Raw genomic sequence first — 72,089 nt, forward strand, 5'->3', positions numbered from 1 at the left:
CGACGACGCAGGAGCATCCCTACGCCACACACAGTGCAAGCCCTGTGCAGAAATACGCCACTGCCAAAAGCATTGTAACAGCACCGGCGTGAAATGTGTCCGAGACACCCCACTCTGTACACCATTAAGCACCCCGATCTGGAGGGAGTCCCCGCACGCTGTGCTCCCCAGCGGTGCACGGGCACCCCCAAGCACTCCAAATCCAGCCACAGCCTATGCTCGTGGCCAGAGGCAGAACTGGTGAGGAAAGTGCTCCCCAGATAAACAGTCTTTAAAATCAAGTGCTTGTTCCCAGAAAAATCTGGTTTTGTCCAAGGAAACACCAAAGCGCAATTTTAATTTATACAGACTCTGTTTACAATGAATTCTGACAAAAGGAGGAGTAGTAAATACACTAAAAGTTGCCGATTACCAAAACTGGAGACCCTCAGGTGAGCACCATGAAATGTTAAAGAGAACAGTCACCAGACATGACAAGCAGCACCAGCATTTCACTTCAAGAATAAATTCCATACTGGTCTAAGAAGCATAGCAGAGTAGATGGAACATATACACACACAAGTATATGACACCAAAATATAAATCAGAGAAACAACTGTTATTCACCACTGGTCTGTTGCACTTCTATACATATATTAGCAGGGCTCTCTAAAGCTCAATAGTTAAATTCCACGACAGTGAATTTTGAAGAAAAACTATTGCAGAAGAAATAGCATTTTGAATTTAGTCTTGTTTTAATTAAAGCTTCTAAATTGACCACAGGGATGTTACTTTTGGGGTTGGTGGTTGTGCTTTGTTTTGTTTTTTTTTTAATGGAGTAGGTTACAATTACTACTGACAACTGCCTGGATGCATTTGCAATTCACTTTGAGAGATTAATTAAGGCTTGTTTTCATGAGAAGGACAAGATATTTTTATAGCGATTAAAAATGGTTTAAAATTTGTAATATACTCTTTTATAGTAATTACTAAAATTATTCCTAGAAAATTGATTCTTGGATTGAATTCACTATCAATCACTCCTGCAACACCTGCAAGTACCTTTTTCTCTGTGGTCAACCTTTAGCAGTTTGGGACCAAGTCCAACACCAGTCTTCCTTCAGGTTCCAGTAAAATCACATTTAGAATTTAAGCAGCAAAGCCCCAGACTTGCTTCCAAAACCTTACTTCTCAGCTGCTGCCTAAAACTTACCACCACCTAACTCATCAGGCACCTCTTCATCCAGGCACACTTTGAAGAACATGCATTCAGCCCTCACCCCTCCTACTAAGGGAGCAACTCCTCAGAGGAGGTTCTGGCCATGAAATCTAAAATAAGCACGGGTGTTCCTCTGCAAGCACAACCAAAAATCAGCAAGGAATAGGCTTTCACAGCAATGCCTCTCTGCTCAAAATGCATTACTGGTGGAGTTCAGGCACCTTTCTGCACCAGTGCTTCATTTTCTGGGTTTCATAAAGCGAGCTTGTTCCTCTTCAGGTGGACCTAAGGTGTCCTTGTCCTCTTCACTGTGTATAGCTAAAACAATTCCAAACAGTGTTTCACAGCTAGAAGTCAGTAGCAGCTGATACTGCTGTCATACACAGCAGTCTATACGTAATTAACTAGAAATGCTTCAGCATTTCACAGACACGGGAACACCTTCCAAAATAAAATCCTCATTACCCTCAGCACAGATAAGAACTCAGAAGACCTGAAAGCAAAAAAAATGTTTCTCTTTAAGAGAAATACCCTCCTGCACATACTTGGAAATGCACCTGTGCTGTAGCTGGTTTGATGGTCAGCCCATTATTAGAGCCCATTATATTTCGGAGCATGACAGGTATTGAAAGAAGGATTAAAAAGAAATTAAATCCTCTGAATACAGAGGTGAAGGATTCATATATTAAACAGGATGATTTAAATTGCCCAAGTCATAGCCCAGAAAGTAAGCCTTTCCATCTAACTGATGGAGCACTAACAACACACCAAAAGACTGGCCTAATCACTGTGTTCATTGGCTCATTTCCACCGTAATTTAAATATGTCCAAAAAGCTGTGTTAACATAAGTTGAACATCTGAAATTAACAATTACTGTACCTACTTAGATAATGAAGATGCATAGTATACAGCTGAAACTCATTAATAACAACTTCCTAATGGTGCACTGGATTAAGGTTTCAATAGTATTTTTCTCACTCACCAGACATGAAAACAATTATTAACAGGGACAGAAAATTATTATGCTCCATACCACTGAGGTATACCCATTAATATTCTCCTCATGACAGCTAAGCCCCTAAAAAGAGGATGCAATTTAGTCCTGGATAGTACTGCAATGGATAGTGGTGTCATTACTCAATTCTTAAACATCTAGATGCAATGAATACATAGAAAGAGTGTAACAACAAATCCAAAGTTCTTTAGAATAATATTTTAATTGAACTTGAAGACCTTGACATTTTTGTATCTTCAGGGGAAACACATTTTCATATGTAGCATGGTCTTGTGAAATACATAAGAGTGCATAAGCTGTCTTTATTTACTCCTGATGGGTTCCACAGGGCTAAGCTGTATATTGCTCCAATATAATCTATAAATGAATAATTGTTCAAAGTACTTCTGTTCCCACTGATGTCTTTTTCCATTAATTTTCTCCCTTCAGAATAGGCAACAATTCCCCACTTTCCTGTAGTTCCTGTAAAGAAATATATACAGCAATTATTCCTCTATGTACATTTTGTGATTATGCTAACAAGATTTCAGTAGGGATGGTTTACGGACAAGAAGAGAACTCACTGGCTGCTAAGGGAATACACTAGGTGACTCAGTAGAGGTCCCTCTTGACCAAGACACTGAAGTTCATAATGTTGTTAAATGTTAATAATGTTAAATTCTACTTTCTGTTTATTTAGCAAGAGAGGAGATTTATTTAGTGAAAAGACACATCTTCAAAGGAACTGGTTATTACCAACTTTACTAGGTAAATCCCTGTGTATATCTCTTCTAGATGTAATTTGAGGTATGTTTTAGGCATACACAAAATTTTACAACGTCCAGAATGCCTCCCATAAAATGAAAAAATTACTATCCACTGCTAGATTTTGTTTGTACCACACGTCAAAACAAACAAGACAGTAAGAGATTTGTAAGAGTTCTAAATAAGAGGTGCTTGCCCTTATCCTCTTGATGATTTAAATTATAAGGCTGTTAACTTAAAGAACTAGGTAACACCACAGAACAGTTTTAAAATAACGTGTTGTGGGGTATATATATTCTTTTCCCCCATGTCAAGAGAAACAACCATCTCAATTCTATTACACAGGATGCTGTATTATGGAATGCATTTTAAAACACTGACAACACTCATGTACCCATACAAGTTAGTCAGTGTGAACCGAATACAGTCCCAACAATGCAAAGAGACAAATTACATTTTAGATACCAGGGACAGAAGTGTTTTGCAGCATCTACGCAATGCCTGAGACTCTACTCACAGATGACTGAAATAACCCACACACTTGTTAAATAAATAAAATTAAAGTAATCTATGTAATTTAAGTAATACCGGTATTTTTAGAACTAAATGAGATTTATTGATTGCATCTTCCCAGGAGTTACAATGTCTGAGGAATTGGCTATAAAACATTCAGACAAGAATGGGCTCAGGAGTATTTGGGGTTTAGAACACTGTGCCTGCTCTGTTACAAAAATCAAAAACCAGAGTAAAAGATGCAGATCTATTTTTGTTGCTTCAGGGTCTGTTCAAACAACTACAATAAACCTTACTTTCTTCCAGGAATGAGACTGTTTGCTAGGAAAAAAGTCTCGCCCACCTTATTTGAGAAAAGCAATGTCAGAAGTAAAACTAGGAAGAGAAACCTTTAAAAATGCACCCACAGGGTAAAAATGGTCTTTACAGTAACAGTAACTGACTGCTGTCAAGAAAATACATTCCACTGCTAAATCTTGGCATATGAGAATGCTGGAGATTTAGGGCTCCTTTCAACTGCGTGTTGAGCTAATAGAAGGCACAGTAAAACCAACCAAGTCATTCTGTTTCAAGATCTAGGGCCGCTACATGGGAATTTCTGTATGTTATGGACAGAAAAACATTTACACATTTATAAACGAACAGTCCATTTACATTTCAAACAAGATTCTCCCATTCCTACCTTTACAATATCCAGCCCTCCAACAAGTTCACCTTTCACATATAATTGAGGATACGTTGGCCAGTTTGAATAGGTTTTTAATCCTTGCCGCACCTAAGGAAAATGATCTTAAATGTAAACTTCAACTTTAGTATAAGCAACAATGAAATCCTCAATTACAAAGAAGCTCACTTACCTCTTCGTCTTCCAGTATGTCAAATGTCTCATAATCAATGCTACGGAAAAAAGAAAAAAAAAAAAAAAAGGAAAAACCAAAGTCATCTACTGTGGAGTTCTGCAATGCAAGACCCTCAAAAATTCCAAATGGGTACGTTTACCAGCTAGCTTTCAAAGCACTCAGAATTAACAGGTAATAGGAGGAAAATGTCAATGCTTTATGGATCAAGAACTGTAATGTAAAAAGTGTTGTTTCATGGGAAACTCCTTATAACACACAGATAACTGCACAATGAACTAAAAAATTAAGCCACGTAACTTAGGCTGTAACTAGACAAAATGTGTTCAAAGTAATTCCTTTCGCTATTAGCTAAGACACTCATACTTTGGAGGTTTTTATTAAGGAGTCAACCAGCTGCAGCTAATCTCACCATTTTCATCTACTACTTGCATAAAAACACAAAAATAAAATGCCTGTGTAAACTTGATTTCTCGTTGATTCATGCAGGAGTTTCGGTATGCATCTCCTAGGATTCCAAGGACTGGCACTCTTCAGTAACTAGCAAGTATGTAGATTCCTGCAAGTGGACTAGGGCCAGCGACAAGGAACAATTATTTGAGTAACTGCTACTTATTTCTGAGTTGCATATTGATATATAGTAATCTATCATCTCAAAAAGCCCATTCTAACATCGAGTAATCAAAACAGCTGCTTAACCTCTTAACTAGCAGCACAAATGAAACAAGAGGTTTATTCAAAGGAAGAAGATACTAATCTCTCTCACTACAGAAAGAGTTGCTTTGAAGAGGAAAACTGAGGCTAGATAACATGCAAGGTTCCAAGCCTAAGGAAACAGATCAAGAGGGACCTCTCTAAGAGGAGCTGCTTATCAGAGTGGAAGGATTTCTTTCATGTCAACAAACACAGGGAAAAAAATAAAAAAAGAAAAATTCAGTGTTGCTATAAACTTCTCAATCAGAGCAAGACGATTACTATGTAGCAGTGCTAAAGCAGCGTAGTATCTGACACACCACACCTGACTTGGTATCAAATGAGCATAGTTGTGATTTACACTATGGGCTTTCACATAAAGATACTTCAGAAGACTCTTAAGGAAAATTATGCTTGGGGAAGTCATCCAATAATATTTTCCGAACTCTTTATTTATAAAATGTAGTTTTTGAAACAGATCTGCCTTCCCAAATTAAATTAAAAAAACTCACATACATACCCAGTACTATTTAGGATTTCTGTAATTTGCCTGCTGAATCCACATTTTGCCATCTAGAATACAACACACACATATGTTAAAACATATATCTGCTATATTTAATTCACAAAATTCTAAGCCCTCAAGCTACACTAAAGCGATTACCAATTTATTGCTAGTGATGACCTTACTGGATAAGCAATACTGTTAGTCCCTTTTTCATTCTTCTTTATACTCTTTGAGCTTTAAATAGTACTGAATGTCTCTCTCTTTATATACTCTGCTGAAATAAATGAAAACACTGAGAATATTAAACACTTTCCTCACTTGTGGTGTGACATGATACAAGGTGGATCTGTTTCCCAGGTTTGGCATTACTGCCTTGAAAACTAGTTAGGCTTGATTATTCTCCGAACATTCAAAGAGCCAAAGCTTTAGATATGATGGGTGTAAATGTTTTATATGCATTTGTAAAATAGACATTTTTCATTTTGAAACATACACTGCCCTTCACTTACCATTTCAGAGGGAGCAGCAATCTATGGTCAACTGATTAAAAGGCTGCATGTACAGCAAACTCCCAAACAAAATTAATAATTGAAAATATTTTCTGCAAACTCTTCATATTGACAGTGTGCGGACACAGAACACTCACCATTTTTTAGACATGGAATTTTTAATCCAGCCTATCCCTTCTTATGGGTGATTTCACTCCACTAGTAGCTCAAGCAAAATCAAAACATGTTGAGCAACCTGCAGTCACATGAATGAGCTCAGTCCCCTGCCTCAGCCTCCCTTTAACTAAATAGCATATGAACAACTTCAACAACATGCAATCACTAACTACAATTATTGTCTAGGGTACACCACTCCAATGAAAAGTCCAAGTTAGGTGTTGTGCAAGTAATTTTTGACAAGAACTGCAGTGCAGTACTATTTATCCCCTGGTTACTCTGAGTATGCAACACAAAGCAACAGACTGACATTTAGGTTTATAGTCACTTATTATTTTAATCCTAACTGTTAGCAGTTGTCTGTCCTTAGTCACTACCTTTATTTCAGTGAGCAAGATAATTAAGTGCAGCTTAAAGACAGCACGCATAGAACATTCCATGCATATGAGAAGATGAGGGGATCATTTATGGCATGTGGCATTATACTTTAGCCTTAAAAACATCTAGCAGCTTTTTTTAAATGCAGTTCTGAAAGCATAATAAAGTCAGAGAAATTAAGAAGGATAGGACACACCATCCAAATAGGTCAACAGGGGAAAATGTCATGAAACAGGCATCCAGAGATAAAGTTTTGGGCAACAATGAAAGCGTACACCCCAAGTAGGCTAGCCATCAGGGGCAAGCACTCAGAACATCAGCAGAAAATCCATTATCTGCAAAGGCAATCAATAACTAAGACCAAAAGGACACGCACAGTTCTTGCACTCATTCCTGAATTGTAGATCAACTGACAGACATCACTGCAGGGCATCGAATTCCCCAATTTCACTGTAACACAGCTATCAGCATTTTAGCAATATATATCTGTCAGGTAAAGCAGGGACAGCTTTTCTATGGCTTATAGAAGCACCATATAAAACCACAACTAACTTCCCAGCACTGTTAATTTTCACTAAGCAAGGAAAGCAAGGGAAAAAGAGTAATTGCACTGTTCAAAAAACTGTTTAAACGTAGGATTTTCTGCAACACTTAATCTTACCTGTTTGCTTCCCTTCATAAAAAGCATCACAGGAGCTTTGTTTATCAAGGTTTTTAGCCTACAGAAGGCACAAAAAAGACAGACAAACCAGCTTGGTTATTATCCCAAGCTTTGCTTCGATAGGAAAACAAAATGCAAAAGTGGAAAGACAGCAACTTACAGTTTTATCAAATGCATTTAAAGCATTATTATAAGCAAATTATTACTTTGAATTGCTTACAGTAACTCTAGGGCATGAATTTGAACCATCCTGTTACCTTTAGGGCAACAATTTACTTTTCTAGATTGACCTCTAAGTATCAAGCAGCAAAAAGTTTAAGGAGAAACATCATTTCAGGATATTTTAAACAGTGTCTATCTTTAGTGATTTACCGCTTTTTCCCCATACTGGATGTGATACTTAGCATTTTTCATTCTCCCTCTGACAATGTCTCTGCATTGCAGCGTAAGAGCCATACCTCTTGTCCATCAGTCCTAAGTTCTATGCATATACTGGCTAAGGACTAATCACTACTGAAATTCAAGAATAGATCTTTCTGCCTCATTGTGCCCGTTCCACTTCTGGTCTATCTGCACAACCCTCAGACACTCCCCTTCTTGCCATCTCCTTTCAGAAAAGGCTTTCTGCAGCAGCCGACAGAAAAAGTTAGCAAAGGCTCCTGTCCAACAGTTCCCTGCTAAGGGCAAACTACCAGGGGATCACTTTCTGCAAAAGGTCGCTTTGCATGACTTGCGCAATGCAAAGAAGAAGAAAAAATCTTTGCAAAACAAAACTGAATGAAGCTTTGTTGGTGATCTACAGCCTTTGCACGTGTAAACCTCAAAACAATTTTTTCTAACCAAGTTGTCTCTAGATTAAAAACAACAGCAAAACTAAGAAACGGCTACAGCAAGGGTGAGCTCCAGTAATCTGAGCTGGTTTCCCAGCTGCCAGATCCATTTCGTGAAATCAAGCTGATTTCCACAGTCCATTTTCAAGGGTGTTTTCAAGCAAAGACAACAGTTAACTGATGGGAAAGCTCAAACATTGAGTAAAGGAACATGATTTATCATTAAGTAGATTCTACTACTGATATTCCTTCATTTTATTAAGTCTTCACATGCGTGAATAACTACCTTACAGGGTTTTTCTTACAAGTGACTGATAGAGTTAATATAGTTTGTAAGAGATGTCAGTTGCTCAGAAGTAAGAGGTTAGCTACCAAGAAAAACTAATCTGTGTCATGGAAAAAGAACTTCCCAGTTATCACCAGAACATGGACCTCTGCTAAACGAAGTGTGTTAACTCAAGAAACAAACACCTACTAAAAGCTGAAGAACAAACTAGGCAACAAGAAGCTACCTGCAACTTCTCCGGTGAATTTTCAGCCAGTTTTGCTTCAGGCCATTTCTACATCAAAATCTGATAAAATTGATAAAAACTTCCCACATCTGTTCAAAAGACGCTGTGCTGCTCCTTAAGGGAGACATTTAGCCATACCAACAATTTTAAGCTATTAAAACACATTAGGTAAGCAGAGGACACTTCCCATTATCTTCTTTCCCCCAAAAGACTAAGTAAAGCTAAAAACTATTGAATTTATACATAAAGTTGCAGCTTATTATAGTTGCAAGTTTGCAAAAAAAGAAAGGAAAAGACTAAAGTAAACTTTTAAAGTTAGTTTTTAGAAGGCCAGACTGAGACAATCTCATCCTTACCTATAATTTAATCTCAAACTGCAAAAGGTAGTGATGTTTTGTGTGGCCTTGGTGAAACAATTTACAGCTCATCCTACTAGAGTAACAAAAGGTAATCTCAGCCATAGAACAAATTAAAAAGGAATAAGGACACAGCTGTAAAGTATACATTATCACCACAGCGAAATGGCTTCCATTCAATTATTTCTCCACTGTGGCAAGAAGGCAAAAAAACCCGACCCAGTCACATCTAGAGCACTGTAAAACTTCCTCTTACCATCCTCAGACAAGAGGGAACCTGTGCTAACTTATTTCCCTTCAAGGTACAAGCCATTTTCTTGGTAAACCAAACCCCCTTTCCAGGTCTTAATGGCAGTAGTCACATAAAAACTAGAAAAAAAACCTGCCACATCTACTAACAACTTCTCAAACAGAATTACTTCTCAGATTATCTGGAGCTCAAAAGCCTGGGGCACATCAGGACTTCAAACAAGAGAGACTCTTCAAACGGGAAGGTTAAAAGGACAAATTGGTTTCTAGAAATTATATGATTCAGGAAGCAACACACTTCCTACTGCTGCAGCACATATTCATGTTGCCAAGATGGAAAAAAAAAACAGGAACTGAAGGACATGAGTAATCAAGAAAAATGAGGAGACAAGCCCAGGTATTTTCTCCAGTGACATCACAGTTAATGAAGACTACGATAAACGCAGCTAACAAAAGCTACTAATGTCCAAATGATGATTTTCCCAGTTACCTTCAAAGAATAAATTCTTAAAAGAGAGACAAGAAAGAATCTATATATTCCTGCTATAATTAAGAACTAACAAATTACAAGTATAATAAGTAAAGCCTACTGGAACAGTATAGCTTAATACATACACAATATATACAATACATATATAGTTTAATACTCAAATGTAACAGTATAGTTTTAATATTAAAGTGATGCTTACTGTACAGAAAACAGAACGTATTAAACAACTGCATGAGTTCTGTAATTAAAGAAAATCTTGACACACTTCTGATAAAGTCAAAGAACAGAAATTGTTGTAGGGGGCTCCTCCTATACAAATGAGCATACAGGAAGCCTCAAAAATAGACACCCTTAAAATAATGATGTATTTTGACATCATACCTGTCCTCCAACTTCTGTGTCTTCGGACAGATTGTATCCAGTTCTCCTGATGCCTCAAGTTCCTAGGGAGGTTGGGGAGAAGAAAAATCAAATGTAAAAAGCAAGAAAAATGTGCTTCTGACAACCAGTAAGATTAAGAGTTTCTCAGGTTCTAACCTTGATAATATCAAGTCCGCCTATAAGCTCTCCTGCTACATACAACTGCGGATAAGTTGGCCAATTAGAATATGTTTTCAGCCCCTGACGAACTTCTTCATCAGAAAAAATATCAAAACTGCTAAATGAAATACCATGTTTGCTCAGTATCTCCACCATTTGTTTGCTGAAACCTGCAAACACAAAAAGAGGAATTACATGTAATTTTGAACAAAGCATTCCCATGTCTGTACTAAACCTTACTCATTTAAAAAAAATCAAATTCTTCTAGACAGTAAATTCAGAAAAGCTCTAGTGTGTTATTCTTTGCTCTATCAATATCCTCAAATATTATAAAGGGGTGAAACACCTATTTATTACTGGGATTACAAAACCAAAGTATATGGGCAGCTTGCTAAATCTGGTGCTTCTCTATTTAGAGAGCTACACAGTAAGTAACCTTTATCAAAGCATGTCTGTTGCTCCAACATACAATTAAAGCAAAGTTAAATGTATTCCCTTATTCTGACTTTTCCAGCTTTTCTTCAGTGAGCCTTCACAAAGAACAAAAGCTTCTCAATGACCATTAAGGCAACTCCAACAGCCTTCTTTTCACTCCTATAATCACACGTGATTTTCTCTACCCCCACCATTATTCCTCCAGGTAGTACTGAACTTCTACACCAAAGTGGATAAAGTTGACACACAAAGTGAGCACCAGGACTTACACCCACTATGGTGTCACTAGTTTAACTTAGAAATTTGGCTTTCACAATGTTTTCTACTAAGCGCACATCCTTTTTCCTACTTCATGGTAAAAGGCAGATTCCTTTTTATTTTTTTTTTTAAATGTTTTATGTTCACATGAATACTTAACATTATTTTACTACCCTTATGACATTTTCATACCATGTTTTGTTTTCTTTTATGGCAGATCTTCATTATGTCCTACTCCGACAACACTCAGCAGGGTATTAAGCACTGAATATTACAATGTAAACATCCAGATTTTCTAAGTTGATCTACTATGCAGCCAACCTGTGAAAAGTTTCTCCCTTCCATAACTAAGCATCTTTTTCTTAAGAAGAGAGTTATTTATAAAAAGTTGTAGGTATGAAAATTTTATTACAGAATTTACAGTCTATAACCACCTAAATCTTCTTGCGCTAGAGAGAAACCCACACAAAATTTCACTTTCAAACAATTCTCCTTCTAATGAGAATCGTGACCTTAAAATAAAGTGAAACAGTAAACTTATTTATTTAAAAATAAGATAAAATTGTTTTTTACATCATTAGTCTCTACAGACAGTCTTCAAAAATCACTTTAAAAGCAAAACCACACCACCCATGCCTTTATGTCAACAAGTCTGTTCTTTATGGGGTAGCCTGAAGAGAAACCTTAGACTGATGTTCAAAGTCACCTTCATCCACTTCACACTTCCACTGACACACAAGCACAAAGGGACCTCCAGAGAAGACATCAGCCTCCTGGATGCTTCACAGTGTATTGCACATATTTACGCCATAAGAAAGCAGATGAGAAGTCTGCTGCACGTTACAACACAAGGAAGCCAACAATTGATGATCAAATCTGGATTCACAACTCCGCTGTTCCTCCACAGTGTTACTTGCTCGCCTATGAAAATTATGCTACTCAGGAAAAATAAGTACATTGCAACACATTGAAATTTGGCTTCATTTCTAACACATAGTCTTTTATCGTAAAGTATTTCAACACCTGCCACTGTTGCTTGCATGCACATCCCTTCTAAGGAAGCAGAAGCTGCCTAGACAACACTATCATATGGTTTGCAAAAAGGATCTGTAAGAATCTGTCCATAAATCAATTTGATAATAACATGTGCTTTGTATCTTTGCCAACTCATTCTATTTTGGATGCAAATGTCCTTGCAATTCTACCAATTCCTTCAAAGAACTCCAGCAAATGCTGTGCAGGCAATGAAAACCTCTACACAAATACCAAAAAAACAAGAAACAATGCTTAAAGACCTTAATAAAGGTATAGAATAAAAAAAAAAAAATAGCTTTAAATGGGACAAAGAATCAAAGTGCCATGGAAGAATAACCTTTGATTTCAGCTTGCAAAACCACCTATTAGTTTTTGAAATATGGATTTTTACTACAGCTTTCTGCCGTTTTCATGATCTGCAATTTATTGAGATACGAAGTAGCAGTATTTATATGTATGGCATCTAAGTTGCTTTTCTTTCTACAACTGAAGTGTTAAGTTCATGTACAGCCTGAAGTAAAACACAGATTCTGAAATTTTTCATACATCTGGGAGTTCATTAGTAAACAGCTAAAGGCTGATTGCTGATGGTTATTCCATCGCCAATATATTAACTCATTTCTACTGTAAGGAACTGGGGGGGGGGGGAAGCTTTATTTTAGCTGTAGGCAATTACATGCAAACTAGAAAGATTGATTGGTTATGTTTCATTTTGAAGGGTTATGGTAGCAGTCTGGAAGTGTTATGCTTAAGGATAAAGTGCCAGAACAGCTTTACTTTCATAACAAAAGATTTAGGTTGAATTTCTGAAGAAGTGCCATACATGCATTACAAGGAATAATTAAACCACTAACAATGTTTTAAGTGGTTATCTAGATGATCATAAATGCCAGTCCAGATTCTACACCAATAAAAACATCCTAAATAAATGACAGTATTGATGAAGCAAATAAATGCTACCCCAGTCCAAATTAATTCGCTGAAATAACACAATGTACATAGCAACCACATACAACTGGCAGTAAACACAATGCCAAGGGGACAAACCTTGCTTTACACTATGCTTCGTGGGCTTTTCTACTGAAGAAATTACCAACTACAAGAAGATCCCTAAATACACTGCTGGATAAGGTTCCCTCTACTTGCCACTAAAGACTCAAGTGCAAGTCTATTATTTGTACCAAAATAGATACGATTCAAAGATATCTTAACCTTTAAACAAGCATGGCTCCTTTTATTTAATTCTATTTTCACTACTGCTACTACTGTTATAACAGATCCTTATCACCTCTGACAAAATGTTGTTACCTACACCCTGAAGAAGACTTTGTCTGTCCTAGGAAGTTTAATGGACCTAACTTAATAACATCTCCCAGCTACTGCCAGAAACTATCACAGCAATCTAAAGCTGGCATGGTGTTTAACTGCAAAAATCAAGAGTTGTAAGCTTAGATGACTTCATGCATTGCACTACACTTTAATACTTCCAATTTTAACACATACCTCTATTTACATAAGTACCTCCCGTGCACTTCTCATGAGGTACCAGGGATGAACAGTAAGAACTGAAAGCTTGAGGAATATTTACTTTATCATATTAGGACATGCAAATGAACCCATGTTATACCCTTAGGTCGCTTTCCATATTGAGTTCACGATGTAGTATCTAACTAACCTTAACCCTGATGCCTCAACGTCTTTTTCCATTTGTTTGTTGGGTTTTGGGTTTGTTTGGGGGTTTCTGGTAGGATTTATTTAAATATCTTCACACCTGTCTCCCATCAAAAATTTAAACACAGGCAAAACAGTAAAGGGTCTTTTCTCTGCATAACTTTTAAATTCTGCCAAGAATTCTGCTCAATGCCCTTTAGAAAGCCAGCCCTCTACTGAACACCCCCAGAAATCCAAAGGAGAAATGGTGTGCCTGTGACATCAACTGATCACACTGATGCAGAGGCTGATGTGGGTGTAAGAAAGAACCTGGGCACACCAGCAGTTCAGAGGATTGCCTGCAAACACCTTTGAGCTCACCATGGACATAGCAAACACCATGCTTTACTCTTAGAGCTTACCGTGCACCTGCCAAACAACTCACGCTGCAAGCACAGCAGGTCCACTAACAGCAGTGTCATCCAATGCAATTAAATATAAAGCACATGTATCTGAATAAGCTAAATAGTATACACCCCAAATGTACTCACATAAATATCAGGAGCTCATCAGAGCGGTGCTCTATTACACACAGGTAGACTTCAAAAGTCTACTTCAGAATAAGCCAAAATCTCCATTCCTACAAAATTATCTAGAAATTCCTATGACGACACACAACTTTCACACACCTATAACCATATTGTTACAGAATACAAATGCAGAATTATCTATACATAAATAGAAGGAACTTCATCAGCTCTTCATAGGAGCAAACACCTATGCACAAACCGCTAGAATCCCAAGTTAATACCCAACAGCACAGTGAACGTGAAAGTTCTGACAGCTGCGATTATTTCTGAAACTATTTCTACTGAAGTGATTCTGGGATTAAAATTAGTGCATTGAAATGAAACAGCAGCCTTGAAATTAGAGAGGAAAAAAACTGAGAAAAACAGTGTGCAGATATCACCATAGCAGAAGCCAAATGCAGTACGGGAAGCCTCAGTCCATCTTACACCTTCTCTCAGATTTCTATAACCCTTTTACAGCAACAGCTGAAAAAGCAGATTGTAAAATGGCATGCAAATATTTTAAGAGCCGCTGAAAGTACACAGAGGCAATGAGAAAAGCTGCACGCAAGACCTAAGTTTTCAAATATTGTTTCATGACTTTCACATATAAGCCTTCCTTCATGAAAAGGGCAGTAGGCACTACACTAAACTCCCTCCAATTAACAGTGCCTGACAGACTCTCCTCTCCTGCCTAACACACACTGTATGTATCCTTCCAAAGCTGCTCTTTGTAATTCAATCCAGACCAGCAGCTTCAGCACTGTTAGCACTCTGCTCAGCTCCCTCATTTGTCAAAATGAGGACACAAAACCACCTAAGTGAATGAAAAGACTCATATTTACTCTGTGGACCCAAATCCTCGATTTCAATAACTACAACTATACAGAACTACAATAGCTCTACTGTAATAGAATGCCTTCACAGACACAATGCAAAATAGCAAAGGCAATTTGGCAATTCACGTATCACAGATCTGCATTATTCTCACTTCACCAAATCAATGCGTTCCATGTCATTATCCTTCCTTTCTCCCCCTTTTAACAGTACATGGAGATAAAGACAATTTGAATCCTTCCAGGTTAAGATAAATGGACAACAGAACATATAAGTTCAATTTCTTGTAGGTCCTTTTATACCATTTCATCCATTTTCCTTTACATAGCTCTTCACTTAGTTTCTCCTGGACACACGCCAATACAAAGCACAAGCAGCTATGTGGGGACATCTGCACTTGAAACTGTTAACTGAAATTAATACTTAAAACTGTGGTGAGATCTTCCATGGCTGGAACATTAGCAGTGCATGCACACCACAAGGATATTTGGCAATTACATGAATACAGCATCAATAAATCACCACACCACACCAACAGTTCAAACCCAGCACTCATGAACTCCTGAGCAGGCACAAGCAGCACTGCTCTGTCTCCAGGCTGCCTGTGCAGAGCCCTTACCAAAAGGAAGTCAAAAAGAACAGTGTAGAGTCCTCATGTCCCTCCTCAGGAGTGTTTTAAACTTATTTAGTTCACATGCATCTCTGCCACGATATAGGAACATTTATGAGGAACCCGTCAAGCCTATGCATGCTACTGTAATTCATGCACAAATAGACAAAACAATTGTTTTCATTATTTGTTTTTAGACACATAACTGACGTTTTGCATGACAACTTTTTTAGCAGTTATCTCTTTATTGGTTCCACAAATATATCGCACAGCCCCTTCTTCAGGAGCATAGCAGTAAGGAGGTAGCTGTTGCTAATTCTTTTCCTATTCTCCTGTGGTGTTTCACAATTTCTTCATCTCTTCGGCCCAGCAATGTACTTGGTATGATTTGCTCCATAGGATATATGGATTCCTTTGCTAAGCAAACAATCTTAAGTCATCTCAGGGTCAGCTACTTGTCGAAAATAACCCATCAGCATTGCAACATTTGACGTGTGGACCAATTTGGGGAGAGAAAGGAGGTAAAAGAAGTCAATGCAACATTTTTCCCCCATCACCTTTCCCTCCCGTCAGTTTTAAATTTTTGTAATTATATCTCATTGCCACCACCCCCAGAATAAGACCTTTTCAGTCTTCCCATTCCAAGTGAAGTTCTGGAGATAAGGAACAGCTGGTTTTCCACACTGCATTCTGCTTCCCCCACACACACACACACCCCAGATGCAATATGGGTCTTGGGGAACAAGCTGTTTACAGAAAACCCACATGGGACCTAGGGTTAAGTGTTCGCTTCTGTTAAGATATCAGATAGAAAAAGACTGGTGGGTTAGAAGCAGACTGGCAAGCAAAGATAAATTTCAACAAAGGCAGGACAGGGATACAAAGGAAACAACCTGGAAAGTGTTGTGAATTGCCAAAACTGTGCCCCAGAGCTACACCAGAACTAGAGGGAACCATAACCAAACAAGAGCCTCCAAAAGAGTGCTGTCTGGTTCAAGCAATCTCCATCCTACATCAGTGTTACTCCCCCATTTACCTCTCGCAGCTCACCACAGAAGGACCTACAAGATTAGTTCTGCAATCCAGCTTCTTGAAATGATGTGAGCAGAAGAATGGCAGCTTCGTAGCACTTAATTTTGTCTTTTAACATTTGTTTATGCACTTTCCATATAGATCAACACTTCAAGTTAGCTCGCACACAAGCAGTCTACACAGTGTGCAAGAGTTAAGAGAATTAGGTTTAACAAAAGGCATTTCCACTGCAGCAGAAATACATGCTATTGGTCTTCCAATTTTACCACTTAGGGTAGTTTTGGTTTCTTTCTCCAAAGGGCAACAGTGATAGTGGATGTCAGTCAGTCAATTCCCTGAACTGAAACATTTTCTTCAGACTACTTTACATTCTCAATGTGGAACTTGCTGTACAAAATATGTCATGAATAAACACTGAGCTACCTCAGGAGAAGTGTCCTAGTTCAAGGATAGCATTGCACATCACATTCTTTAGAAAGCCCCTAAACTCTGCGATTCCATTTCCAAAATTTAACTAAGGGAGCAACAATTGTCTAGCTGCACATAAGCAGTATGAAAATATTTTCATTAATACTTCTAGACATACAAGACACCATTGGGATGTATCTCCCCCAAACTGAGTACATTAACAACTAGCCCAAAGCAAGCACTGTCATGTTGAACACAAATTTCAGAAAATCCTTACCACAGCGAGGTTCTTTTGGAGATCCTTTCATAAACAGCATGCAAGGGGCAGCATTGATGAGTTTCTTTAGACGTACGTTGAGATCTTCTTTTGCACCATCGTTAGAGCCAGCAGAAACAGAAGTGCTGGACGCGTGGCGCTGTACTTTTTTGGTCAGCTCTGGGGCATGTGCACCATCTAATCTGTCAACTTTCTGAGAATTCTAAGGAAACCAAAACACAGGCTCGTGTTAAAGCATTAAATTCAGAATTTGTACTGTAATAAAATAATAAAAAAAACATACAAAGTATAGATTTTCAGATGTAGGGTGCATTAGTGTATTGATCTTTTAGTCAGTTTTTAGCTCCAAGACTCATACCATTCTGTTGGCTGGCTACTGCTAATGCTAGCAAATTTGCTATTAAAAAAAATTACTAGAGAAAGTATTTTGCATTTTATTATCACAGGCAAACATGACCCAAATAGACCTGTCATTCCTACCAAAAGATTTACTTGGGGTTTTGCCATGTTGTAGAACTACAGCTAGGCAAGGAAACATTACTGAAATTTTTTTGACCCAATACAAAGTACAAAAACTAAAATAAAAACTACTTAAGAATCCTAAAGCCATTAAGGAAGCTCTGAAATATTTCATATGAAGTGTAAGAACCATTTCTATCTACTTTTTTAGGTTCCACTGGATAGTTAAATCAGATGCGTAAAGTGTTTCTTCACTGAGAAAGTTCTTAAGGTTCTGCTGTTCCGGCTGTTGTATTAAAAAGGTATACATATTAAAAATCCACATGGAATCCATTTTCTCTTACCTTAAAGAATAAGAACGTTGGAACAGAACTAATTCCATATTTTTCAGATACTTCAGGCACAGCTTCAGCTTCCAGCTAAAAAAACCCCCAAAAACCAAAAACAGAGGAAAAGATTATTTTCATAATCTTCTTTAAAGTTTGACTGTGGATGTCAATCCTGTCTAGAATGCTCTTCTAGGCATTTTATACATTTAAAAAGGATTTGATGCAGAAGTTTGTGACACATTTGCATTTAAATGAGACTCACTGGGTTGGCATGTCATCCACTGAGCCTACACAGTGTCAAAACAGGTTCAGAGGTTTTTATTTTGTTGCACATTTCAAAAGATGCCTGGAGGCTGTGAATAAAATTTTTGGTGCACTAGTGACCTAGTAAATTTTCAATCATATGCAGCTACTACTATATTGAAATCCATAAATCATTGACCCCAGTTATGTCATGATTACAGTGCTTATTTTCTGCCCACAGCAATTCTTGCTGTTTGCTCTATTGACTAATTTCAAGGGGCAGTACATCATGACTGACATTTGCAGCCTTCTGCAAATTATGAAGAAAAAAAAGGAGCGTTTCTTCAATAAGCTATTGATGTCTACTAAATTTTATTTTTAACTCCTGCAAGGCTACCAAATATTGAGTGGCAAACTTGTTGAGATTATTGGTTCTAATTTTATTCAGCATTCAAATGCATACCTTGAAATTATATAACGTGGTGGTTTGCCAGGAAAATACATGTTTTAACTAACTCAACTTGTGATTTTCTGTGCATGGGCTAAAAGCTTACTTGAGTGGCAGAAGATCTAGTACAAGGTTACGACTCGTTGTGTAACAACTGCACAGTTAATGGTTAAAAAAAATAGTAGCAGTGCAGGTAAACCTGCAATCCAGTGTACAGGAGAAAAGGCTTCTCAAATTCCTATTCCATAAACCACACAGTGAACGAACAAGCATAAAGAGCTACTTAATAGTTTGCTCCTGCTTGCCCTTGTCCATCCTTAATGTATTTTAGAAAATACTGTGACTGTTCTACTAGCCACAATGCAGTGAACCTCTGAATATTTCAGTATTACAGCACATTTTGATTTGCTCCAGCTATATAGGCTCTTAATGAACCCACTAAACACAGGAGCAACCCACTAGATTAAGTCAAAACAGAGCGCAAGCTTCACCTCCATTTCTGAAGAATCAATTCTCCATCAGGATCAACTGAGAAACTAAAGCTATAAATTGAAAGCTGTTAATAGATTCCAATTATCTATTCTCTTTCAAGTGACAAAGTGATTAAGTGACTTCTACCTATAATATTAATTTTCTTTTCCAGTAAAATTTCCTACCTACATACTTACGTTCCACTCCGGTGGGGTTCGCACATACAGAACAAATTCAATTTCCTATTTCAGTAACTTGCTCTTACTGGTGCAACTTCTCAAAACACTGTTTCTAAGCGTTTCTGGATATAGACATACTTTCATTTTAACCAAGCCAAGGATCTTAAAAGAGTCAGGCTACACAACTAAAATGAGAAATCACATTCAGAAAGACGCCAAAATTTACTGACAGTTTTGGAAGTTCACCTCATTATTACTTAGCTCTATCCTACAATGTAACTGTTTATGATTTCCAAGGCAGTACCGCTACTCTTGGTTAGTCATCCGTAGCCCTCTGATTCTTGCCAATTAAAAGACAGACTGGCTATTCGGGAATACAGACCAAAATCCCACAAAGGTATTTCCAAAATCAAACCCATTGCCCATGTGGAGCCCCCTCACAAAAAAATGTCAAGAAAATCCACCCAAGACTTTCTCTAAGCAAGTACAGCAGTAATATGGGGGGGGGGAAGGAGGTGCCACTATCTTAATTTTGTAATACTTGATCACTTTGGAGCCTTATTAAAAAATAAACTAGAGCTGAATAATAAAGGTTGTAAATAAATAATATACGAATATGAATAATAAAGAGGCAACAGAGTTTTCAAACTTTCTTGGGCCTACTAAAAGCTGCAGCAACTCCCTATAAATTTAAGCATCTTGAATTTTCAATGCTGACAATTAGTCTTTTGAAGCTCCAAGTAATAAAATATTACCATTAAAATAGTTGTCCTTCTGTTTTACAGATAGAAATGCCAACTGAGAGGAATCATTAAAAAAAACCACACACAAAACCTAAAGGCTGTAAGAAATCAAATTAAAATACTCACACACAGCTGGCTGCTCCATTACTCCCTGCCCTCATAATCACAGAAGTGTCTCATTAACAAGAGAAAGTTGTTTTAAAACAAACAGCATGTTGATGAAGTGCATTCATTTTTCCCTCCACACTGGTTCTCTTACTAGGATGTGCAGTCACAAAAATAAAGCATCTCATCTGTGTTTATATCATCCAGCACTACGCAACTGTCATCTTAGAGTGACAATGTTGCACAGACTTACATTTACCTTCCTTTAAACTTCACAAAAATTGTTTTTCATCTTTAGTATCAGACAGAAACAATCCCTATGAATTACTAGATCCACTTAGCTAACCAGTAACATCATGGTGTATCTGGTTTGTGCGGGCAAGGTTTTGGTAGCGGGGGGCTACAGGGGTGGCCTCTGTGAGAAGCAGCCAGAAGCTTCCCCCATGCCCAATGGAGCCAATGCCAGCCAGCTCCGAGACAGACCTGCCGCTGGCCAAGGCCAAGCCCATCAGCTACGGTGGTAGCACCTCTGGGACAACATTGTTAAAATGAGGGAAAAAAAACCCTGCATGACAGCAACTGCAGCTGGAAAGGGGAGTGAGAATACATGGGAGCAACAACTGTGCAGGCACCAAGGTGGAAGGAGGGCAGGAGGGGCTCAAGGCACCAGAGCAGATTCCCCAGCAGCCTGTGCCAAAGCCATGGCAAGGCAGGCTGTCACCCTCAGCCCATGGAACCCACCATGGGGCAGATATCCACCCACGGACCACGGACCACCCCACACCAGGGTAGGGGGATGCCCAAAGGAAGCTGTGACCCCATGGGCAACCCACCCTGGAGCAGGCTCCTGGCAGGACCTGTGGCCCCAGTGGTGAGAGGAGCCCAGGCTGCAGCAGGGTTGCTGGCAGGGCTTGTGACCCCAGGGGGGACCCAGATTGGAGCCAGCTGTTCCTGAAGGACTCTACCCCGAGGGAGGGACCCACACTGGAACAGTGTGTGAAGAACTGCAGCCTGTGGGGAGGACTCACATTGGAGAAGTCTGTGGAGGACTGTCTCCTGTTGGAGGGACCCCACGATGGGGCAGGGGCAGAGTGTGAGGAGTCCTCCCCCACAGGAGGAGGGAGCGGCAGAGAAAACACGTGATGAGCTGACCACAACCCAAATTCCCTGTGTACTTGTGCCGCTGAGGAGGGAGGAGGTGGGGAAAATCAGGAGTGAAACTGAGCCCCGGGAAGGGTGGAGGGAAGGTGTTTTAAAATTTGGGTTTATATCTCATTATCCTACCCCAATTTGATTGGTAATAAATTAATTTTCCCCAAGTTGAGTCTGTTTTGCCCATGACTGTAATTAGTGAGTGATCGCCCCGTCCTTATCTTGACCCATGAGCCTTTCGCTATATTTTCCTCTCCCCTGCCCAGCTAAGGATGGCAGTGATACAGCAGCTTTGGAGGGCACTCAGCCTCCAGCCAGGGTCAACCCACCATACATGGGAACAAATGAAATCTGCAGCACATTTGAAAAGAATAGTGTTGCCAAATTCATCTCAAATCCAGGGATAAAAATCATGCTTTAAAAATTATGGCTATCCACAGAACTGAAGGACTGAGACACTGCAGGCTCAGAGAAAACTAAAAGCTCATTTGTTAGGCAAAATAGCTACTGAAAAAAATCCTTTGTTATATCTTAGTAGACTGATTTCTTTCTTTTTTTGTTCCCTTCTTTAAAGAGCATGATAAAATGAAGGTGTTAGTTAAGCTTGCAATACCAAGACGAATTTGGAAAGACGAACCTAGAATTTTCATCCCACAGATTTTTGATGTATCTCTTGCATATGTTCAACTTGCATCTTTAAATGTGAAGCAACAAAGGAACCTCAAAAACAACTTTACCCATGTTTTGTAATACTTTATTCGTACTTTGTAGTAATGTCTCTCCTCTGTTTAAAACAAGCTCAGCTGCTTGACTTACCTTCACAAACGTAACCTGCATGTGTTCCTTTGCTAGTGCTGCCATAACCTCATTCATTTGAGCACACTGAGGAGCCCATGGTGCCCAAAAGTGGACAACTACAAGGGACCTATAAAAAAAAAAACACCACCACATTAACTTTTAAAAATAATCATGCAATATAAAAGTTTGATATGCCACGCCAAAACAACCCAAAGACAAACACAAAAAATGCCCACCACCCACATAATCTTCCTCAGCAAAAAAGAAAATCAAACAAGTGAAACCAGGAACGTTTTCTATGACTTGCACTGACAAGGACTTTAATGCTTTTTCAGAAAATATTCCAAAACCAAACCAGCACTTCTAAGGTAATGCAATACAAAGAAAAACATCGTCGTGCATTTTGACAGTAAGGCATCATCCCACATGAATGGGAGACAGGAAGAAGCAGCAGCAGAAATACTGAAGCTCAAGTCATAGACTATAGGACGCAGACTTTGAAGCACCTGTAGGACAAGCACACAGAATCACTCTTGGGCATCCCGTGCCTCTTCCCAGGAAAGCTTTCTACCTTCACAAGGTCTGGGAGCTCCAGAGCTCTGCAGCTTCACCATTGCTTTTCTCCTCTCAGTGACACTATTGCCTCTTCACTAATTGTACAGGGAATAAGGTAGGAACTTTTCAAGTCTACTGAGACTTCTCTAAAAACACGGTATTCTTATGATCAAACTGGGTACCATGAGATAGCTCTCATGAGCTTAAACAATTGCACTTTGATGACAACAGTGACAAGCTATTTGCACCTAATTTTCAATTCCATTTTCCAGGTTTGCTGAAGACAAAACCACCAGACAATAAGGGATAAAGACTACCTATAACGTACTACTTTTAATCTACTTGGAAAAAGATGTAGAAATTAAGTCAACCATACCATAGAAGCCATTTAGTGTCTTTTATTACTAAATAATGACAGTTCATGATAAATTTTAATAGCTATGCAGCAGCACAACATTCATATCAAAATAGTTAACAGCTGTGTTATCTGACCACAGCGCTAAACTCAATTAAGACAGAGAACTTTAAAATTCATAAACTTATTTTCCAAAGCAATTCTAGAAAATGTTGGTAGAAATATAGTAGGATAGCGTCTTTTTTTTTTTTTCCCATCATGTCATCAGAGTGTGGTTCTGCTTGAAAAGCTGATGAAAACTGGCAAGATACACAGGCTAGTAAAAACTTAAATTATGGAACAACAAGGTAGTTCTATTGCAAGTGCCAGCCTTGCAAATTTAAACCTGAGCTCAGGAACAGTTCAAGACATCTTCTCCAGGGCTGTCATCTGTATAGATTCTTCCAGCACTCTTGTACACGAGTCACCAACAGCAATGATCCCAAAGGCAAACCGTCTCTCTTTAATTACAACAAAATAGCTGTAAGGCTTCTTTGGATTGATTTCACTGCTCACAATTGACACTAGCATTTAAACCCCAGTATAGGCTCATTTCAGTGATTTACTTTTTACTTACAAGTGGGATTTGACAGGGACTCCTTGAGAAACCCGAGACCACATCCCACTGCTCAGAGTACAACTGTAACTGCAAAACTCTGTTTCAGCATGTAAACTTTTATAACAATGCTCTTTGTGGAGCCCAGCTACAGGGCAAATGAAGACACAGATTACAGCACAGGTAGATTGTGCAGGAGCTTTATCTGCCCTCATAGCAGATAGGTATTCCAAACATTACTACAGCTGTCAGCTCATACACATTTTAATTAAGACTTTTGAGCCAATGGGGACAAGCACTTCACATCATGCTGCAACCAACATTTTTTGCCACAGAGTAATGAGGTGAAAATAATTAGGTAGGTTGGGAGATGGGGAAGTCATTTATATGTATGAGAATACCCAGTCACAACAGACAGAAAATTTTAAATGAAAAAAGCAGCAGCAGTTCAATATTTCAGAAGACAGACCAAGCTCTGATGCAGAGAGTAATCAACAGTTTTGCTCCAGGACTGGTTTTCCTGTACTTGTTCATCACAGCCTTCATCTGAAATACAAATTCTGAGACCTCCTCCAATATCGTTCTTTACCTATGCACTATTTATTGACGCTGTTAAGAGCTCAGGGAAGCCATTACAAATGGATCAAGGATGAATAAAAACTTTTCTTTAACTCAGGTTTTGTGATGTTACTGTAATCTTCATGAAACACGCTACTCTACTCTGATCTACTACAGCTTTTACAATTAGAGAGAATGAAGTTGTCAAGCTGCTACTGCAACTACACAATGACTGTACATTGAAGAAAAAAAAAAACCAAAAACACCTTGCATCTGTTAAGCTATAAGTAGGACAAGAAGATGCTTCCACTGGCTAAAAAAAAAAAACAGCAGAAGGGAGAACAGAGAACACAGCAGTATTCCAATGGCTATGCATCAGGCCAAACCTCTTAATAACTAACCTGACCTAACACTCTTTTAATACTTTCTAACACTAACACTTTCTTTCCATTAACTGAATGCAGGAATGCATATTCTTATCCTGCTACCAAGAAGTATTTCACAAGTGCTCAGTTTAATTTACTATGCATAGCGGGACACATCTGATCACACGAATGTCAGCTCCAGAGAAGTAGAGGAATAATCACATGGTTATTTAATCCTCATTCCATCAGAGCCTGCTCTTTCCTTGCCAACATACAGCTGCAATGCACTCAATTTAAAAAATCTTCTTCAGGAAGATAAGAAGTAACTTGCACAAAGGGTTGGGGGGTTGTTCTTTTTTTAAAAAAGAAAAAATTAATTCACAGGACAAGTCTAATTTTGCAGTTTGACTGCACTCCCAGTATCTGAGCACTTTAAGCTTGAAAAATAGCAAAAGTAATTCAAAACTTTAAGAAAGGAAGAAAATAGTGTTTGCAAAATGAAGCACACAAGTGATTCTAAACAAAGTATTTCCTACATTAGAACCACGGTATTTCTAAAAAACCTCTATTATTACCTATAAAAGAGGATACTAACAAAAAGGTTATGACAAGTCCCTAAGTATCTTTTCCCATAAAATTTCACATTTTGAAGTAAAAGCACAGGCCCAAAACTAAAATTCACTTTCTTTAACACAACCTTTCTAAAATTGACTAGCAGAAGAAAAAAAAACATATCACACATTCTTCTGTGGAAAAACAAAAAGCCCAAAGTCTTGTTTCTATAGCATATTAAAAGCAAAAAAAAAAAAAAAAAAATCTGCTCGAGACAGACTGACAAAGCATAGCTTTATACATCAAAACAGCAAGAACTCTGATACAGATATCCAGAAAATAATTACTCCACAGGTCACCCACCTTTTAGGTAAAGAAGCAAGTATTAATACTTGTAATTTTGTAATCTTTCTCTGCCAGGCAGCTCAACTCACTTGGTTTTACAAGCTGATTTTCCTAAAACGTAGTCTAAGTTTTTAAGTAAAACAACAGATTACAGAGTGATAAGTGGTTCAATAATTTTGAAGACATTGGTCAGTTCATCTTTCCCAACTGTAAAATCTAGATGCTTTTTGAAAGAATTAAACCTTAAAATTCACACTTAATGTATAACACAAAACTAATAACCTGATGTAAGAAAAAAAATTTTTCTGAAATAAGGAAACCTTATAAAAATTAAGTGTCAACATAAAATGCTAACAGTTGCAGCTGATTAGCAGTGATTCTATCAGTTTGGCAAAATCAGGAAGACCATTTAGAAAAAAATAGCAGAAAAATTGCATTAGTGCCATCCTTAAAAAAATCAGCACATATTTTGTCTAAAGCTTCATCTTTGAGAAGGAAAAAAACTTCCTTTCAAGAGATTTTCTCCTTATCCATCTTTATTAAAGTCAATGTTTAGAACTTCTTTTTTAACCTTTAAATTTCAAATTCACATCTAAATGTGGAAGGTACCTTAAGTCAGCCAACATATTTTAAAGTTCTACTACCACTGAAAAAAAAAATACCAGTAAAAAACAAATCTATGATTTGGGGGTTCTGTTATGTTTTGTGAGTGCAGGTTTGTTTGCTTTCTTGGTTTCTCAGCAGTAACAAAAACCAGACAATTATTTTCAAATGAAGCAGAGGAAGAAAGTTATCAGTACTATCAACTCATCCTAGAACAAAATAAATGTACCTAAAATACTCATATCCATTAATCAGAAAACTGAATCATAGTCTGTGGACAAGGGGAATGAGAGAATTACTGAAGGTTTTGTTGAAAATAAGTTCAAAATATTGTATTTGTTCCTGAAGCCATTTTCATTTTGGTGTGTGTATACACATGTGAGAGAGTTTCCTCTACCCAACAATTCAGTTGAAAAATAATTATAGAAAGGAAAACTGGAAGTCAAACAGCAAGTTTCAAAGAATCTAGGTTCTTCTTCCAATGAGCAGCACTTATTCAATGTCTCCTTATGTTGTCTTTAAGAATGTGATCCTGGTAGTTTTATCACCCCTTTTAAACCACTCATTCATTTTCCTCTCCTTATTCCTTTGAGGGCCACTTGCTAATACAGCTGTTAAATGACATGGAAATGTTTTTGATACAGCACCTTATTTTAATGAACTTTACAAGACCTTGTTAAGTGCATACTCAGCTAATGAATTAAAAGATGTAATAACACAGCTACTAGACCTTCGATTCAACAAGGCAAACCAGCAAAGCTCATAACCAAACCTTCCCTTCAGCAGTAAAGCACCCGAGTACCTAGTCATCTTTAATTACAGTAGTGGCTTAATTGCAGCAGACTCTCTCCTACCAAAGCAAAACACAGATGCACACAATTTTCCCCCAAAGGATCGGTGCCCAAGACTTCCAACACCAGACCAAGAGCCACTGCCCAGTGGCTCCAGACAATCAGCGGTCCATGGAAAAAAGCTGCCCTGTTACTGATAATTAAGCCATTAAACCAGATTAATGAGAAACCAGCCCTGTTGCGTGAGAGGTGGAACAATTTGGTTTCACGTTGTTTCTCAATAAACAACTTAAACGCTGCTGTTTTCATTGAAAATGTTGTGCAGTCATTGTTTGTTTTGTTGACCCTTTAGGGCTCAGGAGAGAAAAAAAAATATTCTTAGGTGGCATGGAAGTTCTGTTTTTCCTGCCGACCTGCCCGTCCAGGCTTCCCGTTCCCGGCAGAAGGCGCCGCTGCAGGCTCACCCCCGCCCGGAGGAACCGGGTGCTTAAAAAATAACGTGTGGAAAACCGAACCCCACGTCCTTCTTCAGCCTTTTTTGTTTGTTTGCTTGCTTTTGATTTAGCTCCGAGGCAGTACCGGGCCCCTTCCCCTCAGCAGACGCCGGCCTTCCGCCGAGCTCGGGCCAAACGCGCCAGGTGACCGCGGAGCCCCGTTTCGGGACCAGGCCCGGCGCGCCCCCCCACCCCCACCCCGCAGGGCCGCCTGCGCCCCGCGCCCGCCGCAGCGCCCGGCCGCGGAAAGGCAGCGCTGCACGCGGCCCGGCCAGGCCCGCCCAGCCCGCCGCCGGCGCGGGGGTCCCCCGCCGGCAGACCCCGCTCCCGCAGGGCCCCGCAGGGCCCCGCAGGGCCCGGCAGGCCGTACCCCCCGACCCCTTCCCGTCTCCCGCCGGTGCCCCGCCTCACCGATCCTTCTGCTGCAGCAGCTGCTGGAACTGCTCAGCGGAGCCCGCCACCACCACCTCGCCCGCCGCCATGGCCCCGCCGCCGCCTCGGGAAGGCAGCAAGGCACCGCGTGACGTGCGGCGGGGCCGCGCAGGCGCCACAGCGGCCGCGCCTCCCGCGCAGGCGCCGCCCGACCGCGCAGGCGCCACGGCGGCCCGGGCCAGGGCGGGGGGCGGCCGCAGTGCTGCGCCAGGCCGGGGCAGGCCCCTGCGGGCAGGGCCCGGCGGGCAGGCCCCAGGCCGGCAGCCTCCGTGTAGCGCGGGCCGCCGCAGCAAACGAGGGGCCACTGAGCCGTCGCCCGTCCGGTGGGCGGGCTGCCCTGGGGGAGGAGGGCGTTTTGCATGCTGTGGTTTGCAGTGCCGCTCCCCTGCCCCTCCGCGGCCTTCGGTACAACCGAGAAATAGGGTGCGGGCTGGTGAGCGTCAGTCTGGGGAGAAGGCGCTGGTGTGCAGTAACGAAGGGGGTTTGTTCATGGGGGATGTCCCCCGCCCCACACCAGCCGCACTCGTGGCTCCGCAAGGCCCTGCGCTGCTCTGGTAACAGCTGAAAGCAAAACCTCGAACTGCCTCGGCATTTGTGAGCGAGGAGAACAGTCCCGTGTTTTGCGTGTCTTGGGTATGTTTTTAAGTAAAATCAAAAAGCCTAGTGCACCTATCTAAATGCAGAGATAACTGTGCTATTCACAAAAGGTCCCTGTCGTGATACAATTACCAAGACCACTTAAATTTTGCACGATAATATCCATTAAAGCTTTTAATATCATATAGAAAATCCACATCTTCAATAATTCTGTTGGTTTTCTGATTCAACCGATTCAAACAAGACCTCAGGTTTGTCTTCACCATTCAAAAATTATTACTACTTAACACTTTTGTTACCAAAATAATGCACCTTTTGTTTCTTATGACTTAAGATTACAATCCTATGTAATTTACATAAAGACACACAGAAGTTTACGGTATATAAGACTATGTATTAGCCCATAAAGCTGGGAAAAAAGACTAATGGGTGTGAGAGAGCTCACGGGCTTGCAACCGCCTTCTGCTCTGGAATGGGAAGGCAGGCAGCATGCTCAGGCAACATAATCTTTTGCATCAAAAGCGGCATCAAGGCAGTAATTTTTCCAATGAGCTTGACACAGGAGTGCTTGCACTGTAAAGTAATAGCAGGAGACTTAAACCCTTAAAAAAGAAACAAGAGGTACAACAGGACAGGTTGGTTGTAGTGATTACCATTCACATCAAATTGTTGTTCAGGACCAACATACTACCATTACAATTTCTTCGTATTTGCCAAGATAGTTTACTGAAAAGAATCAGATACAATGCCAACCTGAAATTAGATTTTCACTCCTTAAGCTCACTGCCCATAAATATGCAACTGTTACAACTCATGCCGCTGGAACCGGGATTACCACTGGTGATGGGGAATCGCATTGTGAGGAAATGGAACAGGATAAGAAGAGTGAATATTTTATTTTGCTTTGTCTAATAATACTTAACTCCTTTTGATGCGGAAAAAGAAAAAAAATTAATCCAAAATACTGTCCTATCTCTGTGCTGTTAAAAAGATTGTCATAAAGCATTCTCAAGAATGTTTACTGTTATAACAAATTTAATGTAAAACTCTGATTCATTAATCAACATTTTATATGAAATCTCAAAAGCAAAACAGAAATTAATCCAAAATAAAATATTAATATCTTCATTGAGTTACTGTCTTTTCTCAAAGAATATTTCTAAGAAAACAAAATCACGTAAATATATTTAAAGAAAACAAAAAGATGTAAAACTACAAATTCCAGTTGACATAAAGTACATTGCAGCCACATTGCACAAATAGCCAACCAAGGGAAAGACCTGAAGTCAGTGTGTGACACCACAGTAGAGTAATAGGCCAACTAAAAACAGATTCAACCGTAAGATTGTTCTCAGACCACCCTAAATCTTCATTGTTCAACAATACGGTCATTTTTGGATTACTTTTGGAAAGCAGCAAGTGGAGGATGCATCTGAAAATTTTTATTAAGTCATTTTCACTGTTATCTGTTCAACACTTATTTATTGACTACATTACCAAAGAGGAAAAAACATAGTTTAGAAACAAGCTTTTGGAATAAATTAGAAGTATTTTAAGAAAATTCTAAACAAAGCATATGCATGAAGCAAGATCACCACAATTTGTTCATCTTAACAGTTACAGGTTCATCTTAACTGCTGCCGTGATAAAAGCAGCAATTCAAAAAGATTTCACAGGCGTGATAAGAAGTATGAGGACCTCAGCTCTATTTACTGTTTGGTACATCTCTCAGATGATTTGGAATGAGTGGAGGGGGAAAAGTCTAATTCTGTGTATTTTCTCTGATATTTTAACCCAACAGAAGACCAGTGGCATAATCAGAAACTTGTAAGAATAGAAAATCTTTAGGGGAAGTGTATTTGGGAATCTGTACCGTATTTTGCTGAGTTCCAGAGCTTTTAAAAATTGCTGTTACTTTCAGTCAGAAAACAAGGGGAAACCAGTAATTTTTCCCCCATGAAGTATTTGTTTCAAAGAAAATAATTTTGCTTAAATCCCAAATTCTAGTTTAGATAAACAAGTCCCGCAGATTGCCCAATTTTATTTTAGATTTCAGATCATTTTAAAAATACTATATTAAATAATATAGAACAATTGAGCAAATAGCATGTGTAACCTCTTCCTGCAGCTCTTTCATGACTAATGAAAGCATTAGGCTGAATAGATTGACATAGGGTACAGAGCTGTGCCATTAGTAAGACTAAAATAAGTAATTCCACAAACAAATCTATTTTCTAATGGTATATTCTTTTGCCTTTTAAGTTTCCTAGTACCACACAAGATGGGCATTCTGTTTGATCTGAGCATTTCTGCTGTATCAAAGACAGGCTTCCATTTGTGGAAAAGATGGTATTTTTTGCAATAAACCCCCCCACACGCTGTTATAGTCTGATTAACTCTTGGTTTATTACTATTTCTTGTCCATATTGTTGGTCCCATTGCCTGACCCATTTTCAACAAACGGAGCTACTTTTTCGCGGCTGAGCAATTCGGCACAAGGTACTGCAGCCTGAATGCCATTTGGGTCAAGGCAGTAGGGGAGGGGGGTTAAAGCACTCCCTACTCGGCGGGCCAAGCTCGATGACATGATTACACTTCAGGAGTGACTCGCTCTACTTCAGCTGTAGGACAGATGTAACTTCTGGAAATAAATGTCTTCCTCTGTAGCCTATGTCAACTACAGCTATGTCGCATAATTTAAAACCTCATTCTTTAATAAGGTTCACAAGACCTTTTCAAGGTTCATTTGGAAGGTAAAAACAAGGATTGCTGTTAAAAATGTATAGGCCCATTGAGACGCAGGAGAACTAAATCTCCCTAACATTAGGCTATATTTCTGGGCATCCCATATGGAGTATTTGGCAGCACGGTCCCAGGGAAACCCGGGGTTTCAATGACTCCAGATTGAACAACAGGCCGTGGGCCAAATTAATCTGGCAAGCCTCCCGTAGTGCCCAGTTGATCTACTGCTCGCCTCAAGTTGCAAAGAACTCGATTGCAGGGGCGACATCCAAACTGGGATGAAAGAAAACCTGAAGACACAGCATGATGCAGTGGTGTGGGCAGCCGCTCCCCAGTGCCACTCAGGTTTGCCAGCCCTGCCTGAATAAGCCAGTTTACAAAATTGTCTTGGCTTTACGTTTGCTAATTACTATATTGTAGTGCCCTGCTGAAGTAGTGAAATGCATATTCCTTACAGGCCAAGGTTTTATTCTGTTATATTCCAGCTGGGAATTCCCTGTAAAATATTGATGTATTTTAACGTAATTCTCATTCTAGCCAGTCCCTGAACCTTGACTTTATGTGTGGCAAAAAAGTTACTGGTGCTTCATACTACTTTCCTGAGCCATGCTTAGATAGACATAACAGTAAAGAGACTATGTCATTCCAGTTTGAAGAAATTAAAGTAGCTGGAAGTTGCTAAGAATTCAGGATATATATAAGCTATGTTTTGAGATACAGAAATAGTATTTATTACAGTGTAAAATAAAATCTAATACCTTTAGAATATGCCTAAGCAACATCTCTTCTTGTTTTATCTGGTTACATTATTTATTTACTGTGATAAATCATCAGCTATACTTTTGGGAATTTAGCCTGTCCTTTGCTACAGAAGACCTCTTATCATGCACTGATTTGGTGTCTTATTTATATAAAGTGATTAAGAATAGCATGGATTCTTGCAAAAACAGCTTTGTGGGCCTCTGAACTGGTGAGATTTACTAGACTGTACAAACTAAGACTGATCTTAGAAAAAAACTCTCATTTAAAGGAAATGGTTGCATTAAAAGTAAAATTAAAATTTATATTAAAAGATTACTTTTAGTGATAAAATTATTTGGAGTATTTTTTTTCCCCAGGGGGCCTTGACTGTGACTGATGATGATGTGACCAACACATAAGGTTCTCTCCCTCCTTAAAAAATCATTGTAAAGCAAGGCAGAATTGTTTGCTGTGTAGAAGGAGACATCCAAGATATCCAACCTGCTTTCACTGAAGCAAAGATGAGATCCAGTACATGGGTGCAACCACATATTCACACCATTCTTGTTGGTTCGTAGGTGTATTTTTTGTCCACTTTTATTCTAGGGGGTTTGGGAAGCCTTGAACATGAAGAGAAAAAAAAGCTTGGATGTGCTAAGTATGTGTGATATGATGATAAAAATGTGACAGATTAATTAAGATAAGTATAGAAGACTCATAATAATTAGAGGGTAGAGGCCAGGAAGAGGGTACTCACCATGGTAAGAATGCGTAATAATAGTTCTGAAAAAAAACTTTTTGTGATAAGAAAAAATGTGGTCCAGCATTGTATTTTGGCTTTTGGATCCAAGACACAAGGTAACACAAAAAACACTTTGATCTGGAAGAATGTATAGATTTGGGAGGTGAAGAGATTGTGTAGTACAAACACTGCAAAACAAAGAGCAAATATTCTGAAACAAGACAGGAATTCACTTTAAGACATATCAGGTCTTAGCATAATAGCAGTGGGAAAAGGCTATGACAGGTCACTAGTTTTCTTGATTAAATGTCAGTAAGAGTTGTACACACAGGATAAAACAAAATGAGGGGGGAATTTAACAGGGAATCAAATACAGCAAACATGGAAATACTGACATTTTCGTCTAGGAAAATGGTAAAATTAAGGTCCCCATTGAAGACCTAAAGGTATCAGTTAGCTTTGGACCAGGGATGTAAAAAGGAATGAACATGTCTGTAAATGCAGTTCCCACAGTCACGACTCTTTCTCTCACAGCACTCAACAAGGTGTGGAAGAAACAGGTTGGAAGGTGTGACAGGCTTGTGACTGCTAAATCTATTTACTAAGGGTAAACACGAACACAAGGAAGCAGGGTTTTTACTGTGAGGGTGGCCAAACTCTGGAGCAGGCTGCCAGACAGGCTGTGGAGTCTCGATCCATGGAGATACTCAAAACCCCATGGGACAACCTGCTGTAGGCACCCTGCTTGAGCAGGGGCTTGGACAAGAGCATCTCAAGAGGTCCTTCCAACCCCAATGATTCTATGACATTATTCTACTTGTAAATTATCTGGTACTCCACAGAATGACGGAGCTGACAGCAGGGAAAGCACACAGAAACATGTAGCAAATGAGCTTAATGGAGGAAAGGGGAAAAATGACCAAATGGAAAGAATAAGAAGACTTGTGAGTGCTCACTTTCTCAGGATACAAGAACATTAGATCCAAGAACAGCATTTTGGGGTGGTACAAAGTAATTTCTCTGCAAAAAAAAGGGCAAACTACTCCAGATAAAAGTCAGAAGAGTCCCAACAGGCAAAGGTCTATGAATTTAGCACGTGCAAATATAGCTGATTGCGGGTGGCAACAAGCTACCTCTGACAACCAAAGTAAGTATCAGTTCCTTTGCTGTAGGGTTTGTTCGTTTTCTTTTTTTTTTCTTTTTTTTTTTTTTTTGTCAGGTGTCATCTGCAGAAGACAAGGTGCATCCCTAACTGAAAACATAAAACAGTGCATTTGGAGGTGTAATCATGTAAACATCAGCATGTCTTTTATTTTTAGCTTCTTAGCTCCCACGATGTCTTGAAAAAGTTTGTAAATTATATATCCTCTACCCTTGTTACTGAGCTCTTAAAATCTGGTGATAGTAGCATTTGCATTTTTACTTCAGGCCATGCACTCTTCACAGCATAAGCAATTAATCACTTCACAAAATCACCCTTTTGGATTTACATAACTATTCTTTGCAAGTTCCTGAAGTGATCTTTCATACTCTTTTATCATACTCTTTACAAAGCTAATCTTTTTCTTCTTTGGGAAAATATCCACGGATGGACAGAGCTGACATTCATTCTGTTCACATAGGTACCACATAACTCCACAGTTTTTCTGTTGGATGAGGCTTTTCTGATGCAACTGCCACTTGTGTAGCTTGCACCTGCAGAAAAGGAATCCCTGCCGTATGTTGACACATTTAGATGAATGTGTCACAAAATGCATGGGTTTTGTAGTGCACCCTATTGTTCTAAACGTGAATATAAATGGGAAGCCAGTCCAAAATGCTAGCTATACTTGCAAGACACATAAATAGGCTCTGGGGGTGGAATTGGAAGGTGGCTTTGAAATAATTAAATAAATCTGATTTGATGTGAATGGATTTGGGTTTGGTTCAAACTATGAAATGACTTATGCTTCAGATGTTCTGCAAACTGGATTACCCAGATTTAGGGTTATTTTTCTTTCAGGCATGTCAAATGCTAAATTAAAAAAAAAAAAATCTGTGGATTTTTTTTTTTTTTTGTGATACACCCTCAGGCTCAAAGAATGTGACAGAGCATATACTGTAAGTACAACTGGATACCTGGTGGAGAATAAGCTCTAGAAGTGAACACCAGGGATAGCTTGACAATACATGTTCTCTCCTGCAAAACAGCTTTATTTAGCAGAGCAGAAAAGACAAGCAGTACATTACACCCTTCAGGCTGACAATATCGTTCCGTGCTAGCCTCAAGAGCTAGCAAAAGTAAACCAAAGGACTCCAGTTTTCTCTCTGACACACAGCACTAGTGAGTGATGGGCACTGTCGACTTCTGTTCAGTCACACCTCCCTTGCATTTTGTTCTCCCCCTTTTGGTAGGAGATAGAGGGTGCAGAAGACACCTTTGCTTCATTATAGGGAGTCATTTTCTAGAAAAGAATCTTCTGTTGATCATTTTCAGAATGAATCTGAAACGAGTCAAAGCCTGCTCTATATTGCCATGCGGTTTGCATGGCCAGCTCTCAGGTCCCAGCCAGCGCTGATGGCTTTGATCTGCTGCTGTCAGGAGTGGGAATTTGTGGATGATCCCTGGAAGCTTCTGAATGATTCTGTTTGGCAACTGGCTATTTCTAATACTGAAACTCTGATACTTTCCTGTGACTGAATCTGAAGTCATGATGGGCTGCTCATTCCCTGTCATCCCAGTGGAAAGGGGCAACTTGTCCTAGGCAGTAATAGAACAACCCACAGCAGCCAGGGCAGGAGGACGCCAGGGCAGTGCAAGTCCCTGTAACGGGCAATCTCTGACCTGAAGGGTGTGTGTAGGCTGCGGTACTTGATTTTAGGTCCCCAAATCTAAAAGTCATCATCATTATTCTCAGTGCTGCTCAAATTTGCCACTACTGCTGAATACAGAGTTCTTTGCCGCACCACCAGACGGAATGTAAATGTTTCTTTTAGAAAAGCACAACTTGGCAAAAAAAGTAGGAGCCAGACCAAGGCGCTCAGGCGGGTTCTGTGCTCAGTCCTTCCACCCCCGGCACAGCCGGGTGCATTTGGGAAGTGACCTCCTTATTCCCTGGCTTTCGGAACGCACACGATGCCGGGCACATGGCATTTTCCAGTTGTAACCTCCTCGTGGCTTCTGATCTTTCTTGGGACTCTAAAGGTGGTTTCGCTTCTTGGGAACGCTCTAATTACAAATTCAGCTCAAACGCAACAGCCAAGGTCACGCTGTTACCGGGACGAAGTGACTGCTGTTAACAGAAGGGTTAATGTCAGACTGCACAGACAAAACCAGGTCAGACAGTGTTTTTTCTACCTGAGCCCGGGCCAGCCCTCCCAGCCTTCCCTCGGAAGCACCTTGGGGTTCCCCCCTCCCACCTACTCTGCCACCTTCGGGGTCCCCCCGCCCGCCCCCACCCCGCCGTGCCCCGCTCGCCCGGCGGGGCCGTGCGTTCCGCAGCCGGCGGGCAGGCAGCGGGCCGGCAGCCGCAAACGCACCGCTTGCGGTAACGTTCTCTCGTTGCCTTTCGTGCCGCCAGCACCCGAAGAAGTTCGGAGTGAGCGAGCAAACCCCCTGCCCGCCGCGGAGTCCCAGGGAGCGCCTCGCCCCTTGCTGACGGGTCACCCCGTTCATGTCGCCGCTGTGCGCCCCCGCCGCCGGGTGCCCGAGCGCCCTCCCGCCGCGGTGCTGAGCCGACTCCAGCTGCCGGAGGCGCGCCGGGGGCGGCCCGCGCTGCCGCGCACCCGGCCCCGCCTGGGGCGGCCTCTGGGCCCGGCCGCGCCGCGCCGGCCCCGGCCCCGGCCCCGGCCCGGCCCCGCCCCGCCGCGGGCGGCAGCGCCCGGAGCAGCCGCGGGGCCGGCAGGCGGAGGATTCCGCCCGGCCCGCGGGGGTGCGGAGCAGCGCGGGGGACCCGGCCGCTGCCATGGCCGCGCTGCCGCTACCCGCCCGGGGGCGGCGGGGGGGGGGCGCTGCGCGCGTACGAGCCGGAGCCCGGGGAGCCGGAGCGCGTGAGTTCCGCCGAGCGCGGGGGTGGCGGGAACCGGCGGCTCGGCCTCCTCCTCAGGGCGGCGGGGAGCGCCGCGGGAACCGCCCACAGCCGGCCGGAGTGCACGGCACGGCACGGCACGACCTAGCGGGGCGGCTCCCGGCGCTCAGCCCCGCCGCGGCCTTACCGGGCTCGGCAGGTCCCGGGCCAGCCCTCCGCCTGGCGGGGAGCCCGCCGGCCCTGAGGCGGCCCCGGGGCGGGCAGGGGGCCCCGGGGCGGGGAGGGGGCCGCGAGGCGGCCGGTGCCCCCTGGCGACGGCGCGGCGGCAGTGCCGGCCCGCAGCGGGGCCGGGGCCGGGGCCGGGGCCGGGCCGGGGGGGGCGGGGCCCGCGGGCCTCCCTGGCAGCGGAGCTGCGTGCGGGGCTGCGTGCGGGGCTGCGTGCGGGGCTGCGTGCGGGGCTGCGTGCGGGGCTGCGTGCGGGGCTGCGTGCGGGGCTGCGTGCGGGGCAGGGGCCTTCCCGCACACCCTCGTAATTCTTGTGTGGGGTTTCCCTAAACAGCTTTTTCTTTTTTTCCCCTTCTATTTTCTTTTTTTCCCTCTTCTTTTGTTTTCCTCTCCTTTCTTCCTCTTTCCTTTTTTTTCACTTTCCTTTTTTTTTCACTTTCCTTTTTTTCCCTCTTCCCCCCGCCCCCCCCCCCCCCTTTCTTTTTTTCTCCTCACTTCTTTTTTCTATTTTTTGGGCTGATACCCTCTTCCCCGGTGGCATCATTCATGCTATCTCTTTTCTGCTGTCCTGGCTCCAGGATGTGCCTCACAAGAGCAGTGTGTTTAGCATCCATAAGTTGGGCTTCTGGAATAGTTTTCCGTTTCAGCTAAGCTTGTGTGTGCTCTTCTCTGGCCAGATTTGTTCCAACAAGGTGTCTCTCATCCACCACCTTGTAAGCATCTTTCATCCTAGTAAGTGCCAAGCTGTTAACTTTGCAAAAGTTAATAAGGTGTCCAAGAAAAACTGATCCTGGTGTTCGCACTCTCCCCCACTGTTACTCGATTATCCTTGCTCATGTGTGGCATGAGCAAAACCTTGCACAGTTAGGGGCGAACCTCATTTATCAGAGAAACACCGTTCGCAGAGAAGAGGAGGAACATCTCTTCAGTGAACTGTCTGACTGTGACCAACAAGGTTACATAGGAAAGGAATTTCTCCTGGTTTTGAGGTTAGACAGGCAAATAATAGCTTTCTTCTGGTTTATGAGTTGCAGTTTGTCTGCTGACAAAGGCATTAATGAGCCAGTTGTCTGGAGACCAGATAAAATTCTTCTGAAACATCTATGGTGGGGAGCAACTCAGAGTTGCTGTCGCCACGTCTGTAGATAGCGGCATACATGACTCCAGCTCTGCGCGGTAGTTTTGAAGAGAGACCTTCTCTTACTACAGTTCAGAACATTTTCTAGGCAGAGCAGCCCAGGTGACATCAGAGATAGGGTTGGTTTTTTTCTATAGCACCAGTTGTTACGGTCCAGATTACAACTGAGTCACCACAGCTTAATGCATTCGAGTGAACAATTGAGCTGCTGCAGTCATGCGCTCTATCACAGACACGAGGTGAAACCCTACATGTAACCCTTCTGGCTGTTGAGGTGGTGCATACTTACCACATTGTGCTCTTCACCTCCTAGTACCTGCTCACAGGTACAGGGACTTCTTAGCTAAATAATTGATGTCTATTTTTGATTTTAGCTAACAGCAGGAGCTTAAATGGCAAGGCAGACAAGGTGCTTTACCTTGTAACTCATACAGCTGTCACACCGTACGGAGTTTTGCACATTTTAAGTCTAGTAGCAGTCTTGTTGCTCTTCTCCTTGGGGTTCTGGCCTGTTCGGGTTTAAGTCACTGCCAGTACTGGGGCTTGAAGTCAATACGAGCGCTGTAGGCAGCTTCTGCCGAGATGTTGCTGAATCATCTGCTCGGGGAAGGATGCTCTGAACTCGGCTCTACTTAATGAAGCAAGCAGGGCCAGTCTGATCCCTGGGTTTGGGGAGACAGCTATTTTGAACTCTTAATCACACTCTTTTTTTGATGCTGCTATCACACAATGTCCTGTGCTAGTGGCCATTATAAGTGGGGAGGATTCCCTACAGTTTTTCCTGCTGTCCCTTAGCTCCTACTGTATGTTATATATATGCACATACAATTTCCTTTTGCCTTTTGCACCTTTATGTTGCCATTTGCATGTATTTCAGAAACTTGCTTTAGGGTGGAGCTCATTGATGTTGTGCTGGTTTTAAAGCATTTGCATTTAAAGGCCAGTAAAGAGTAACAGATTTTCAAGACTACTGCTATTCCCATGGTGTGTTGTGGTTCAGACTGGACTGCAAATAGTGTTTTCTAGAACAAGGACCTGCATGGACCTCGCGTTCCTCCTGCTTTCCCAAACTGAGCCACCTGCACTTCTTCCAGCAGGGAGCTGGCCCTAATAACGGGGAGCATCTACATGTGGTCGTCATTGTCCTTTCCATAAAAGTATCCAGTGGAGCTCAGCTGAGTAAAGCTGGGATGCATGGAGACCTGTTTTATACATGTGGAACAGCCATTTATAAAACACAAACAGAAGCTAGCCTGGCTTTTAAAAATGTGGGAAACAAAACAGAAATTGCTTGTGATTAACATATTAAATTTATATGAGGTCTTTCAAATCTTAAAGCTAAATTTAGGAAAAAAAAAAAGCAGGTGGTAGTCTTAAATTTTTTTCTGTTGCATTTAGATTGGTTATTTTGATGTAATTAATTTTTGTACCAGTTTAGTTTCACTGTTTAGGAAGAGCAGCAACTGTGAAGCCTTTATCCTTTCAGCATCAGTGAAAATGCATGTGTTTCTCCAGGACTATCCAGCTGGAAAAGAAAGTTACAGAATATCTTCTCTTCCAGGAGACCTGTTTTCTCCCTGTTCTAGGACAGTATGTGATTTGCCGTTGCATGTCTTAAACTACATTTCCAAGCCGGCCGTAGCATGATCATTCCCTAACAAATGTAGTCATTTTGATGAAATCCTTGCTTGCCTTTTCAATAGCCAGCTCGTTGATCCTTATTAATCGCAGGCTTTTTGAATCCTGCACTGTCTGTTCTGTGTGCAGGCAGGATTGATGTATTGATTGTTTCTTTCCTATGAGAGAGAATTCCAGAGAGTGAAGTTTTCCCTGAAGCCAGCCTTTGCTAGAAACTTCCACAAATTGTCTTGGCGTTGGTATGAGAAGTTTGTCAGCTGTCTACTCTGTATGCTGAATTCCTGTCGCTGATGCCAAGTATCTTACCCCCCCCCAAAAAAAGCACAATATCTTGAATTTATTTTTAATAAGCCAAATTTCTTCTGATGTGTGGCAGTAAGTAATTTTTTCCCTTTTCTCCTTCATCTCATGCGTCTAGCTAGTTACACTGCTGTACCACTATGCTGTACCTTTTAATAAAGGACGAGTTATTCAGCAACAAAGAGAAGAGAATGTTTTCCCAGTGGAAGGTGGTCTATCTTTAGAGGACCTTCTCAGACTTTTTGTTATTATATTATTCACTTTCTTAGTACATTACGTATTTCACTTTTTGATTTACTCCCCATCCAAATATCCCGTATTCCTTGATAGTGTTCTCGTTTCAACTGTTTTCCGCTGAGGTTCCTGTTGTATTGATCCATTTTATTTTTGCATAACATATTCAAATTTTAAATTTAGTTTCCATGCTTCAATAGTCTGTTAGTTCTGTGGCAACACATCTTCTGCCTCTGAAATCATATGCTTGTGAAAGAGATCGAATATTGTTATTCCTTAAACAAAGTTTGTTCAGAAAGGTATCAGAAAAAAAATTCAAAAGCCTGTGTATCTCTTTGGAATTCAGAGTCAGACCCTGAAATGTCTCTGTCAGTTTTGAAATTTCCCTTGCGGTTAAAATTTCCAGGAGCCCCAGGGATTTAGGTAGTCGTCCCATTGCATGGGATAGCAGTCACAGGCCAAGGATATTCTTCTTAAGGTTTCCAACTGGTGTCTTCTGCAGACTTGCATCTTAACCTTACCAGTTGCTGTCTTGGTTCTCACAGAGCAGTAAAACAGGATTTCTGGGGACCTCTGATCTTGTGTTGGGTCCCTGAGCATCGCGGGAAAGACATCCCTGCCTTGGCCAGCCCTTTCTCCAGGGGTGGATGCCTTTGACTCATGGGACACTCAAACGTCTTTCAGTACTAGATACCAGCTCAAGTTACAGCTTCAAGAGCGTGAAATTAGCAATGGAAAGCTGTAAAAAGGTGACAGTATTCAGAGAAAGATAGAAAAATCATTACAAAATATGTCTTCATAGCTGTCTGACTTGGCTTCAGGGTTTTCCTTCCGTTTCCTTGATTTAATTAATGATTTCACACAACTTCCCCTGCTCCGCTCCTTTGATAAGTGCCATCCTAAATTATACACTAATGGAGGGTGAAGTATGCTCTTTTCCCAGTGGCATTTTATCCCCAGTTTATGAAACTGAGGCACAGTGATGTTTAGTGAGATCTGCAGATTTCCCTGCTCATCCAGCATGAGGTGCAGTGTTAAATACAAAACCTGGGTGTTCCAGCCTAGTGTCTGGTTGTCTGTTACTAACATACGGTTCTTCCAAATGAATGTGGATCCTTACCAGTCATAAACAATAAAATCCTGAAAACTTGTATTCAATGGCCTATGCTTTGCAAAGACATGTAAATATTGCTTTTGATTCTTTCAGAAGCGAGCATGCAAGCCATTAGAAACCATTCCAAATGAGGCTGATGCTCGCCTCATTGACTGTGCCATGGAGCTGGATTCTAAACAGAAAATCTCCACTGACTATGGTCCTTGGGCTACGAAGACAAAGCAAAATTCAGTGGTATGTTTACGCTGTCAACAAAATCTGTTTTTTAGAAAAACACATTTAAAATGCATTTTATAATAAATTTGCAAATAATTGCCTTTTTTTTTTTATGGCGATGTGTATGATTTTGTTCATTAGATTTTTGAAAACCATGGAAGCAGAGGTACTGCCCAGCCTTGCCCAAGATGTATTGCAGGAGAATCTGTAAGTATATTAACTTTCTTTCTGTGACATAAAAGATAGACTTGTTCTTAAGTATTAGAACCATAAAACATAAAGTTAATAAAAACCGCAATTACATTTCTCAGGAATAAAGCATGTAAATAAAAGAAGGCAGATTGATTTAGCATTTCTGGGGTATGCCAGCAGAGCACAAACTAATATGTTTCCAGCAGCAGTTGGAAAATACAGAGACCGCAAACACATTTTTCAAATTCACTCTAAAAAGCAGAGTTTAGGAAGTAACTGAAGCAAACACTAACATACAGCTTCCTCTGCCCCATTTTTATATTGTCCTTGATTTACTGGATCGTAATAATACATCCAGGAGTCCCATTCTATCTCCTGTTTTTTCCTCTAATTGGATACTTCCTTTCCAACAAGTAAGCTCAGCCTAAAAGTATTACACTGTAGACATACCAGAGCTAGTTTTAAATGAGCTAGCTAAAGAACCACTAGTAATCAGAGCTCGGGACAGACAATTTGACTTTCCAGAAAACCAGTGCAAGTATTTGGACAGCTGAACAGTGTTGACTTCTGAGCTGATTCAGATCGGCTTCTCTTGGTGTCCAAAGCTGTTTAAAACCTGTACTTATTTTTTTTATTTATGTAGGCTGTAGTCACACTGTGTGGTACACCATAATAGTGCAGCAGTAGCTCTGGAATCTCACACTAACGTATGACCGTGGTCTTAACCACTGTCTTTTTAGCCCTGGAGAGAAGGCCAAAACCCTAAAGAGATAATGGCTGGTAATAGCAAAAGAGGTTATGGTGTTCCTGCAGTTTCATTTTTCATGCAAATGGTCTAAATAAAGTTTGGGAAGTTTCTTAAATGTATGGGAGCTACTCTTGACTTTCATTTGCATCCTCTGTATCCTTTTGAACCATCACACAGGCTTCCTTAAAGAGACAAAACCGAGGAGAGATGTGGGGCAGTGCCGTGCATTTCTTCAGAAAGGCTGAATGTTTGTAGCAAAATCTTTGATTTGGTAGAATTAATGGCAAAGATTCCATCGAATGCTGTAAGACTGAGGTTGCTGTGACAAGTCAGGAGCTGTGACTGAAAAGACATTTACCGTGTTAACTTATTTCCGCTCATCTTTACAAATAAAATAGAAACCAGATCCAGGGCTGACTTTAGGAATATATAGAAGAATGACCACCTATGTGGATTACCAAGTTTGAATTTCCGAGGTGTGCTGCCGTCTTTGAGAGTATGGAGAATATCTCGAGGATTAAAACCCAAAAAATCACTGAACATAACACCTTGGGATTAAAACCCAAGCTGGCACATTAGGAAGTGTATTTTTGTTGTATTCCAGAATTACAGTGACAACATTAGAGTTTTACAAACTTCTTCTGTATCAAAATTCTTCTGTATCAGTGACCACGTAATTTTGGACAATTATGGCTGAGTACAAATATCGTCATTCTAAATAACACCAATTCTGTTTTAAATCAGATTAGCATGACCTTTTTTTCCTGTGGTGTAGTAATGAACTTGAGGTAACAGCCAGATAACCTGAGGAGGTAGCATTTACCTCCTCAACAAACACTAGCTTAGTTATAATAGATGACCTATTCTATTCACTTCTAAATGCTTTTCAGCCATAGCTGTAAGAAACCAGGAAAACAACTTGCTAACTTTACTCAGTGAGAATTGGAATCTCAAAACTAAGCAGTTTTTTGACTTGATTGTCCTGTGCTTTCAATATAGAAACTCAAGATAATGTTATAAAAATCCAGAGGCCTTGTACAGCTACTTGCTAGACTTCTTGCTAAGTTAGCCTTATATTGTCGAGTTGAAATGGAAAACACTTTGCTCAAAGCAGGGTGATTTTAAATATGACTGATTTTAAATATGATTCTGATTTCCATGATGTAACCTATAGTGGGGGAAAAAAGGTTCACCCACGTGTGTTGCAAAATGCCAAATATAGAGTTTAAGTAACATACAATGTTTGGTAATGGAATAATGAAGTTATCGTATATATTCAGTTCTCTATTATTTGAGTCATGGGGCTGGAACAATCTGGGTAAAAGAAAAACACGATTGCTTTTGCGCTGATAGCTTGCTCTTGCAGAGAGGAGGGACTCTTGCTGTCAGTTCCTGTTAGGAGAGTTTCAAGTTTTGACGTAATGCCACACAAAGGCGGGACTAGAGCAGCCAGAATTGTGTTCCCGTATGGCTGAATGCATGTCATGTTGAGCTAACATAACCACCCTGGTGGAAGCTGCCTTGTGTGAGTGCCCTTGGGTTCACAGCACGATTCATCTAGAACCTCCCTACCTGCGGGTGATGAACTTATGGTATGGATTTGTTCATTGTGTTCTCTTCAGATAATCAGTTATTTGTGGCAAGTAATGTAACAGATAATACAGTTACTCTTCAATAAATTTGACAGGGATTATATTAGTAAATTATCTTCGTTCTTAAAATAATAAAAAGCTTATACTAAAAGTATAATGTCTAGTAAGCTGGTAAGAGCTCAGATAACTTTCTTCACAGCTAAAATTTTGCTTCAGGAAAATCAGAGACTGTCACAGTGATTAACATGCATCGTGGAAGGAACAGCTGAAATGAACAGAATGGAGGAGCCTACATACAGAGCAAGAGAAAGAATGGTGTAATTTGTTCCGTAATCAATAATACTGTTAAAATCCTATCAGAAGCTTTATTCTACTGATGACAGGGAAATGCAAATAAATTAAAACCTCCAAACTGAAACAAGTCAAACACAAAGCATATTGGGCTGAGACAATTTTTCGTTGTTGTGGGTAGTCTTATCAGGATTGTATTTTGCATCAAGAAATCCTAATACCTGCGGAGCTAATTAACCATGTCAGGAACTTGACTAATATCAGCTTTCCTAAACACATTTAATTCTGTGTCACTACCATAAGCGCCACAAACTTCAACGTGTATTTAAAGGCAGTATCACTATGAAGTTTTCTCTCAACTTTTAGACCTCTTTTTCTACGTTTAATGACTACCACATGTTGTAGAAGGAATAATAGATGTGTATTAAATCACTGTTTGAGAAAAGAGTACTACTTTAATTGTATTTTTGGTAAGCTTTCTTTGGACTAATCTGTTATTGACTATTTAGGCAGGGACTTAGAAGCAAGGGAAGAAGTGGTGTTAACTAGAAGGAAACTAGGTAGAATTTTGGGGTGGGAAGAACATAATTCTTGAGATTTTTCTGCATTACATGATAACGAGAGGTAATGCTCTTTTTGTTCTGAAAGTATTACTGTGAATGCATTTTTTAAACAAGTACAATGTGATAAAAACAAATGCAGACTTGAGTTTAGAAGTTGCCTACCAGTTTCAGGTTTTGATGAGATAATTTTTAGTGACATGAAATTTTGTCATTTCAGGGACACTTCAATCATATCATGGGCTTCTAGGAACTGAGAGACACTGCTTTTCTGTTTAAATTCTAAAGGTGCACCTGCGAACCCCGTACAGCTGGATGTCTGTACATTCCCTTACGGCATGGATTGGTGTATGGTATTCAGCTATAGCAGTTCACTCTATGTGTCATTCTTTCAGTGCACAATTATGAATGTCGTTTTCACACCTGAAAAAATGCTTCTGCTTTTAAGGTAGCTCAGTATATGTTTTTAAAAAATAATGTTGATTTAATGTTTTACACTAGTTAAGTTGATCTGGACTTTGGCCCAGCCTTCACCTGGGACTGGGCCAAAGGTCATATTGATACAAGAGATTTTTCCTGTCTCACTTGGGCACTTTCTCTGACACTCTTGGAAAATGGTCCTTGCATTTACGTGGGTACAGGGCTTGCAGTTTTATCTCAGCCCTATATATCATAGGAACACAGAATGGTTTGGATTGGAAGGGACCTTAAAGACCATCTCGTTCCAACCCCCTGCCATGGCCAGGGACACCTTCCACCAGACCAGGTTGCTCCAAGCCCCGTCCAGCCTGGCCTTGAACACTTTTTTGGGCAACCTTTGGGCATATGCAGGCAGAAATGGGAGAACAGAAATGTCTTCATTTTTAAGATGGCTATTCAGCTTTGCATTGGTGAAGACCAGTAAAAATGTTATTGAAACTTACGTTTAAATCCAAAATATCATCCGAATCAGGTATCTTACATGCTATACATTTTATAAACATGTGTTTATAGCAAACAGAGTTTGTGAATGTGGCAAGTATCTAATAGAAAAAGGAGCATTATTTGAACAATCCCTTTATGAGGATGAATATTCTGAAGATGAATAGTAATTCAGCTCTGTGGAGTCCTCACAGAGTTCTGAAGATATCAGCTGACACTCCCTGACTCTGTCTGTCCAGTTATTGCAATATTAGAACAAATCGTATTGAACTTGTCATCCAACATAATTTTATTGGCTTGTCACAAATAATTTCATCTACATTTTGCCAGTAATAGGCGACATACTTTTTAGACTCTAAGATGGCAGAGTTGTGTCGTTTGGGTGTGACACTGCAGTGGCTGCTCTGGTTTAGGCAGAAGGGTCCTGCAAGCTCCGAGCTGAACGGTCGTGTGTTCACCCTCTGCGTGGGGGGAAGTTGCTGTGACCTGCCAGAGCTCACACCGAAAGCAGCCTCCACTATCTGGAGAGCTGCTGAGCTACAGCTGTGCCCTCCTGCTGCTCGGCTTTCGGATGGAGTTCAACCCAAAACAGGTATGGCAGGCATCACAGCATTTGGCCTCTCCTCTTCTGAGAGCAGCCAGTAGCCAGTTTAAATTAAAACGGTAGTTCCAAGGTTGCAAAATCTAGTGACAGTCTGTTATTAGTTTCCCAGTGGGGTTTATCAAACTGTAAAATCCCTAGACAAAGGTGTTTCAGGGTCCAACAACGCTTCCCATATTGTGTGTGGAGTTGTTGACTGCTATTAAGGAAATATTCTTCCTAAATATATGAATATCTTAATAAATACTGAATTTACTTAAGTAATAGATGAGGAAATGAGCCTGTAAAGCAGACCTGCACTAAATTGGCACACAGACTGTTTGGTTAGGAAATAATATGTTTCCTCCAAGCCAATATAAATTTTAGTTACATCAAAAATAAATATTTTCAAAGCAAAATTTTTCAATCACAAGATCAGTACAATCCGTTAAAAGGTCAAATCTCCAAGAAACACAGCGGTTTTAAAAATTGTATTGTCCCTGTTACCTTGAGGATGTGAAACTCATTTTGAATCCTCCCTCTCCCAGTACAGGTTGATGCAAGCAATAGTATCTATCCAGACTAGAAAGGAACATATCCTCACTTGAAATGGCAATACAATGAGCAAATTCCTTTATACTGGCAACTAGTGCAAAATAATAATACAAAACTGAAATTACATAGCTACATCATATTTTATGTGCAGTTCATTTTTAAAACATTGTCCAGCCCTTGTTTCTTAAAAATTCTGGTATTAATAGCAGTCAAAAAAAAAAAAAAAGGTAAGCATTAGTTCTTGTTCTGTGGAAGCTGAAATAGCTGCTTGAACGTAAAAGGCTAAAAGGTATCTGAAAATTTAATTACTGCAAAATAATTCGAAACCTATTATACTTCATCAAGTAAAATGTATGACAAGTAATGATTAGTTAAACAGTGTGTGGTCAAAATGTAGGGTATCCAAAGAGGAGAATATCAAAAGTAGACTTGGACTCTGTGATGGAAGAGTTTTCTACTAGAATATATTAGAGCAAAAAAGTACGCCGTCATGTTTGAAACACTGGGTTGTATTTATGGATTATCAGACCCAACGGGTGATTTTAATTTAAATAACTCAAATTTTATCATGTTAAGAATTCACAGATACCAGTGTATCTGTTTCTTCTGTTTGCTTTAAACTTAACTGTATTTTAATCCGGTATGGAATACGGTAAAAACCAGAACCAACTGGTTTTCCTTAGGGTCCTTGTAGGTTTTGTGCCATGTTCTTTTTAATTCTTCTCCCTTTAGAGTAATCATTACTTGGGTTTTGTAAAATCTTATCGTACATAAATCACAGGACTGGTCATAGTTTGCAGCTGCATTACAGAGGCTGATGAAGTCATACTGGTGTTCGATTTTAATGTAATTTTTTCGTATCAGTCTTCCCATTGTTACTGTACACTGTGCAGGTATTTTATTACACTGTCCACCCTGATTCTCAAGACTGTCCTTGGAGATTACTGCATCTATACAGCTGAACAAAACAGGAGAACTTTACTGTTACCTGCAGTGTCAACATGGGTCTGTTCTACATTCTTTACACTGTTATAAATGTAATGCTGGAGTTTACATCAAGTCTAACTGATGAGTAGTTATGTTATTCATATGTGCATTCTGAACATCTAAATGCTATGCTATAGAAACTAGAGTAAAATGGTCACAAGTAGGGTTAATTTTGTTTGCTTTTAACTATAGCCGTTTGCATTTTCTGGGAACACAGTATGGCATAGATGTCAGATCAATTCTATAGTAATATTTAAATTTTAAAAACCCTTCTGTTCCCCTACCAATTTCACCTCTTTGAAGAATGGACTCCAAAAAAGGGTGTAGAAATAGATTAGCTAGTGGAAAGTTAACTCCCCTCATTTTCAGCCTATCACAATTACCACTTTCATGTAGTTATACTGTTGTCAACAAAATATATTACAGTACAAAAGGAATGAAAGAAATAGAAAAGATAGAAAGGGATGAAAACCACTTGGGAGCTACCATCTCTGCTGCATCGTAACACAACTTGTAATGAAAGCGTATTAAAAAAAAAAAAAAAAAGTTTTGATACAGAAATGTGGTGCCTTTCCTCCTTAGTGAAGATTTCTATGAAAACCCATATGTATCTTTCTCTTCCTTCAGAGTTGTTTGTGTTGTTGGTAAGTGTTTTAATTTTTTCATCCCTAACATTTCAGTGTGCAGGATAATCATTCCTGGTTATTTAACTGCAAAAGCACGAGGCTGGGTGGAATGGGAACCCCTCGTTCAGTATCCCACGCGTTCTGGAGACTGTAGCAGGCAGACACATGGGAAGAGTCCAAGAAACAGGACACGTATTGAATGGAAAGATTTTTTTACAAATGCAAAGACAGCATTTGATACCAGGTTTTGTTGTGGGCATCCATTCTTGCTTCATGGCTAAGCCTTGATTGTCGAGTACCACAGAAATTATGAAAATGTCAGTAGTTTCCAACAGTATTTTTTTCTTTGCTATTGTTTTCTATTGTATTGTTTTGTATCAATAAATTGCTATTTATTGATACAAAAAAATGTATTTGCTATCAGGATAATTTTAAACTTGAAATTGCTCTTTGTATTGAACATTGATATCTTCAATATTTAAGAAGTAGTTCCTGTATGACTAGAATTCAAGTGTATGTGTATATACTCCTATTTAATTTGCACAACATAAAGATATTCTTCCTAGTATTTGTCAAAAATAGCAGCTCCCGTCTTCCTGCTTTTCTTGAGTTGGCTTACAATATATAAAAATAAATAATGAAGAAACATTTGGGAACTGCTGTTTGAAGCAGAAGGGTAACTGTGATGTACCTTTTTATTAGTGTTCTGCATTCTTCCTTGTTGTGGGAGGCCGTAAATCCTAACAAAAACTTGACCAGATTTTTACTTACGTTTCTGGGGATGCAACTGTTGATAAATACAGTGTTCTGGATAGATGTACATTTCAGTTCTATTCTGTGTAAAGTATCCCAAAGTGAAATACCTGGCGTTGCTTGCTTTGTGAGCTGGAGATCACATCCGAGCCTTCAAGGCTTCACGGGGCAAAGCATCACCAGCAGCATCGCTGCACCTGCTTCCCTTGGTCCCTGCGAAATGCCTGCTGGTCTTACTCGTTCTGAAGTCTTACCTGACCTCTCCAGCTGGCTAGAAACATCGTTAGGTTTTAGGAATGTCATCGTTACCCCTGATGCGTTCACAAATGAGAATGCATATACTTCTGGATAAACTTTAAAGTCAGTCTTTCGGCTGGGATGTGATTCCTTACCCCGTGCTTTCTAAATGGGGCAAGGGATGCATTTATAAATAAGCCAGCATGAAAACAAATTGTAGTTTAATAGCCTAATACATAGAAGGCTTAGAATAGTGGTATTTTTTAAAATAGATACACTGCCTCTGTCATTTGTTTCAGGATTTGTCAGAATCATAAAGCTGCGGTGATAGGTACGGATGGATGAATGCTGTACAGGCTGGGACAGGTGAATATTTCTTTAAAGCAGATTTGTGTCAAATCTGCAGTAGAACTACAGAATTATTTTTGTAAGACTTTTCTTCACCTTGTATAACTATGAAAATTTGTTTTATTGATAAAAATTATATACTCTTTATATTTCCTAATACTATGGTTTGTACACAACCTGAGTGATACTTTATTTACATGTATATAGTAAAATAGGCATATGGTCTGCTTTTAATTCAGGTAAAAATCATATGATCTAATATTTTTAACTTTGTATTTTGTAAATTGTTACTTACAAAAGCAGAAGCATTAAACACCACTTTGGCTACAGTATGAAATTGCCTGGGTTTGTTATTCCATTAATAATTGAATTGCATTCTGCAGACATGGGGGTATAAAGGTAAATAAAAGCTTTGTAGTTTGTATTATACACAGTATCACTTGTGTGGTATATCCCACACGGTTTCCTCCTCATGGACCAGATGTGTGAATGATATGCAGAATCGGTGTTTTGAAACAAAGTGATTCCTCTACAGTTTTGGTGTAATAGAGGGTTAAACATTAATATTTTTCAACCGATCCTCTCCATCTTTGTGTCCAGCTTTTTCTTTTCCTCGACTAGTTGGAACACCTGGGGATCAGACCTAAGTTCCTGTGGATTTCAGTGGAAATGTGGGTGTCTAGATAGATGCCTTCACAAATCTCAGCTGTGATCTCCTTAGACTATTTGCTTTATTTAGATGATCGTTTTGCTTCATCGCAGTGCAGTTCTGAGGCAAAGCCCCCTGCCGCTGCTGCTCGCTGGGTGCTACTGCCCACGGCAGCGCAGTGTCAGCGCCCTTGGCGTGGCCTCTTTTTAGCGGGGTCTGCCCTGGGACCTCGGCGCCAGTTCCGCATCAGGTTCTCTCCACGCGAACCTGAACCACAGGCTGCTCCTTTGGATGGCAGACTTAAGTTTAGTCCAGCCTAAAACCTCCCGACCATGCATGGTGTGGGCGTAGGGGGGCCTTAGCAGGGGCTGCTGCGGAGGCTGCTCACACTGCACCCAATGCCCTGCTTGTGGCATTGCCCCTGAACCTGCTTGTTCATCTCTTTGCATCCCAAAAGAAAGTCCCTTGCCTGACGCTAGGAAGGCCTGTTGTCAAAAGGTTTAATGAGGAGCCCAGGTACAGGGCAGTCATCTGTGTGGAGTCGTCCTGAGGAGCTGCCACTCGCCACACAGCTGTTAAACTGTGTGTGGGGCGTGCGCTGCCTCGTAAAGCCCTTACCTCACCTTTGCTGTTTCTGCAAAAGTCTTCAAAAAATAAAATGAAACTTCACAGAACTGGGTTGGAAGGACCCTTAAAGCCCACCCAGTCCCACCCCGCTGCCGTGTGCAGGGCCCCCTCCCCCCAGCCCAGGCTGCTCCCAGCCCCATCCAGCCTGGCCTTGAGCACTGCCAGGGATGGGGCACCCACAGCTGCTCTGGGCAGCCTGGGCCAGCGCCTCGCCGCCCTCACGGGGAACAATTTCTGCCTCACAGCTCATCTGCATCTCCCCTCTCTCAGCTTAAGGCCATTCCCCCTTGGCCTGTCACCACGTGCCCACGTGCAAAGCCCCTCTCCAGCTTCTTGCCGGCCCCTGTAGGTGCTGGGAGCTGCTCTAAGGTCTCCCCGGAGCCTTCTCCTCCCCAGGCTGAGCAGCCCCAGCTCTCCCAGCCCGGCGCCATAGCAGAGGGGCTCCAGCCCCCTGACCACCTCCGTGGCCTCCTCTGGGCTCGCTCCAACAGGTCCGTGTCCTTCTCATGCTGGGGGCCCCAGATCTGGTCGCAGCGCTGCAGGGGGGTCTCACGGGAGCGGAGCAGAGGGGCAGAATCCCCTCCCCCACCCTGCTGGCCACGCTGCTGGGGATGCAGCCCAGGGCACGGGGGCTCTCTGGGCTGCGAGCGCACATTGCCGGGTCGTGTTGAGCTTCTCATCCACCAACACCCCCAAGTCCTTCCCCTCGGGGCTGCTCTCAACCCATTCCCCACCCAGCCTGTAACTGTGCATGGGATTGCCCCAAATCAAACTTCTTTGATAAATAAGTAAACATTTAACTTGCTTGCTTGCATTGATTCCTTTCTGGAGAAAACAAATTTTAACTATCTGCCTTGGAAAAATCTAGCCTTGGCCATGCAGGATGGGCTAATCATCCTGGAAAAGGAACAATTGTCCTCAGGAACAGCAATATGGAAACCAAGGGGAGGGAGGATGAAGGCGTCATTTTTTTTGCTTACATTTTTTTTCTTCTTTTGTCACCTATTCTTGCATGTATTGAAAGTAAAGTGACTGTTTGTAGATGAACAGGATTTTAGCTGGTTAGCATTGTACATACATTTTGTATAAAGGTAAGCTGATGAAGCAAGAGATGAAAATTAATCCCGGTTTGATGTCTGAAGCAGCTGGAAGAGCAAGAGTGAATATGAAAGGGGTAGGATAAATGTAATATTGATGAAAATAATAAATATATTATCTATGTTACATAAAATTTTTGTACTAGGTTTAGTTGCTTTAGACTATGGTACTAGCATTCAGTTAACTATTTGATGGTAATTACATGTCAACTTGATTGCAAAAAAAAGATGGAAAAACAAAATTTTGGGTTTAGCTTGTGGGGTTTCAGGGCAGTCTGTATATGACTAGCCACAAAGAGAAGAAATTTATACTTAAAAAATATGTTGAAAATATTTAAAATTAGTGGTGTTTATGTCTAAATTCATTGGGAAAACTGTATACATATTAAAACCTCAGCAGCTCTCCTGAGAACCTGGTATGGCAGTTCCTGACAACATAATATGATACCCTGCATTAGCACATTAACAGTCACACATTAATAATGCTATTTTTGCCTTGGTTACTAGCAGTAATTACAAAATTTCGAGTTACACCTCGACATTTTTATCACACATGGAACTTCCATTCAGGATAAGTGCATATAAACACGACGTATGCAAAAATGTACATATTGCTCGGAGAGGCACCAAGAGCCTCCTTTGCTGGGGGCAGATCCTTTACTAAAGTGACTTTTACTGAAAACTAAAATCCACAGTATAGCATGAAACCATAAGAGGAGAATAAAGTGAAAAAGGTGTGTTTCTGGGCAATCTTGTCGCCCAGGTCCTGTACATCCCCGTACCGAGCACACCACACTTCTAACCAGTGACGGCAGCAGTGGGTTCCTTCTCTTGAAGATTTCCTGGTGGCGAGGAGAAGCTTTGCCAGGGAGCCACTGGCTTCCTCACCTCAAGGGGCATGGAAACTCATCCATCACTCCATCTTCTCGAGTTGTTCCCAACTCTTTCTCAAGTTAGCAAAAAAACATTGGCCATCTTGCTTTCACAGAATCGCAGCATGGTGAGGGCTGGAAGGGACCTCTGGAGCCCACCCCGTCCTGTGCCCGATGCCCCTTGTCCTGTCGCTGGGCACCGCTGAGAAGAGCCTGGCCCCATCCTCTTGGCACTCACCCTTAAGATCTTTGTAGGCATTGATAAGATCCCCCTCCATCTTCTCTTCTCCAGGCTGAACATGCCCAGCTCGCTCTGCCTTTCCCCATAAGGCAGGTGCTCTGGTCCCCTCTTCGCCTTGGTAGCCTGTTTTTCTTCTTAAACACCCACAAAAAGAAGAAAAACAAGTCGCAGGAAGATCAAACAGGCATTCATTGATGTGAACGCCGTCCTCTGTCAAATAATTTATCCTCACCAACTTCAAAACATGCATTTACCATTCCCTGCCAGGGTAGGTGTTAGGGTCTCCAAATGGTGCCATCCAAACTGGAAGATGCTGTGCTTCATTCCTTGCTGTCACGTACCAAAGGGTGTTGCTGAACCTGTGTTTTCAAACAATAGCTTTCAGAAACCTAAACAGCAACCTGCGCGGTGCCTGGCTGCCCCACGGGGTGAGTCCCTGCCAATATTAACGTGCACGTGCTCAATACGTGGTGGCTCTTATTTAGCGCTAGATACACCTTGTATTAGCTTCTGAGGGCCATCCTATTTAATGCCATTTGCTTTGTAAGATCAGGTGTAGTGATATTTGTGTATGATTATAGTGTTTTTACTGAAACAATATAGAAATCACTGCATGATATTTGCTTGCAACACAGGGTGTCATTCATGAGTTATACATAAATGGCAGCTTTACATATTTAAAAGGAACATGGACTGCTTCATATCTGAAGTATGTTTCCCAGGAGATAATGCCACCATTTGATCTATTTTTGATTAAAATGTAAAAATTAAAAATTAAATCAAATGGTAGTATAATTCCTTTGGGAAAACATACTTCAGTTATGAAGTATTCCCCATAGTAACCTTGAGAATCTTACAGCTGTATTGTCTCATCTGTAGGTGGTCTTTTTATGTCTCACATAATTAAAATGAATTGCTGTTAGAGAACCCATACTACTGCATACAGATTTATGAACCTTGAGGCACCTCCATTCACAGACAAACAGTGATATCAAAAGCTAACTATGCAGATACACGGCATCAAGGCAGGTGCTGGTAATCGAGATGTTTACTGGGAAGCGTTACTTACCTCTGCCTTGAAAGGGTAAACAAGGAGCGTACTGTAAAACGATGCCGCACTTCCAATAAAGAACTGTGTCTAAAGAAAGACAGCACACGGCACAACTGCATTATGCTCCGTGCTGTTGTAGAACACAGTAGTTAAAATATTCAAAGAACACTTTATATACTAAGGAATGGCTAATATGTCACCAGAAAAAGATTGTGAAATTGGATTTACTAGGAAAATGTGCTCTACAAAATCTAATGCAACTTGTTTATAGCAAGCTGCTTTATCAGACTGACTCAGAATATGGGAATGTATATTTGATAAGATTAGAGAATAGTGGGGATCAGAAAAAATAAGACTATAGACTTTGCATTCACATTTTCCCATATCTGAAGGACAAAAATGTCATTTATTTTTTTGTTTGGTTTTGTTTCTCCTAGTCTCTTTAATGCCATCCATAACAATGACTTGTGACTACGCGTTCTGTTCAGGCTGTAATTAAAACTTCTATAACATACATTTCAGGAAAAAAAATGGATGGAAGCGAAATGCTCAGATTTAAAGTTTAAACAGAGTAAAGAAAAAAAATTCTAACAATGAAAATGTAAAGTCTAAGAGTTCCATAGTGGCTTGTAGAAACATTTTGTAACAAGCAGCAGGAGTGTTCAAATTTCAATGTAATACTTAAAAGAAAATGTCTCTGATCTTTGAATTTCTTTATAGAGGGGAGTTTTTAATGTATAATCAGACTAAAACCCTCCTGTAATTGCACAGTGAGAGGCCTGTGAAGTTTCAGGAAGGCTGCAGATGGAACACAGACCTACAGAAGCAAGAAGATTTTTTGTAATCTACGGAGCCAGCAATGCAAAGTCGGCCTGAGGTTTCCCTACGCCCGTGTTGGGCACGGGGTATCTCTCCACCCGCTGTGTTGCCACCTAGTGATGGCCACTAATGGTTCCAAGTAGGCACGAGGTTAGATATTAAGAGCAATTACAGTGAGATCATCTGTCTCGGGACGTTAGAACAGCCATTCACATTGTACTTTCCTCCCCATTCCAATCGTTCAAGGTCTGCAAGGCTGCCTGTGCTGGAGGGTCTGTCCAGCTCCCTGGGAAACTCGTCCCCTCCGGACTGAAGGCATGCTATTAACATTTACGTCTTAATTACATTAACATAAGCATCCACACATGGAGCGACTAAAGCTTTGCACTGTGCATAATCCCCCTCCTCTTGTGCACTTCACCAGAGAACCCCTTGCTCCCAGCTCTGGTGCCGCAGCAGTAAACGGCAGTGGTACCGTGTGGCGCGCTCCCCGGCTGCCTCGGCGAGGCAGAAAAGTAGCTGGCTGCTCGTATCCACAGCCATGCCAGCAAGGCGTGAGCCCCCACAGAAGCCTCAGAGCTTCCCCCTTGGCCAAGCACAAGTGAAGGAGGAAAAAAATGTCCATGTAATCATCCATATTTCCAAATGAAAAAAAAAAAAAAAAAAAAAAAGCTGTGCTCAGAGCTGCTCTGCAGGACAGCAGCAAAGAAATCCTAAGAAAATAAGGAAACAGATGGGAAGTTTGAGAGTGAGCTCAAAGCAGAAATATTAAAACTGCAGGACTAACTGTCAGATTTCCACGTCTATGAAGGATGACGTGCTGCTGGGTGAGAAAGCAGAGCCCTCTCGACTGAAACTATTGAAAAAAGATCACCCAAAATGTTAATAGTTAAGACCTTGATTCTGCAAGTTACTTCCCACACATGAGATTTGGATCCACCGAGTTGCTTGGTTAAATGCACACTGCTATGAATTAGATCTTAATCAACAAAGAATCATCACCAGCAGCTCTCCCTTTCTCATGAGTGTCCTAAGCCAGGCTTGTCCATGCCCTGGGAAAAACAAGACACAATTTAATGGAACATGGAAATTGTGTTACATTTTACCACGCTGACAGCTTAAACCCTCCTGCATGCCTTCCACCTCGCAGCAAAAGGCTCCCTCTGCTTGGGGACACCTTCCTGAGCATCGGCCTTCATCCCACCACCCTCATCTTCACACCCACTTGGTGAGGAGGCAGGGATCCATCCCCAGCCCCTCAGTGCATCCCTCCAGCACCCCCCTGGATGCTGCTTTGTTCAAGTCTTGAAGAAGGGTATTTTTTATCAACGTAACAAAAGCCTTTACATAAAACGATGTTCTCTGGACTCAATACGTCTGTTTGTAAAATGCCCAGTAAGCGAAAGGTGTTTTGAGTCCACGATTCAGTAGCTCGCAAAGGAAAGAGTCTGTGAAGGTTTTAAACTGGTAACTTCTGAGCAGAAGCAGAGAAGGAAAAGAACTCAGAAAAAGCAAATTTTAAAAGGGTTTGTAAGGAAAAGGAAACAGCTCTTTTGAGTTATTTAGTAAAGAGATGCTGTTTCATTGCATATTAAATAAGTTAGAATAGTTAGTAAGTAACATTCAGAATTTTCTGTTTGCTTTTAATTGCCAGGTTTATGTCCATTTGACAATTTTGCTGATGATCACGTTGAAGCCACTCTGATTCATTGAAGTCCACTCACAAAATCCTGCTCTTTATGAACTGACACTTCCTCAGTCTTTATGTGCAGCAAACCACTTCTCCAGATCAGAGGCTGCAACAGCTATTTTAGAAAAGGGCCTGAAAGTTTTTCTTTCCCATTCCTTGACAAAAGCATTGCTATCTAAGTTGAAAAGCAGCAGGGTGATTCCGTTTTAGTGGCAGCCATTACGACAAGGAATTTGGGATTCTCGTCGTCATTGCTCTGGGCAGAGCTGCTGAGGGTGGGCTCCTGGAGGAGCCCATGGGGTTAAAGCCCTGATTTACGAGAGTGGACCCTCCGGAACCCTTGCTGCCCACCGAGGGCCATCCACACTCACGATCCTTGTGTGATGAAAACACCTCCTCAGCGTTGTGGGGCTGGGAAAACCGCTGCACCAGGGAACAGGCCGTTGGCTTCAAATAAAACTCTGATGCTTGAGAGATGCTTATTTTGAGACGAGCAAAACTATGAGTTCATATCATAGCAATTGTTTGGGGTATTGCCAGAAATACAGTACTAGAGTGGAAAGGAATCTGTATTTTCCATGGTTTGACGCTGAAAATAGGAAATGTCTGGTTTTGCCATCACTAAGTCTTCAGTAATTCAGGTGTAGCATGTGTCTAAACCTGAAGGGAAAGCCAGACAGCAGAAGTCCTGCAGAATTTCTGAGTAACTAGATCCAACCAAAATGATCCATGTGGAGCTCACCTCTGGACATAATTCGGACTGACGCCAATGCAAAGCTTAGCCTAACTTTCTCGTAGAATGGCATCGGCAGGTAAAGCAAGCTCTGTGGCGTTGCAGGTTTTGAAGAGCAGATGACTCAACAGCAGTATGAATAAATAATGAAAGAAACTGAGATTATAAATTGTACTTCCTTATTTGAAAGGACTTGTCTCCTGATTCATGATTATAAATGCGTTACAAACTTCGGGTCATTTACAAAATAATAGAACACTTTAAGATTACCCTTAGCTTTATGTAAATGTGATTTTAATATTCTGTCTTCATTAATTATCTAATCTTGGGAGCAAATAAACTACTGACACAATTCTGTAGCTATTTTGCCAGCAGGATTTCCTTTGAAGTCGGTGGCAGTTGTAAGAGGAAGTGGATGACAGGACTGAGCCTCAGCATCACTTTTAGAAGAGAAACTTAAGCAGTAGCTGAAAATCCAGGGTTCATAGCAGCACAGGGCTGTTCCTGCACTGCAAAATATTCATTAGTGCAAGAAAATAGGTGGGTTTTATTCTCACTGCTCCTCTGCTCTGTTCTTGTTCCAGCAGTGTGGGGAGGGGGCTGCTCCCACCTCCACACACTTCTGCGGTCGCCCCGCTGCTCGCAGTGCCCCGAATGCAGACCCCGCAGGGTTCAGGGGCCAGGTTTGGACCTGGTGTGCGCCTGTGTCACTGGATACACTTCAGTTCGTTTTGGCAGCTGGGTCCAGGTAAGGCTGCGCTGTGCGGAGCAGCTACCGCAGGGACACGTCACCCACAGTACTGCAGGCACACGTCACCACAGTCCGGACCACAAATGTCACGGCGACAGCCCCGACCCGTGAGCGCTGGGGCAGCCCAGGCTCCTGCTCATAGCCCTGCTCGGCTTCCCATTCCTGTGCTAACACAGGCAAATTAGCCCTGGATGTTTTCTACCTTATTTTGAATTTTACCCAGCTATATGCATATAAATGCTTATATTAAAAGGAATTCATTAATAACTCATACTTAGTTTCTTTAGCGCAAAAAGAGCAAAATCAGTACATCAGATAGAGTAGAGTTCAAAATTACCATCTACAGCCCAATCAGCAGTAGGTCTGCTAATACTCCCCTTAGAGCTCATCAGCTGAGACAACAGATTTCAAAGTATGAATTCTGGCGTTGCACAACCCCAGGGCTATTCATTACATTATACAGTTTCCCGTCTGTTTTATGAAAGGTAGAGATGTGTATTACAGTAGTTTGCAGGCTATAATTTTCATTAATAATCTGATCCATGTCTTTAGATTATTTTAGTAATTACTTCACATAAAAAGACTACTGAGTATGATTACAAATATGTCTTTGTTTTGATTGTCTACTTTTGTGGTGAATACCAGATGTCTGAATTTCTTGACTTTGTTTAACAATATAAATAATGTTCACTGAGGTTTCCAAATGCCTTGCTCTGACCCCAGGAGTATACAACTTAATAATACAACACTCTAATAAACTAATCTGCAAACTGTTCAAAGTTCAGAAATTAAACCTTATTTGCATACAAAAAATACATCAAAAGAACATTAAGGGCCAAATTCTGTTCTTGTGAAGATCTGCATGCAAAACTTGCAAATTACTGCTGCTTTCCATGTGCGAGAAGAGCAGGCAGGACCTGCGGCTCTGCCCGCAGTGATGGGGCTGGGGGCTGGCCAGGCTGGCCAGGGTCACCACGGAGCTGCCTGCAGCCAGGACTCCTCGCTGCTGCCTGTACCGAGTGCCAGCCATGCCTGCAGTACCTGTGCCGCTTTGTCTTCTCTTTGCTCCATTTTTACATCCCCAATACAAAATATTTGACCATTCCTACTTGGGAAAACGCATGCAACTGCAGTAGAAAAATGGAATTATATAAGGAATAAACCAAGAGTGATCATATGGCCTGCCAAGAGCTTCTCCACTACGCAACTGGTTGGTGCTACCATGCAACTCAACTCCTGGTAGCCAACGTAGCCTAACAGAGCAGACGGCTCCGGGCAGGTTGCAGTGACCCTCTGCCCACCTGTTGCAGAGCCCCCAGCTGTTGCAGGGCTGCTGTTATCCTTCCAGTGGTCCAGCTGGAGAAGATGGAGGGTAGATCACCAGGCAGATGTATGCTCAGGCTGATCTCCCAACGCAAGGCTGGTGGTACACAAGTAACTCATCGTTGCCACCACAGGAAGGAGCTCAAGCACTGCTCGTGGAGCATCGCTCTCTGCGCTCCCTGCTACCTGGGCTCTCCTGTGCACGTACAGCTCTATTTTCTCGACTATGTTTTGATTCTTCTCCCGAGCACCGCCTCTCTGCAGCTCAAACTGCCCATAGCTGAGGGTTCTGAGGAAGCCGGTGGGTTCCCACTGAGCTCCATCCTCTCTCACTCCAGCCAGGGGAAGCTACAGGGCTGTGTCTCAGGACGGCTGGGGAGGAACCTCAGTTTGTACAAGCCTTGTTTCTGCTGGAAACCGGCCCTGCCGGATGCTGGCAAAGCTGCCTACAAATATCTGACTGTATCTCACTTCCAGGAGTGGGCAATTTGCAATTCTGAGAAGAGTTCGAAGAAGACATTATGTTCTGTTTTATCTAGAGAGAAAGTGCAAAGTGTAACCTTTGCTGGGCGCTGTCAGCTGCAACAAAAGATAGGTTCAAATATTGATCAGCCCTTCATAAAACTAGCGAGCGCTCCTTACACCAGCCTCCTTCACCATCTGGTGAAATGCTGTGCAGCTGGCTCCTCAGCACACAGCACCCGCAGGCTGCCAGGTGGGACCCGCACCTCTGCCATGGGAGAGGAGCAGAGGGCCAGCTGGAGAAGGCACAGCAGCGCCAGTTTGATGCGAATGAGCTCTAACCCCCGTGAGTTAGCTATAACCATTTGGCCATACCAATAACTGGGATGCCTGCTTGCTGGGGCGGGTATTTGAAGGCAAATGTCTGTGTTCCCTCTCACCTGGCAGCCCCAAAGGTCCATGCCCCTCACCTGCCCAGGACCCCCAGCCCCGGTGGGGCAGAGCTAAAGCCAGGTGAGGTGATGCAGCCTTTTTATCATTGCCCCAAACCCTGTGATGCCCACCCAAACCCGTCCCAGCATCAACTCAAACAGAACCGTCTCAGAAGTGCAGGTGCCTCAGTGGAAAACCATAGCAGCAAACCCCTTGGGTGGATAAACGAACCACCTCTGGGTACTACAGTGGGGTCCCCCTGTGATTCCCCTTCCCATTGCTCACGGTTTCCCATTTTGCTGTCTTTCAGGGGCCTAAACCTTGCAGGGGTTCCTGGCAAGGGTGGGCACCAGTCAAGGGGTTCTGCTCCTCCCAGGAAGGGGAGCAGACACCAGGGCCAAGGAAGCATCTCTGCTCACTGCAGACCCCCTAAACTCAGAGCTCTGAGCCTAAGGGCGTGTGCCACCAGGTAAAGCAGCCCAGAGGAGTGATATGCTCCTGGACCTGGATCCTGGGGAGATCACACCGCTGCAGCCGTCCTAGTTACCCTTTCTTTTTTAGGAGCTAATGTTTCCGAACACCATAAACCAGCAAGCGAGTGAGGAGGCAGCAAATGCACATAAATTTGATGTCAGTGCATCATTAGCAGGATGAATAAATCCCAGGCCAGCAGCGCTGCACCCCTCCTGGATACGCAATTATGTGGGAGATGAGCACCTGAAGTAGAAAAACAGCCAGAAAGTGGTCCAAGTTGATAATTTATGAATGGAGAGTGCATTTTGTGGGGAAGCTCTCCTGCTTCCCCAGCAGCATAACCTCTGTCTTTCCTGGATTTTCTTTCCACCTGCGTTTCCTCAATTTGATACTGGCTTCCTTAGCCAGGCAGCAGTCCACTGATTAGGAACCGGCACAGCAGCACACATCTATCCTTGCCGGGAATTAAGTCTATAGAGTTTCAACATTTTTTCCAACAAGCTGTGTATAAATATTCAGCAGAACATGTGAGGGAATAAATCTGCAACATTCCTTTCCTGGTGGGTCTGGTGGCAAAGGTGGAGCTGAGCATCACTGCTCTCCCAGTTGGTAATGAAAGGGTTTCCAGCCACTCGCACTAACTCACCGCTGGTACAGAGTACTGTCTTCTCGCAATTTACGTAATACATTTATATTCAAGTTGCATTCCTTCTCCAGAGCTGATAAATAAATTTAGAAAATGTGCGTTATATATATCTCAGGCTGGTCAGGATCACTTGAAAGTACAAATACCTTGGCTAAGGCTTGAAACCACCAGAATCTATTGAACCTGTTAATCTGTACAAAGCTATCAAACCAAGAAATAAAAGTCCTATGACGTTCCAAGGAAGCTCAGGTGCTCAGGACTAAAAGGTGACGCTGTGCAGACCCAGGGAGGACCATGCCTGGCTCTGGCAGCCGCGTCAGCATCGCTGTTTGTCACAACAGCCTCTCCAGCTCAGTGCCCTTCCCAGGCTCTCAGCAGAGTAAATACTAGTAGCTACATGTGTTCAAATCTACAGGCTTGTCTCCACCGTGCTGGAAAACTTCAACACTAATTACTTGTGATTTTGGCCTGCCTGGGAGTGTGAAAAGATTTTCTTTAGCTTCGCTAGTTCCACTGAAATTGAGAAAATAATTGGAGTTTAAAAGTAACACTTCTTTTGCTTTGCTTAGAAAAGTACGAGGATGATATCTACTAATCCTGCAAAGCAAAGGGCAAGGGGGCGGTGGTGGTGGGTGGCAGCTGGGGAGTGGGACAGAACCCCCCACCCCTGTGCAAATACCCGTCATTGGGTACATGTGTGCACTGCCAAAAGGCTTCCCCAGAACAAACTGTGGTTAGTTCAGCCTTATGTCCCATTGACAAGTTTATTTCAGCATCTTTTGTCAGGTATATGCCTAACAAAACCCACTATCTACCAGCAAAGATGCCCTTCATACCACCCCAACCCCCTTTGTACCCTCTCAAGACCCCCCCCAAACCCCTTTGTATTGTGTTCCAGTCACCTCTCCAGCTGTAGCTTGATGCAGCAAAGTGTAAAACACATGCAATAAAAAAGGAATAAAAATAAAGAAGAGAAATGTTTTTATGTAAAAATAAGATTTGAACAAAAGTACGTTCACAAAATACATAAGCAGATACTATGTAGTCTTTAGCAAAAAAAAAAAAACAACAAAAAAACCCCAAAAAAACCCACCACCAAAACCCACCTGATTTGTTTACAAAGAGAATTTTAGTTCCAGTACATTGCCAAAGGGGACAGACCTTTATTTAGGAAACTGAAAAAGTACAAATGCAAAGCAAATTAAAAAATCAATTACTTAAACCAAGGTTTCTCACTTTTTGATTTAAATCATGATTAAAAGCAGTTACTTGACTCACTGATTTAAATCAATCCACCCCATCTCTCTCAGATGATCTCAAGCAGTTAAATAAGAAAAGAGAATATCATCAATAACCCATCTGTGTCACAGATGAGAAAACATCCCCACGGGACTGCTTTTCCCCATTTTTCATGTGGTGGTCCCCAGATTTTCAAGGAGTGGCACAAGCCCAGAGGAAGACACAAAAATGCAAGAATTTGTACCTGTAAGTCCATTACAGGAGAAAGAAGAGGCAAGGGCTCACACAGCCAAGAAACATAAAAGACTATATATTTATGCTCCCTAAATAGAGTCTAAAGCATCTTAAAGTGACACAGGCATAAATTATGTGTTTCACAATTTTTTTAATTTTTTTTTTTTTTTTTTTTGGAGGATGCTGCCACAGCTTTGGAAGAATTTTCACATGAATAAGGGACAGGGATGGCAAAAACCAGCACACCAGAAACACCCCATCAGAGCATCTCTCCCCACTCATACATTGCTCCATCAGCTGCGGTCCTCGGCCAAGCCATGCAAATCGGGACAGCACCAGGAGCTCCCTGGCAGCCACCAGCACACAGTGGTGGCAAACAGGTTTCTTTAAGGAGGTGATAAACAGGACCAGGGGGAAAAAAAATAGAAGGAAGAGCAGAAAAGCCAAGTGAGGGGTGCACGGGGCAGAGTGCTGGGGCTCAGCTGGTTCTGGAGCTGCCATCTCAGGGCTCTTTGCTGTGTGTGGGCATATTCCCTTTAGGCTGTGGTTCCTGAGTTGTCTGATTGTCCTTGATGTATCTTCTTTCCCCCAGGAATGCCATCTAGACCTAGCAGCTCCAGATGTCTGAATATCATGCAGGAAGCCAGTAAACAAATTCCTCCTATTTTTCCTACTAGCAATTAGAAACATGGGAAGAACACATTGCTTAACAGGCAAGGAATCCACCAAAGGTATTTCACGTGCATTTATAGCCACTTAACCTCTCTGAAACAGGTGATAAACACTGAATATTGTAGGTCATTCAGATTAGCCTTTATTGCTACAAAATCAGGCCTTGTGAAAAAAGTAAAAATAGGAAAAAAGGCAAGTGTTGAAATAAAGAGTTAAAGTTGGGACAAACTTGTGATTCTAACAGCTTCCAGAGTAACCATCAGACGATAAGGTAACAGAGCACCTCTGCCACCTCCCTTCAAACAGCTGTTTCACATAGTTTCAACTTTTTAACCCGACTTTAGCTTCTGGAGTACGTCCCAGCACCTTCCTTCCCCTTTAATTTCTTTCCATGCTTGAGCAATCCTGCCCTAGCAGGAGGGATGGCTGAGGTGGCTTCAGGAGTCTTTTCCAGCATTAATTGTTATGATTTGAGGGCCCCATGGGGTGAAGATTTTGAAACGGAGAATTTGTTCCAAAGGTTGGGAAGAAAATGAAAAAAATCCAGCACCACAACCATGCACGACACCTGCACAGAGATGGTGCTGGGGAACCTGCACTCCTCCAGCTCTCCGTGCCAGGAAACAAATTAAATTGCCCCAGCCCACAGACTGAAGGCATGGCACTTGTGTCCTGGAAAGCACAAGCTTGAAGTTTTCTAAGTGTAGAAGTTCAGCAGCGAGCGAATGAATAACCAAAATTTCAAGGTGGTCTGCAGAAGAACCTCCTCTGGATTGGTGTTTGCTGTGAAAAAGAGCTTTATTTGGCCCGGCTGCACCAGATTTATCAGCATCATGGTGTTTTCTGGGAGAATTAAGTTTGTTTCAAACCAAGGACCCAGATGAGATTTTTTGATGCTCAAATACAACCTCACAACCCTGTAGCATTTTTGTAAATAAAGAGCTTTCTCAGAGTTGATTTACAATCTTTTTAGGCTGTTTTTTGGTTTTATGACAGACATGACTGATGGATGTAGTAGCGAAGGGCACTATGTGCCCTGAACTAGTGGAAAAACCTAGAATAAGACAGAGGCAGCTCCTCCTCTTCATCTTCAGGGCGTCGGGCACATGGCACCTCAACAGCCATCTGGTACCATTGCACCTCTCTGAGCATCCTCCCTCCATGGCCACCAGCTCTTAGGTCACTTGGCTCTTCCCCTGTTGCCCCTTGTCCCATCACAGTGCCTCACCTGCTTTGCCCAAGCCCCACTGATGCTGGCTGCCCCTGGCTGCACCCGTGCAGGTACCACACGCGCACCTGCTCGCATGAGTGTCCCAGCACCCCTCCTCTGCCCAGCCCTTGCTCCTCAGGAAAACCCGTGCCCCAGGCACTGCGTGACCCTTGCTGACCACCACTGCCAAGCTACGTGGAGGTGGTGGCCATCACCCTCATCACTCCAGCCCAGCTCAGTCTGGCGACATTGACCCCAAAGCGACTCCAACCTTCAGGCTAAGCTAGGTTGTGTCCTGGTTTTGTACACTGCTCCAAGACATGGTTGTGATAACTGTGAAGAAATTTTCCTTTTTGGCATCATCCTGCCTGAGCAACAAGCTGCAAGCACTCCTGCAGGCCACGCGAGAGCCAAGGCAAGCAGGAAGTGATGTGCCAATTAATAGCTCAGCTGCTCCCACAATGGTTTTACTGATCATTGCGACAGTTATTCAATCTTGTCCTAGCATCCCAGGCCTCAGGCAGCACCAGGGAAAGCCAAGGCTCTCAGCTGCAGTCCTCCGAACGCAGTGCAAAGGTGAGCACTGCATCCTGCAAAGAGTCTTCTCCTCCAGTTCTTTTTTTCCCTCCTCCTAAACAAACATGCTGCTGAGCACCTAGATTGCCCAGAGCATTACTGACTGGCCACATTTCCTTCAGCCAGGGCTGCAAGCGGGGCAGAAAGCATTTGGGGCCACCACTGCTTAGGGAAGGGGTGAAGGAAACCTGACACAAGATCCTCACATCTTTTTCAAGCCTTCTCAAATGAAGGTTTAAAATAGAAGCAGTGACGTGATGATTGCATGGTTAGTGACCACAGCAGCCTAACTAGTTCTCTCAAACCAAGAACTAACCAAGAGGAGCATTAGCGTGAAGTTACCGTGGAAAATGTCTCCATCACACCACACTTACAGGTGAGGCTCAACCATCCGCTTACCCACGCAGTGACCCGTAATGCCAGCTCCACACAGGGTGTTTAAAGATCCCTTTCAAATTCATTATTCTTAAGCAGAAATAAATGGCAAACATGCAAAATGAGTGTGTCCATTTGCTATTTTCATCGTCTCTTCCACTGTGCTTCATCTGGCTCAGGTGTGTGTTGAGTATATACCTGTTGGAGGACTAAGAACATTCCTGCTTCTTACTGCGATGAAGGAATTAAATACCAAATCTTCTGTAGGAAGCAATTGTGAAGTGTGGAAGTTTCTAGTCAGGCAAATAAATTGGATTTAAGTATATTACAGTCATAATCTTTTTCTGCCTCTCTCCAGACAGCCTTTGTACATGGAGAAATGAGAATGTATTCTCAGACAAATCTTGACCTGAGGGAGAAGGCTGCGGGAATCTGGATTTTCAATAACATAAGACAATAAAGCTCAGACTTCTAACCTGCCGCAATATGGTAAAAGTATAAAGAGCTTAGCAACTAATAAAAGAAAAGGGTCTTCCAACTCATATTTGAAGATCTAGACCCCCAAAAGGACACTTCATAAAGATCATAATGGGTTAGTCAGTATCTAACAGATACCATGTACCTTGTTGACCAATTGTCTGACAGTTGTCTTCTGCAGGCCTGGATATTAATAAGCCTTGTGTTGATTTCCTTGGGGTATTTTGTCTTCGTAATTGTACATCTACTTGTTGTGACACTGTAGCTTGCTATATATTTATTTAATGTGATTCCTATAGCAAAAAAAAAAAAAATGTATGTATGCTATTGTTTTCCTTAGATGATATGCATACACTGCAAATTTCATCTCCCTCTAAGGTATAGTGAATCAAAGCTGTTACAGTGTAAGGGAGAGCACACGGTCTTGGGGCAAGGAGGAAATCCAGATGTGTTTTCCCCTTAGGTGTGAATATGTCTTACTCCTTGCATTACACAGGGAATATAAAGGGATTCAATTATCGCTGCATTTTTATTTCTAATAACAACAAAAACTTGTTCTAGAAGGTATTCCAGTTAAATAATATTTTGACAGATAATGCTAGTGTAAAGTAGCTGTCACTCACACAGCAAGATCAAGGGGAAATAGATGCATAGGAAAGATCACAGAGTGGCTTATGTAGTGAAAATGAAGCCTGTTTAAAACTCCTCTTGCTAACAAAACAAAGACTGTCTGCGGCTTGATCCTGCTTTCACCGTCTTCTGTACAGCTACAGAATAAAATTCAAATATTTAGAGACTGCATGTTATATATAAATTGCAGTTTTCCGTAGATTCTCAAAGACAGGCGTATTTAAAAGCACTCAACTATTTTGCAGCTCTGCCATACCAGACTTGGCCTAGCCAGCCACAGAGCATGGCAGGGAAGCTTGAAATCTCTCTGCCGGCCTCAGCAGCCCTTAGCCGGGCAATCCTCCTCCCGCTGCGCCAGGTACACTCCGGGTCACTGACAGGAGACCTTCACTGGCTTTGAGGGGCCGGTCATTCTGATACAAATCTGAAAACACCAGAATTGCCTGTATGCCATCACCTTTATTCATCCACTGAAACAAAACTCAGCCCCCATTTGTCCCTTGGGCTGTCTTTTGTACCACTTGAAGCAACCTGTGCCCTGATGTTCAGCCAAATGGGAACTGCCTTCATTGCACCCACCTTGTACATCTCCAGCTACATTCACCTACAAGTTTATCCTGTGAATAGGTATTTTCTTTCTGCTACAAACTCTGCACAAGACTCTACACGTAGGCTTTATCACGACCCTCTTTCTTCCATTAACTCCCAGTGCGTGACCCTTGGCTGTCCTGATCCCACCTCCCAGCCACCACGGAGCCCTGGTGCAGCCTCAGAGCAGCCCTGGGGTCATTCACAGCCATATGGCTCCTCTCCCGAGGCTTCCTGTGTTCTGCCTCCCGTGTGGGGTTTGGCACAGATACATGGGACAACACAGCAGAGAGAGCCTGTGCTGGGAGACATAGGATAAAAAATTAAGACTGTAATGATTTGTAGCAGCTTCAAAAGTCGCAGTAAAGTGTGATGTGAACAGCCACATGATGCTGAGGGTCTGCAGGCAATGGTCCTGCTCAGAGGTTGCTCCGTACCCAGCCCTGGCACATCACCAGCATAAGACAAATTGCGGGAAATGAGAAGAAAAAGAGATGTGTTTAGAGGCGTTTGCTTAGGGGGTAGATTAAGTTCCAGCAAATTACAATGTTTAAGAATGAGTCTCCAAACTTTCTATACAAGGGCTATGGTTTAGTGGGAGACTTGACAGTGCTGGGTTTACGGTTGGACTTGATCTTACCAACAACACTGTGATCTATGACATTCAGAATTAGCGCCAGAAGCAGAGAAGGCAGAGGGATGCTCTGCCCCAGGAGCCACAGCATCTACATGGCACTGGTCATCTGTGAGCTGATTATTCATTTATCTTTTTTTTTTAAACCCTCGTACAGATTTGCAAGACATGGCAAGTGTAACTGAAGTTAACAAGCATCTAATTTTATCCTTTGTTTTGCCATTCTTAAGTAAACATGAACTTGCACAGTCAGAACCGAGCACTGCTGCTGCACTTGGGAAGGAAATAACAGAATTATTTATTACAGAGTGTACTGTATTTTAGTAATTTTGCAGTGGCTTTATGGAACTGTCACTGAAAAGTTTGGTTTAATTCCCCCTCTTTACCTGAAGTTCTTTCCATAAACTTCCATAAACACATCTCTCTGAAAAAAACAACAAATGGGGTTTACTTTCCCCCCCAAACTCATTAAAATAGTCCAAAATCCATTTAGTACTAACACTGTGGCTACCTTTGGTTCCTGTGAGAGATCTCATAACTTCAAAACGGGAAGTAACAGACACGATGGTGACATTTACCACAGGAATAAAAAAGTCCATAACACAAATCACCCATCCAGAATTTCTTTAACTCCTCCTCCAGGCTTCCGTTTTCAGGCAGCAGCAGAAAGAAGAGATTTTTTTGCACTGAAATTTGTGTTATTTGCTTTCTTTTTTGCTTACAGGTACATTTCATGTCCAAGAAGAAACTAGAAAAGCTGGAGAATGGATTTCTTCCATCTAACACTGAAGTTATCACAGCAGGGCCTGCCCGCTGCCGGGCTGAGCTCCCAGCCCACCTCCAGCCCTGGGCAGGTTGCTGATGCCATTTCAGAACCGTTTACGGTTCAAAAAACCACTCGGGTTGTAAGTATGCTCCTTCCATCCCTGGAGTATGTGTACACAGAGTTGCTTGCCCTCCATCCTTGGCACACAGCAGTGCCTGTGCATCCCACCAGCATCCCTGCATGTGCAGAGTCCCAGGGTTGGACCTACTCCCACCAGAGTCTTACACCCACCCTGCCTTGGAGATCTCTGCAAGAAAACACCCCCCACCCAGGATTTATTTCAGTGTCTGTGCTGTGATGGATATGTACCTTGGTGTTTTTATCAGCATTCCCTAACACAGGCTTGGCAGGTCTGTTCCCAAAAAGCAGATGTCATGCTCCTTCCTGCCAGGGAGCTGCTGGAGGAGACGTGGGACAGTCCAAGAGCAGCCATCACACCTCGGGAAGCAGGGCTATGCCTGCATGAGCTTTTGAGAAAAACTATGATGAAGTATGAATTTTAATGCCACGAACGTGCAGAATTTTGTTCATTTCCAGCACAGGAATTTCACCCGTGGAGCCCAGAATGTGATCAAACCTCACGTGGCTCAACTAGAGGGAATCTGAGGAAAATGCTAAATCTTGATCAACCCAGAACCACCAGCAGTTTCATCCAAAATGTAACTGACTGAATTCTGCATGCCATAATATCAGGAGCGCTCCAGGCTGAATCACAGGCATCACCCAGCACGTGCCAAAGCCCCAGTGAATGCTGTATCTTGGCACTCCTGCTGAGCCTTGGTGCCTAGCTCCCGCATGCTGCTCATTTCTTACGTTGTTTCATTGATCTACAACTTTGACAGGTATATTTTCAGGCTGGTATTTAACTTGGATGATCAAACCCAGTATTTTCTGGTGCTCTCTGGTGATGTGAAACCAGACCAAGGTACCGCGATGGAGAGTGGGCAGTCTTATTTCCTTTTCTTTCTGTATTTTGTCACTAAAGGGGCAGCTAGTAGCCAAATGCAAAGATTTGTGGTCCAGCAGCTAATAACACATGGGCACTTGCTAGAGGAGACAGAGTAAAACAGCCTAATGTGCTCTTGCCATGTGGTAATTTTCCAGATAAATGGACAGTTGCTTCAGCAGTTCCACTGTTGAAGGTCAATGATCCATATAATATGGGCAATTACAGAAGTACTTCCATCGCAGACTCTGTGACAATTTTTTAGTGCAAGACAACAGATAAACGGTAGCAAAGGTAGCAAGATGAGGGTACCAGACTTGAACCCCTGCACTGCAACTCCTGTCTCATATTTGCTGGAGGAACCAGCTCTCCCTCCCTGCAGCTAGTCTGATCGAGTGCCCATGCCCATCACACTGACCCTATTTTCTCTTATTTTGATGTTTCTTAATCCTCTTTCAATACTGAGCCTAAATTATGAACTCACCGCTTTCACGCAGTCTGCTTTTTTCCTGCCTTCCAGTTCAAAGTTAAGCACTTGGCTATTTTATAAATATTCTCTAGGGCTAAAGAAAAGAAAAAAAAAATCAAATAAGGGAAAACTCCTTGGCAATTTGAAAACTTGGGCTCCCGGTGGATACACAAACATAACCATTTCTAATTGCATTTCAAAGAAAAGGCAGAAAGCATTCTCAGGGAGTATGTACTGCTGATACACTTAACAAAAGCTACACACAGAGCTAGCTTAAATCATGGCTTACATGCTAACGGTTTATTCATTGGAAAGAAGATTCTGAGCAATACATGGATTGAAATAAATAATTGTTTTGTGTAATGAAGTGTGCATGAGGAAATAACCACTTGTACCACAGCGCAGATTGTTTTAGCGTTACTTGCATCCTCAAAAAGCACAGACACTTGCTGCGCAGCATTACAAACTGCCACAAGAAATCAATACCAAAACCTCTGAAAATATTTAAGAGCATCCCAGAGTCACTCCCCAGCAACACCAACATTTCCAGCTCTGAGCTTGTAAAAGCAAAGAGGTTCTTGCAGTTTCAGCACCTGCTTATAAAACGTCTACATGCAACAACAAAATGTAAAATATACAGGTGCCCTCAGTCATCCAAGTGCTGTAGAAGTTTAACGATAAACACATAAGACCCTGAAAGACTTTTGTGATTTCTGATGGGAATACATTAAACCTGTAGTAGTGCTTCCCTTGTGAATTGTACTTCTGTTTCAGTTTCAGTTTACTGCTGCTTTTACCCATCATGTAAGAGACAGACTGCCATTTCATTCCACCAAAATGAACGGGAAACATCAGTAAAGAGCAGCCTTAATGGTGGAGGAATTCACCAGGGACGGACTTTGGAGTTGTTCAAGAACCTATTTCAAAATTTAAGCAGATTTTGCTAAAAAGGAGAGAGAGAAGAAAGACAGAGACTTGAAATGCTGGAATTTAACCTTCATGTAGGAAATGAAAAAACGCATTCAGTGCTACCCCAGGCAGAAACCGTCCCTCCCTTCCCCACAAGCAGGAGCACAAGCCCCGTTTGCAGAAGCCAGGGCTTTGAGACAAGCACCATTGCTTGTGTGAATAAGTGATTTTGTATGAGATTAATTGGTAGAGTGATGCTTTTGGATATCTTGTGAGGACAGCGGCTCATTTATGAAATGCGTATCAATAATCCACAGCCATGCAAGAGCCAGATGTGTCAGACCTCAGCAGATATCACAGAATTGGCACCAGCTTGCATTTCTGAAGGAGATCAGCCGGGACGGGGACGGGACAGCCCAAGGGCTGAGCCCCTCTGTTGGTCCTGCCCTCCGGTCCCTCC

At 41.8% G+C, this 72,089-nt stretch overlaps 1 protein-coding gene and 1 long non-coding RNA gene across 3 annotated transcripts; both read right to left on the bottom strand.

Annotated features, from left to right (window-relative positions):
* Positions 1-2,397: 2,397 nt before the first annotated feature.
* Positions 2,398-28,004, bottom strand: GLRX3 (glutaredoxin 3). 2 transcript variants are annotated; one of them, XM_037399605.1, is made up of 12 exons: positions 27,873-27,956; positions 23,544-23,658; positions 22,267-22,375; positions 18,125-18,199; positions 17,322-17,523; positions 10,208-10,380; positions 10,052-10,113; positions 7,234-7,291; positions 5,542-5,594; positions 4,329-4,368; positions 4,154-4,246; positions 2,398-2,676 (listed from the first exon to the last, which is right to left on the bottom strand). In XM_037399605.1, the coding sequence occupies exons 3-12, from the start codon at positions 22,321-22,323 to the stop codon at positions 2,626-2,628; spliced, it is 864 nt and encodes a 287-aa protein (XP_037255502.1). In that variant the 5' UTR covers positions 22,324-22,375; positions 23,544-23,658; positions 27,873-27,956; the 3' UTR covers positions 2,398-2,625. The 2 variants fall into 2 exon arrangements, with proteins under 2 accessions (XP_037255502.1, XP_037255501.1); XM_037399604.1 differs by lacking the exon at positions 23,544-23,658 and having other exon boundaries at positions 27,873-28,004.
* Positions 28,005-34,881: 6,877 nt separating this feature from the next.
* Positions 34,882-36,462, bottom strand: LOC119153472. The gene is made up of 2 exons (XR_005106153.1): positions 36,235-36,462; positions 34,882-35,987 (listed from the first exon to the last, which is right to left on the bottom strand). It is a non-coding gene; the product is annotated as an uncharacterized LOC119153472 (long non-coding RNA).
* Between the last annotated feature and the right edge of the window lie 35,627 nt (positions 36,463-72,089).

This window comes from Falco rusticolus, chromosome 9 (genome assembly GCF_015220075.1).
Source record: "Falco rusticolus isolate bFalRus1 chromosome 9, bFalRus1.pri, whole genome shotgun sequence".
Lineage (NCBI taxonomy): Eukaryota > Metazoa > Chordata > Aves > Falconiformes > Falconidae > Falco > Falco rusticolus.

Excerpts from the sequence above, each read along its gene's own strand:
- GLRX3 (XM_037399604.1), bottom strand. The coding sequence starts at position 27,943 with ATGGCGGCGGGCGAGGTGGTGGTGGCGGGCTCCGCTGAGCAGTTCCAG. Across the intron at positions 22,376-27,872 it reads CTGCTGCAGCAGAAGGATCG|GTCCCTTGTAGTTGTCCACT; the intron begins GTGAGGCGGGGC and ends TTTTTTTTATAG. Across the intron at positions 5,595-7,233 it reads TTATGAAGGGAAGCAAACAG|ATGGCAAAATGTGGATTCAG; the intron begins GTAAGATTAAGT and ends GTTGTATTCTAG.